At 56.1% G+C, this 69,124-nt stretch overlaps 3 protein-coding genes across 4 annotated transcripts in view; 1 reads left to right on the top strand and 2 right to left on the bottom strand.

Moving 5' to 3' along the window:
- Positions 1-13,292: 13,292 nt before the first annotated feature.
- GPR25 (G protein-coupled receptor 25) lies at positions 13,293-14,381 on the bottom strand. Its single transcript, XM_087829061.1, has one exon. The coding sequence runs from the start codon at positions 14,379-14,381 to the stop codon at positions 13,293-13,295; it is 1,089 nt and encodes a 362-aa protein (XP_087685187.1).
- A 6,522-nt stretch (positions 14,382-20,903) lies between these two features.
- On the bottom strand, positions 20,904-49,307 carry CAMSAP2 (calmodulin regulated spectrin associated protein family member 2). Of its 2 annotated transcripts, XM_087828879.1 has the most exons (17): positions 49,086-49,307; positions 41,072-41,331; positions 37,365-37,526; positions 36,708-36,791; positions 33,016-33,157; positions 32,663-32,802; positions 31,098-31,191; positions 30,026-30,107; positions 29,524-29,603; positions 29,160-29,229; positions 26,325-28,518; positions 25,591-25,727; positions 25,026-25,246; positions 23,866-23,938; positions 23,137-23,252; positions 22,549-22,667; positions 20,904-21,770 (listed from the first exon to the last, which is right to left on the bottom strand). In XM_087828879.1, exons 1-17 carry the CDS (start codon positions 49,222-49,224, stop codon positions 21,465-21,467), a joined length of 4,419 nt encoding a protein of 1,472 aa, XP_087685005.1. In that variant the 5' UTR covers positions 49,225-49,307; the 3' UTR covers positions 20,904-21,464. The 2 variants fall into 2 exon arrangements, with proteins under 2 accessions (XP_087685005.1, XP_087685006.1); XM_087828880.1 differs by lacking the exons at positions 41,072-41,331; positions 49,086-49,307 and having other exon boundaries at positions 32,663-32,765; positions 37,365-37,451.
- Positions 49,308-63,378: 14,071 nt separating this feature from the next.
- The window catches only part of DDX59 (DEAD-box helicase 59), an 8,301-nt gene continuing 2,555 nt past the window's right edge, over positions 63,379-69,124 (top strand). The window contains exons 1-7 of the mRNA XM_016211625.2: positions 63,379-63,699; positions 64,179-64,942; positions 65,171-65,338; positions 66,580-66,669; positions 67,193-67,444; positions 68,149-68,301; positions 69,013-69,124. The exon at positions 69,013-69,124 is cut by the window's right edge and continues 17 nt beyond it. Coding sequence (XP_016067111.2) covers positions 64,190-64,942; positions 65,171-65,338; positions 66,580-66,669; positions 67,193-67,444; positions 68,149-68,301; positions 69,013-69,124 — 1,528 coding nt within the window. The 5' untranslated portion in view covers positions 63,379-63,699; positions 64,179-64,189. The remainder of the gene's footprint in view (positions 63,700-64,178; positions 64,943-65,170; positions 65,339-66,579; positions 66,670-67,192; positions 67,445-68,148; positions 68,302-69,012) is intronic.

The raw sequence follows: 69,124 nt of genomic DNA, 5'->3' as shown, positions 1-69,124 counted from the left end.
GGTGAAGGGCCAATGTCCACAGGGAGCACCAGCAAGAAACTCACACGCGAACAAGGCCAGGTCACCACTCTCCCTACCCCTGAGTTCTGTCTCTCCCAAATCGAGATAAAAAACCTCAGGAAGGCTCTGGGGTCCCAAGAAGGTCAGGCTGTTCCAGCCTTTTTTTTTTTTTTTTAAATCCTTACCCAAGGATGTGTTTTTATGGATTTTAGAGAGGAAGGAAAAGAGAAACATTGATCGGTTGCCTCCCATACAAACCCCAACCAGATATCAAGCCCATAACGCGGGCACATGCCCTGACGGGGAATCAGACCGGCAACCCCTGGAGCGTGGGATGACCCTTCAACTGAGCCACACGGGCCAGGGTTGTTCCCGCTTTTTATCCCAGATGTCTCCCCCCATGAGCAAGGCCATCACCTCCCTGTTTCTTCTTTACATCTGTCCCTCGGGAGGGTCCACAGAGCACCAACCTGAACCCCAGTCCTGTCCCCTACTCCACAGGAGGGCCACTGTGACCCGGGGCCCTAAACCCACTCCCAAAACACGAGAGACCAGAGACCAACATGGAACTTGTTTCCTACAAAAAGTAAGCCTCTCCCTGGCCAGTCTGGCTCAGTGGTTAGACCCTCGGCCTGCAGAATGAAGGGTCCCAGTTCGATTCCAGCCAAGGGCATGTACCTCGGCTGCAGGCTCGATCCCTGGCTCTGGTTGGGAGGCACGTACAGGAGGCAACCAATCGATGTGTGTGCCTCTCACATGGATGTTTCTCTCTCTCTCCCTTCCACCCTCTCTGAAAAGCAATGGAAAAAATAACCTCGGGTGATTAAAAAAAAAAAAGGAAGCCTCCAGGGCTCCCACTGCAGGAAGCCAGGGCTAAAGGCTGGAAAACAGAGAAAGGCTGCTCAGTCAGGCTTCACCCACCACCTGAAACCAAGGGTCCTTAGGACTTTGATTAAATTCAGTTTTAAATCCTTCGTCTAAAAATCCTGTGTCCCTCCACGCCTCAGAGACCAAGCCTTTCCCGGGAGAGTCAGCAACACCCCCTCCCACCCCCACCCCTTCCCCCAGGCAGCAGAAAACAGTACCTGGACCTAACTAGTGGTCCCAGGGTCGGGACCTCTGCAGGCGAAGAGATAACATCGTGACCTGAGTTAGGTTGCACCCAGAGCCTAGTCACTTTCCCAGGAAACCAGGCAGAACATCAGAACGGTGCTGGAGACCCAGAGTGATGAGTCATCAGCCTGACCTCGCCTTCGGGCAAACAGCTCCGATTCGGCTATTTAATCAGTAACCCGCAAGCCGTCGAGGGCGGATCCGGGCCTTCTCGGGAGCGAGCGTCGGCTTTCCCTTCTCCCGGGTGCCGCCATTCAGCAGTACAGCAGCCAGCACTTCACTGCGATTCTCGGTGTCTAGTGTTTGGCTCTGCTGGCGCCGGGTGGACCGACCCTTTCGGTCCTGTAACCCACACCTCCCTGTCCCCCACTCTCTGAGTCTCCACCACGGCCTGGCCTCCCCTCCCTGGGATCCCAGCACCTCAACATCGCTGTGGATTGCTTCCCTCCCCCACCGCATCCCTCCACCCTGTCCCCCAGAGCAGAGAGGAAGGCGAAGTCGGCTCCACCAGGCACCTCCAGTGGAGCAGAGCTGTGTCCCCGACAGGGCTCCCCTGGCCCCCTCCCCTTCGACCTCCCCCACCGCCCCAACACACACACACACACACACACACACACACACACACACACACACACACACAGCTCACCCTCACATTCCTGCACACCCTCTCCAAACAACGCAAGCCCAAGTCCTCCAGGCTGACCATCTCCCCCCCACCCCCAGGCTGAGCCCGAGGGGCCAGCCCTGGGTCCGGCGCCCGAAGCCCTTTCCCCCCAGGAAACACAACGGCCCTCCCACCCCCCTATGGGTTGGCCATAGTCTCCCAAAGTCAAACAGAGAGCAGTTGACTTTGCGCATAATTGATGTCTCCCCACCCCCACCTTGCCCATCCCCCAGCTCCAGGTGGGGAGAGAATGGAAGTTTCTAGAATCAGCAGTCTCTCCAATTCTATTGAAATCCAGTGCTGAATGCTGAAAGGCACACGGTAAAACACGTGCTTCTACATTAACGTGAGACAGGATCATCCACGGGTAATTTCACAGCCGTGATGAGTGTAGACATATTTCAAGGCGGCTACAGCCGCAGCTCGAATTCTATCAATGGCAAAGTCACAGGTACGCCGTGGACTCTCCCTGCAGAGCTGGGGGCTACATTTCTGCTAATCTACCCTCACGAACCCTGTGAATTCCCCCCAGAGGTTTTGGTGCCCTTTAAGAGCCCGGCCTTCGGGTAACCCCTCGTCTCTGAGTCCAAAGGCCCCTGCGCCCCCCGAGTCCACAGCCAGCGTTTCCCAGCTCAGGCGCAGCAGAATCTGGGCTTTGGAGCCCGACTGGCAAACCGACTCTCCAAGACCCCCAGGCCCACTGGATCTCGGTCTGCCTGCCATTCCACTCAAAATACCAAGAAGATGTGGGCATCCCCGGGGAGGCTGGCTGGGATCCTGGGGCTCAGCATCCCACTCCCAGCCAGTCTCAGAGATCAGGGGACCCACGGATGCCTGGCCCCCAACCCAGAACACGGTCCCCGGGCCCAGCCGTTGGTGAGGGCTCGCGGCTTCCTGGAATCCCATTAGAAAACTTAGACACCGATCTCTGAAAGGAGAAACACCGCATCTCTCTAGCGTTGTCCCATCTTAAGGAGAAACCCCGAAATCAGAAAAGCCTCCCACACCCGGGGGCCCTCCCCTCTCCAAAATTAAGTTCCCTTCCCAAGTTTCTTCTGATCCACAAGACTGAAGTCCTTTAAAGCCAGGCCTGTCCCACCCTCCACACGCACACACACCCGCCCTGCCCCCAGCCAGGACCGTCTGGGGCGCCCGGGATTCCACCGAATGAATTAACAATCAGCGGTCAGCGCGCGGCGCCCGCAGCGGAAAAAGCGAGAGGGAAAGGGCCCGGGGCCGGAGGCCGAGGGGGTGGGGACTGGCTCCTGGACCGAGGGAAGACAGATCTTCCCTCCCCTCCCTTCCCACCGGGAAAGGTGCTCGCCTCCGGCCGGCGAGGGTGGCGCGGCTGGGCCCGGGGAGCCCCGCGCCAGCCCGAAACGCGCCCTGAAACCGGACCCCCCGGCTTTCCTTAAAAGCCCCTTTGTCCGGTCCACCCTCTCCCCTCCCCCACCGCGCCCTCCGCATCCCGGCGGCCGGGACTTGGCTCCTTTTGTCTGGCTGCTCCCGGGCTTCCCGGAGCCTGGCCGGGGATCCGGAGCGCGGGGAAGGTCCGAGGAGAAAGGTGTTGGCGCTGGAACAGACATTTCGGGTAGGAACTCGGGATACCCACCCCACCCCACCCCCGGGCGAATTTCCCCAGCCCCCCCGGAGGGCCCCCTCCGCTAAAGCTGAGGTTGGGGGCGGGGGTCCGGGGGCCGATCCCCCGTGCGCCCGGCCGCGGCCCCCGCTTCCCCCTTACCTGTCCCCCGGAGCTGCGGCGCCGCGCGCCCGCGCCCGCGCGCCCGGGTCAGGACCCGCCGCCGCAGGACCCGCGTGTCCAGGCCGCCGTCCCTCCCCCCCCAGCCTCCTCCCGGCCCGCCCTCCCCGGAGGTATTCCCTTTAACTTCGGCATTTGCAGCATCCCAAATGCTAAAGATCCCAAGACATCTGTCCCCCGGGGCGTACCAAGGCGCGGAGGAGGGGGGGAGGCGCAGGAGGGGGGCTTGGGATCCCCACCCCGGAGCCGGGCGGGGCCGCACGCGGCGCGGGAGGGTGCCAGCTGCGGTGCGCGGCCCGCGGAGGCCCGGGTTCCAGGGACTACGCTGTCTTCCTCCGCCCGATTTCGGGCTCCCGCCCCAGGGATCCCCCTGGCGCAGCCGGTTCCCGCGGCCGGGGCGGGAGGAGGCTCCTCTGCGACCGCGCGCCGCCCTCGCCCGCTCGCTCCAGCCGGGCCTGGCGGGGCAGCTCCGTTCCCGAGACCCCGGGGTGGGGGAGGACTCGGGGCGCCGCGCCCCTCCGCGCAGGCGGCCCCCTCCCCGCTCCCGCGCGCCGGGCGAGCCGGCATCGCCTCCCCGGGCCTGGGCGCAGCCCTCCCGCCGCTGCGCGCTGCGGGCCACGTGCCCGCCCATCATTCATTCCTTCGCTCCGCTTCCCTGGGCTCCTTGGCTCAAAAACCAGTTCAGGTTCATTCCCCGGTGCCCCCCTCCCTCCCCAGACCGTGATCCAGCTGCAATAACGCCTGTGAAGGCAGCGCCAGGGCCCGGGGCGCGGAGGGGGGGGCGAGCCCGGCGCGGGAGGCAGAGCCAGGGGCGTTGGGGAGGTTTGAGGGGGAACCAGGCAGCACCCGACGTGCACACGCTACAGGCAGAGGAGCAGCGCGGGCTCTGAGAGCTGCAGGGACCCCGGGGGGGGGGGGGCAGAAGTGGGGGGCGGAAAAGAGCAGGCTGGAGGGGCGGGGGGCTCCCCCGGGCGCCGGGCTGCCCCGCGCGTGGTTGCCCAGGCTGTGCACCGACTCAGAGCAAAGGCTCACCCGTGCTCCGCCCACCAGGGCCCCGCGTCCTGGCCATCTGCCCCCAGGAGGCCGCTTGCTCCAACGTGTGCAAAAACAGTAGATGAGCTAAGAGCCCTGTGGCTGGCTAAGGATTTAACATTTTTATCCTGAAATGGAAGGGAATTTTATATATATAATTAGGAAGGCTTATAAATTCAGAATATGCAGGGCGGGCTGGCAGACCAGGGCCCCAGGGAGGAGTTGTTTGCCCTGGAGGCTGAAGGCAGTCAGCTGGCAGGATTCTCTCTTCCTCAGAGGGGGGCAGTCTTTTTTCTATTAAGACCTTCAACTGATTGTGGGAGGCCCACCCACATTAGGGAGGGTAATCTGCTTTACTGAGAGTCTACTGTTCATTTATATTTTAAATATTTTTTTTATTTTTATTTTTTCAAATATTTTTTATTGATTTCAGAGAAAGGGAGGGAGAGGGAGAGAGTCTACTGTTCATTTAAATGTTAATCTCATCTAATATATATCTACATATATATCTATATAGATAGATAGATGATAGAGAGATAGATGATAGATAGATAGATGATAGATGATAGATAGATAGATAGATAGATAGATAGATAGATAGATAGATAGATAGATAGATATACCTTCACAGAAACATCTAGAATAATGTTTAACCAACTATCTGGGTACCATGGGCCGGGCCAAGTTGACACGTAAAAGTAGCCATCACACCACTGAAGACTGACTGGATCCCAGAGATGACCTGGGCAGACTCACTCTGATGTATGAGTGACTGAATTGGGGGGAGTTTGGAAACGGAGAAACACTAGCTAGACAGTCACCCAGGCAGGCATGATGGGGCCTGACTCACGTGGTGGCTGGCATTGGGGGTGTGAAGTGTGGGTGAGTCAAAAGCCTTGCTCTGTAGTTGATTGACTCGTGAGGAAGAGAGTGGGGATTCCCAGGTGTCTGGCTTGAGACTTCCGTTGGTGATGTGTTGACTGTGGGACCTCCACGGTGAGGTCTAGGGATGGGTCTTCCTGGGAAGTGGCGGGGGGGGGGCCTTGGAGAAAACTTTCCAAATTCTCACCATGAAGAGGAGGAAGGAGACCAGGGCAGGATCCCCGTAGCTGGGCTTCTGAGAGCCATGTGGTGGGCAGGACACAAGCGGAGGGCCAGGTCCTGGTGACTCACATCTGCAGCCCCGGGGCCAGCAGGGGACCAGGCTCAGCTCACCCACCCTCCGCTTCCCACCGCCTTGCTTCGAGGGCTGCAGGAAGAGCTCAGATTTTCTGAGGCCCAGACAGTGCCCTGGTAATGCCCTCGGCAAGAAGCTCTTGGGAAACCCCAGAATGAGTTGGAGCCGGGGCCCCGCTTCCTCTCCTGACCGCATCCTGCAACCCACAGCTGGGGCAGGTGCAGGAGGGAGCTGCCCTGCCACCTTGGCCTCTGTCGGCCAGAACCCTCTCGGCTGGGCACAGGCAGGTGAGAAGCTGTGCAAAATGCATGCAACCGACTTCGGGGGTCAAACCAGGGAGCACTCCACCGCTCAAGGGAGGAGACCCCTGAAGCGGGGGCCAGGCCCTTGAGCCTAGAAAGCGGCTTGGTAAACAGGGCAGACCCATCCCTGGGGCACAGACCCCCAGTGGCAGGAGATGGAAAAGGAACCCACTTCCCCAAACTCCCGGCTGGGTTCTAAGTGCTACCAGGTCTCTCCCAGAGCATAAGGCCATGCCCCTCACTCTCCCGGTTCTCTCTCCTCTCATTTCTCCCTTGCCTTCTCTCCTTCCTCTCCAGTCCCTCCATTCCGGCCTCTGGGGCCCCCATAGGGTTCCAGGCCCACAGGACCCTGCCTGAGCTTCCTCCCCACCCTCCCTGGCGCCACCACCAGGGGACAGCAGTTGCGGGTAGACGGCCCTTTGGTCTGGACCTCCTCTGGCCCTGTGCCCTTGACGGGGGGTCTGGTCTCTGACCAGGGCTGTTACTGTCATAATTCTAAGAACACTTGCACTTCTCAAAGGCAGGCCGCTGCCCTCCCCTCATTTCGCCTGGCAGCGGGGTACCGAGTGGGTCAGGTACAAAATTTAGGAGGGAATTTTGCAGTCAGATGCCTCAGTTTCTCCTTCTGTGAAATGGGGTGACAGGACCCACTTGTGGCTGCAGTGACTATGGCAAACTCATGCAAATGACACGCCTTTTAGCACCGGCTTTCTTTTCATAGGCAGTGACTTTTAAAAAGATGTTTTTTCCACATTCTTAGTCTTAGAAAATAAAAACTAAAAAAAAAACAATTTTTTTTCCTGACACCCAGGAAGGAGAAGTAGTAAAATGTTTACATGGCTATGTCATCTCCCTGGACCCGGGCTGTTTACCCGGGGCTGAGAGCCATTTCCTGTGGTTCAAAATCGCCGTCTTCACAGGGCCACCATCCCCTCTGGACCAGCCTGGCCTGGGCCTGGGCACTGTCCCCAGAAACACCTCTGCCCTGAAAGTGAGAAAGGAAGAGCGTGTTCTCAAGGGAGGCTGGTTGAAATCTAGGTCAGGGGCTGCTGAAATCGACTGAAATGGTCTCTGAACTGGCCCTCCCAGCGCCGCTCCCACCCACCCCCACCCCGCAAGGCTATGGAGGAAAGTTTGGAGTGATCACGACGGGCAAAGCCCCCTGGGGCCGGAGGGGGGAGCCGTTCGGTTTGTTCAAAAAACTTACTCTTCCACTGTTGTCTGGGATGCTGGAAAATGGGTGATTTCTGTCTCCTTGGCCCCTGTCCAGCTCGTCACCTCTCCCTGAGCAGTTAAGCGTCCACCAACCATGGCTGCCAGAATCAGTGATTTTACTCGAGGTTGCCAAACTTGGTTTTGTATTTCTTTTTCATTTTTTCTCTTAAAAAGCAGTAAACTTCATACGATGTGACTCATCCCTTCGTATCCGTCTGTCTTCCAAACTCAGATCCTGACATAAGACAACCCCCAGGCAGATGTAACTCCCCTGTCCCTACAGCACCCTGGGGAGCCCTTCCCCTCAGCAGGCCCTGCTCAGGAGCCGGCACACGGAGGACCTGTGTGTGGAGCAGTCTTGGTGCAGGACCAAAGACGCAGGCTCTTCACTGTCAAAAGCTTTTAGAAGTGGGCTGGCCAATGAACTGTGCGGACATGGGGCGTGCTGTGTGTCTTTCCTTGGTTTCCTGCTGGCGGCTCGTCTGTCGTCATGGGTGGTGGGGCTGAGCTGCTGGTGTGTGTTTCATTTTTACCTTGATTGTTTTATTTATTTTTTAAATATAGTTTTATTGATTTCAGAGAGGAAGGGAGAGGGAGAGATGATGGGAGAGAATCGTCAATCGGCTGCCTCCTGCACACCCTCTGCTGGGGATCGAGCCCACATCCCAGGCATGTGTCCTGATCGGGAATTGAACTGTGACCTCCTGATTCATAGGTTGACACTCAACCACTGGGCCACAATGACCCGGCGATTGTCTTATTTTTAATTGATGGATACACCTATGCTTCTAGCTTTTTGATGGGCGCATTTTGCAAAATATTTTTGAAAAGCAATAAACTAGGTACGTGTCTGGAGAACAGGCTGGGCCCACATTTATGGGATTAGGGAGCTTTGGGCCAACAGACCAGAGAGCATCTCATCAACTGTGTTGAAGGCTCTCAGCCCCACTCATTTTGGGGACCACTCTGGGCTCTGCAGGGCTTTCTCAGCCCAGGGAGACAGTGTCTAGGGTCTCCTCACCCGCTTCCACTGAAGGGCCACAGTGACCAACTCTTTCTCTGGAAATCAATGACATACAGAGCGACTTATTCATAGTACATACTCCTCGGTGTGATTGCTAGTCTCAAGAAAAAAGAAATATCCTGGCCGGGTAGCTTAGTTGGTTTACTACATGCCAGTTAGTGTGGAAAGCCACAGCAAGAAGCCGAACTGAGACTTGAACCCTTAGCGCCTGAGCTGGTTTTCACAGTCAGCACATTGGGGTCTCAAATCATAGTAAATAATTACTGACAAGCACTCGGTTTGGAACATTCAGAACCCATCCTGAATAAAATAAAATATAACATAATGAATAAATAAAATAAATTTCTAACAACAACCCATTCTGAGCCAGCTGGGAGGAGGGTCCATGCAGCAGCACCCCCAAAGCGAAGGCTCCTGAGCAGATGCAAAGTCTGACCTCAGAGGACCTGCACGAGGGGAGCCTTCAAAAGGGCGGTCACAGAATCTATACAGCGGCGCAGAGAAGCGCTTATAGTACATTCTGCAATTAAAAAAAAACAAAAAAAAAACAGACCATGTCACAATTCCAGCGATGCAGAGTGTGAGCATGGAAGAGAATGGTTGGAAACAGAATGTGAGAGAAAAAGAAAAAATTATTGTAATTCAGGTGGAGGGACCTGAGTTATTTTACTCTTAATATTACATTTTCTCTCTTTGTGGTAATAATAATTTTAGCAAATGAGAACCTGAGAAGATTTGGAGCCCTCGGGTATGTAAAACAAACAAAAACAAACAAGACTTGGGTAAAAAGTTGGAAAGGATTCGGCGAGCTCGGGACTTTGCATGCATGGGGGACAGCCCAGGGCCCAGCCTGCTTGTTTGAGGATGTTTGAGGTGACAGTCATTTCCAGAGCAGGCTGAGTGAAATCAGTCACCTCCCGTCTGGCACATCTCTGGGGGCAAACCACAGCCTCTGCCCAGACGTGGGCAGCCGTTGTCGGGGGCTCCACTTCCCGCTTTGCTGCGCCTGAGACCTTGACCCAGCCGGCTCACGTCGGAGCCTCAGTTTCACCATCCCTTAAATGGAGCCACCATCCCGCTCACCTCAGGGTCATGGGAATCGATAAAGTCATGTGTTTGTGCTTTTTAAAAATTCGTGATGTGCTGCAGAGATATACGTAGGGGTTATCATGACCTTGAGTGGATGACTTCCCATCTCTGGTCCTCAATGTCCTCCAAATGGACAATATGGGGTTTTAGCTCTAACATCCGTAAGGCACATAACTATGACTCAGGCAGCCCCAGCTTTCACACTCAGCAAACGCTTTCTGGATCTGATGAGAACAAAGAGGGAGGCGAATTCACATCTTTGCCTCCTCTCTTGCTTGCCAGGCAGTCCCTTCATGTGCCCATTTTACAGAGGCTGGGGACCTGATGGGGGGCACAGGCTGGTGAGGAGCCTCCTGCCGGCCACTCAGCCAAGGTGGGGAGGAATTTATGCCTGATGACCTCTAATAACAGGATGTCCTCACCAATGTCCAGAGACCTCACTTTTTTCCCCGAGTGACGAGGGGGCTGAGTCATATCAGCAAATGCAGCTTTGCCAGCCCTGCCATTCTTCTGAACTCCCCAGATCACTCATCACCCTGGGGCCTGGGTTCTCACACTTTGCCATGAGAAAGAAGCACAGGGTCAAAGGAGGTGACAAGGAAGCCCAGAATTAGTCACCAGGTTCGAATCCGAAAGATACCTGCCCAGTGTGCCCAGGCTGCCCAGGGCCTGACCTTTCAGAGCCCAGCTTGGCTCTCCCCTGGTCCTCTCCCCTGGTGATGACAGGGAGGGGACAGGGGGCCTGGGATGGGATGATCCTGAAGACCGGTCCTGGCCATGTCTGCCTCTACGTCACAGTTGACCAAGACTTTCCAGGCACGATTCCTTGCTCTGTGAGGCTGGCAGAGGCTGGGGAGACACCCTGAAACAGCTGCCTGTGACCACTGGACCCAGGGCCCAGGACCGACCAGCTTCGGGCTCAGGCAGTTTGGCAGGTCTTTAAAAATAAAAAGCTTACAGGACATTTTAAGAATAAAGCAGTGGAGGTGGTAAGAAAGATCTATAATCTTACTCTAGCACAGTCACCGTCAGCATTTATCCTAGTCCCTCCAGCCTGTCTTGTGTGCCTATTTATAAAACATGCATAGGATGCAATACCCTTCCTTTCCTCTTCACGACCCAGGCCCCAGGGTGATAAGTGTATCATAACATTTCACGTTATAACATGATCCGCACAACCATCCCTCCACCTGGTACCTGCCACCTGCCAGGCCCTGGTCCAGGCATGGGGGACACGGCGTGGAATAAAACAAAGCCCTTCCACTCTGGGACCTCAGGTTCCGACAGGAGACAAATGCTAAAAAAAGGGCAGTAAATAGATGGCATCCCGCCAGTCAGCACCAAGAGAAAACAAAAAATGGGCCCAGGATGCCTGGAGATGGAAAGAGTGAAAGATACTTTGTATCCACAGGCCTTTGTGGCATGTACCGAACCAAAGGTAAGTTACTTTATATCCTTGCAAGTGTGTGGGTGCTTAACAGCAATTTTGTTACCTTTTTAAACTTACCATTTTTCAATCTCTCTTTAGCCACATCTTAAAATTTGCACTTACATTGAGTTACAGACGTCCTTAAAGAACCTGAGCGGAAACAAGCTGATGTCCTGAGTTTCAGAGGGGTGGGATGCGAGTATTTCTAAGGCTCTGGCTGTAGATGGATTAACTCCTTTCTAAAGAAACTGCAGTTCACTCTGGCCAGGCCGAGGATTCGCATGCCCTCGCTCAACCAGCGCCTCATCTTCCCCAGTGAGAAATGGGGCTCCTTGGCCCTCTTTCCTTGTCTGAGACTAAGAACATTTCCAAGGGACACGTGGTGGACTGGTTCAGTGACCTCCCTACAAAGGGAGGGACATTTCTGTTCTCATCGGAGGGAAATGCTGAGTTTCGGTAACTGCTGGGGGCCGGGTGGGGTTGGGGGTGGGGGGGGTGAAAGCCCACCTGGGCGCAGCGAAGCTGCTCTTGTGGGTCTTAGTAGGTCAGGAGAAGCTGGTGGGGACTGGGTAGCAAAGGGCCTGTTCTGGCAGCTGTGGTCTGGGCCTGTGAAATAATCATTTCTGGCCTCAGAGAACCACCGTGAGGGTAGAAAGGACCTGATAGGCCTGAGTTCTCAGACAGGAAAGAAGTTTGTCCGACTGGCTCCAGGCTGCGGGCTTGCCTCCCTCAGGGGGATTCCTGAGTTCCTCTCCCCTGACTGGCTGACATTCCTTTAGGGCAAATCCTCTGAAACCAAAAGTCCCCTTAACCTAAAAATAAAAGGCCCAAGTGAGAAGCAACAAGCATTTATTTGAGATCAAAAGGAGACTAGCTACTCAGGAAACACAGATTTAGGCAGAAGCCCAAATAATGTTCAGATCAGGAGACAAAAGTGAGGGGTATTTATGAGAGGGGCAGATACAATGACAGGCACAGAAACATAGTGACGCTGATTCTAAACAGTGTTTTAATTTGCAGTCCGGCAGTCATAATCACTGCTTTCTTCGTTATCTTTGGGACACAGTGTTGCCATAGGCCCAGTCCAGAGGTTATTTTGCCGGGTTTTAACATTCCAAGGTTTGAGGCATAAGACGTGCGAGGCAGCTCCAACTTCACTTTAAAGTGGCTCCAAATATACAGGGTGTCCCCCCAAAATGTATACATACTTTAACAGCTGATAGCTCAATTTTGAAAATGAAATATATTTTCATAAACACTGCCTTTATAATGGTTCGAAGTGCGTATACATTTTTTTGGGGGGGGGTGTTTTATTTCATTTTTTACAGTACAAACACTGAATTTCCAAACCCTCCAGAAAGCTCAAAGGCAAGTCACAGAATCAGAAAGTGGATAATCCCAAACACTCATACCAGACAGGAAGCACAGGGGAAGGGGCCCGATGCGTATTTGAAACTCCCCACGAGGCATTTCCTCTCTGAAGCGACGCCTGGCTGGCAGAAGCCCTGAAATCTTTGTTTTTCTCTCTATAACCTTCAAAATGGGAAACATTCTTTCAAATAATATGAATAACTGATCTGCCACCCGCCCGTGGGACTGCCTCGCCCGCACGGATGCAGCTAACTCACAGCCAGACACCACACCAAGTCCTGGTGGGCCTGAGGTGAACCTCAGTGACTCAGTTGAGTTTTGTCTGACCTTGAGTTCAGTCGCCTCCTGACACTCATTTCACCCCGATGCTCTAGCGAGGAATTGACACCCGGTCAGGCTCGGGCTGGCAGCATTTAATGAGGAAGCTGAACTCACACAGAAGATTCTGGAGCCCCTGGTCCAGTGACAGCGAACCTGAGCACCTGGGGAGAGACTCCGGGCTCCTCTGTCCCGGGGAAGGGCAGGATAATGTCCGGGTGAGTCCTGCGGCTCCACAGACAAGGGGAGAGGGCGTCAACCCACGGGAGCACTTCTGGGTGAATTGCTGGGTGAATAAATCTGGCAGCTCACAGCGGGGCTGGTTCCCAGGGCTCTAGTGAACTTTGAAAATGAAAATCTGAATTGATGGTGACTAAGATGACACACCAAAGGGCAGCTCCTTCCCACGGTGAAAGCCCCGAGGTCTGGCTTGGAGAAGGTATTTCTTAGGCGGCGATGGGCATCGTAGGGACCACAGAAACTGCAGCTGAAGGCGGGTGGCTTTGGGCTCTGAGCTGGATATTCTGGCCGGTGCTGCTCCCAGTGGGACAGGGAGCAACCCGCTTCCCGCGCCTGCACCTGGCGAGCCTGTGGCGCCCGGCTGTCGGCTCCGGTCACAGGCCCTTTACTGGGTAGAGAGTTAGTCCAGGTGCGCTCTGAGCTGAGAGACCGCGGTCCCGGCCGCCTGTCTGGGGGCGTTTAGGGAGGGTTGCGGTTTGGGAAAGCGCACGGAGGAGGCTCGGTCCCGGGGGTGCCAGCAGAGGAGACGTGTCTGGGGATGCGGACGTGTCTGGGGCAGCTACGGGGCGGCCAGGACCCGGCTCTCGGGTCGCGCTCGCCCCCCGCTTTGGTCCTGGCCCCGCACCTCGGCGCTGGGGTCCCCGGAGCGCGAGGACCCGGAGCTGAGCCCGTGCGCCAGGCGCCAGGCGCGGACGCGGAAGGAGCGGTCCAGCAGCAGGTAGATGAGCGGGTTGGCGCAGCTGTGGCCGAACGCCAGGCAGGTGGCCACGGTGAGGCCGGAGCGCAGGGCCTGCAGCAGGTGGCAGGGCAGCGACAGCGGGCCCGCCTCGAGCCGGGCCAGGTGGAGCACGGCGCGCAGGACGCCGAAGGGCAGCCAGGAGCCCACGAAGGCGCCCTCGACGGCGCCGATGACGCGCAGCGGGGCGATGGGGACGCGGCCCAGGCGCGGCAGGCGGCGCAGGCGGCGCGCCAGGCGGCAGTAGCAGAGCAGCGTGGCGCCCAGGGGCAGCGCGCAGGTCAGCAGCAGCAGCAGCAGCCCGAGGGTCTGGAAGGCGTCGGAAGGCCGCTCCTCGCACTGGCTGCCCGGCCCGTCCGGCAGCGGCTGCAGGTCGCGGGAGACCAGGGCGGGCAGGCCGACCAGCAGCGCCGCGGCCCAGATGCCCCGGCACAGGGCGCGCGCGCACCGCGGGGAGCGCAGCGGCCGCGCCCCCGGCGGCCGGACCACGGCCAGGTAGCGGTCGGCGGCCATGCCCAGCAGCAGCAGGGCGCCCGCGGAGCGCGAGGCGGCGATGGCGAAGCCGCTCAGCTTGCACAGGGCGAGCCCGAAGGGCCAGCGGCCGCCCCACGCCTCGGCCGCGGCCCACAGCGGCAGCGTGAGCACCAGGCCCAGGTCGGCGGCCGCCAGGTGCCGCGCGAAGGTGTCCGCCAGCCGCCGGGGGCCGCGCCGCCGCGCCAGCAGCCGCAGCACCAGCCCGTTGCCCAGCAGGCCCACGGCGAAGGCCGCCAGGTAGAGCGCGGGGACGAAGGCGCGCGCGTGGGGCAGCCTCTCGAACGCGCACAGCTCCAGCTCCTCCTCCAGGTCGCCCGACCCCAGGTAGTAAAAGGTCACCGACCCCGAGCTGGGGCTCCAGCGCTCCGTGGGGGGCATGGCCCGGCCGGAGTCTGTGCGCACCGACGGCGCGGCGGGGGCGCGGGTGGCGGCTGCGGCTCTGCAGGCGGGTGCCCAGCACCTCCCTTCCTGCCACCGGGCCCAAAGGATGGGTGGGCAGGAAGGTGAGAGAGGAAGAGAGGAGAGTGGGGGGGAGGGGCGGCTCCAGGGGTGCAGAAGGTGGCCTCCGACGTGGAGGGGCGCAGGGGAAGGGAAGGGAAGGGAACGGACAGACAGGGCAGAGGAGCCTCAGTGCTGGGTCCTTGGAGGAAAAGCCCTGGGCGTTGGGAGACCCGCCTGATGTCAGGGTGCAAGAGGGGTGGGTGCCCTAGAGCCCTGGTGCGTTCTTGCCCCCTTCCCTAGTCTCCCGGCTGCTCGGAAGGCGAGGAGACAGACCCACAGGAGGTTTTCGCCGCCGGTGGGGCCTCAGGCTGTGCCCATCCACCCGTCCTCCAGGGGAAAAGCTTCTGCCTTGGGCTACACAGCCCCCCCGGGCGGGTGGGGGGAGCGGGGAGCCCCTGGGGACCTGCCTCCTAGTCAGGAACTGGCCACGGGAGCTCTCAGGTGGTTGTTTGCGTCCTGAGGTCCTGGGCTCAATGTCTGGATGCCGAGTGGCTTTTCTGACCCAACCAGGTCCTTCTGGAGCCAAGTGAGTTTCAGATAGAAAGCCGGGGGTATAAGTAACATTATCCAGACGAAAGGGGCAGAGCCGGGGCTCCGGTCCCAGCTCTTCACCATCTTTCTCCGTCCGGCAAAATTTATTAAGCCAAACACAGATGGAAGCTGAGTACAGCTGACGAGAGGGTGCCTAATTTAGCACAGGTTAGTTGTTCTAAACGAAGGGTCAGGAGCGTGGGGGCGGGGGGAGCCTGCCCTTGTGGGGTGGTAGGCCCGAGGAGGAGGCAAGGGTGGTGAGGGAAGCCGTGCCCTTTCTCCAGAAAGTGGGGGCAGCAGGGACTGTGGGCAGTGCCCGTGAGTCTGACATCCCTCCCGTGAGCTGATGGGTGGCAACGCATGTTCCTGTGGGGAGCCTTCCCAGAACCCCCCACTGTCCCTGCCCGCTGTCACCAGGAATGAGTGAGGACCTTGGGGACCATGTGGTGTCGAATATCGGAGGAGGGTCATCCATTTCATCCGAGGCACTCACAGTGATGGGCGCTGCCCCGGGCACTGCAGGGACCCACCCACCCTTGACCTCCGAGGTTCGCGGTTCAGGGGGTTCAGGCCGGGGACACGGACCAGCAGCAGTGCAGCGGCCGCCATGCAGAGTCACGCTGTGATAATGCTAGAAACGGAGTCCTCTGAGCGCTTAGAGGGGCGGCGGTTACGTCCGATGGGGAAGGGGCGCTGGGCAGGCAGGCGGTCCAGGAGGGGACTCTGCAGCCAGGTCCAGGAAGGAGCTGAGCTGAGTTAGAGCCACAGTTCTGGGCCCAGGTGACCACAGCCCGGGCAGGAGGGTGTGGCAGGGGAGGAAGTGGGTGGTGGGCCTGCATTTCCGTCTGCAGGTGGCGAGGAGCCCCTGGCCACTTCTGAGTAGGACACGACACCTGTTTTTGGCAGAACTGTGGGCTGGACGGGACAGGCTCAGCTGGGCGACCCCACCGTCACTTCTGTCGGAGGTGGGGAGGTCGGCCGTGGGGACAGAGAGGAGAGGTTCTGTTCAAGAGAGAAGTGCAACATTGTTGCCGTCTCAGCAGAGAGGAGTCAAGGACGGGCCAGGACGCTCTGTTGGGGACCAGGTGGATGTCACCCCGTCCCCTGAGGTCAGGACCACAGAGTGGCCTGTGTGCGTGCGCATTGGGTTGGGCGATGATTTGATGGAGGGCGATGAAGTCATTTATGATTCAAACCAGGGCTCTCGCCTGAGTCTGAGAGGCCCTGTCCTCACCAACCTGGGCCCTGGACCAGGACAGTTCTGGGCGCACAGGGGCAGGAGAGCCGAGGCTGAGGTCCCCGGTCCACAGCGATCCCCGAGGAGGAAACTTGAGAGTTGGGCCTGCGTGTGCCTGAGTCTCTTATAAGATGGAGAAAGGCAGGCAAGTGGGGAGGCCAGGGAACCAAGCGTTTCTGCCCATCCCTCGTGGGGGTTCTAACCCCCAGGCTGACGACCCCCATGCCCCCAGAGGGTGGGAACCTGAGGGCTAGAGATTTGGAGTTTTCCTAATGTCTGATCACACGGGTGCCGGCCAGTGGCACCCACATCCTGGTGGCCTGGGGTTGAGCCTCCCTCCCTGGAAGGCCTGGGGACAGTGCTCGCTTGCCAGGCCCAGAGCTCCTGGACATCACTCCCCTTGGACACCCCCCATCCGGGCACCCAGAGCACCAGTGATTCTGAAATGGAGACGCACAGCAGCTGAATGAAAAGATGGGGTGAGCAGCCAAGAGGGGGCGTGGGTGGGGGTAGGGGGAAGTGGAAATAGGTTGTTTATTGAAAACACAGAGTCTCTTGCTTCCTGGGCTGTGGTCTCGTACCCAAGGGAAGTCTGTGGCCCAGAGCACATGGCGGCTTCTCTCTGCTGGGCCTGGGCCCCGTGGGCCTCTCTGAACTTGTCTGGACGGGAGGAGGGAACAGAGGCCGGAGCTGGGGACACCGCCCTGGGCCTGGCCTCCCGGGTAGGTGCCCAGCCGGGTTACTGCGACCCAGGCCCGGCTGCCTCCTCTCCCCGCAGTGTGAGAATCAAGTCGAGAGAGAGACACCTGAGCCCGAGAAGCCTGCGCACCTGCTGACAGGAGTCAGCAAAGCAGAGCAGAAAGGGTCCTCCCTGGTTCTCTGGGGTCCTCCCTGGTTCTCTGGGGTCCCCCCTCACTCTCTGGGGTCCTCCCTGGTTCTCTGGGGTCCTCCCTCACTCTCTGGGGTCCTCCCTGGTTCTCTGGGGCTCCTCCGTCCATCAGGTGATTGGCACAAGCCTGAGGCAGAGACACGTAAGGGACAGATAGCAGAGCCTGAACTAGCCTTCTTTCAGGAGCAGGTTTGTTTTATTTCTGTCCCCTCATGAGCTCTTACAGCTTTGCCCTCAATTTTAATTTTTCACCTTGACCATTTAGGAAACGTGTTGAGCATCTGATTTGCCTTTTTTCACCCTGAGAGCCAATAAGCAACGTTAGAGGACACGGAATGAGAAGGCCGTCCCAGGCCTGGTGAAGACTGTTATAGAAACTTGTAATAAGCAGCTGCACTTAGGACATTTATTTTCTTCTTTGGTGCTCTTTTCGTGGTGGAAATGCCCCCGTGAAGGTCACAGGCTTTGAAAATCCCAGGGCCTGATAGGAGCTGTTAGTGATCAGTAACCGCATGGCACTGTCTGAAGTACTGGGCTCCGTGATCTCGGTAGACACGTCCATTGGATGGGGTGTCCCCCCCAAATGTATGCACTCGCTTTGAATGATAAAGGCAGTGTTGATTAGAATAATTTCATTTTCAGAATTGAGCCATCAGCTGTTAAAGTGACTATACATTTTGGGGGGACACACTGCATTTTTCCACTTTTAAAGGTAATGATATAAAAGGGTACCTCATTTTAATTTGCATTTCTTCAATTACAAAGGAAATTGTAAGTCTCTGCATATTTAAATCCTGGCGTCTCATCACGTCCTTCACACCTTCGTCTGGTGTAACCGTGGGTGTTACTGTTCACGTGTGAACTCTTCATTTAGGGTAGATCATGTCCCCATTAGATTCAGATGTTTCCCCAGACTTTTTTCTTAGGTACTGTGTTTCACTGTTTTCAGATTTACATTTTCGTATAATCCAATGTGTTGCTCTTAGCAATTTCTGAGTTTAAAATGTTCCTTTCTCTTTGATGACCTAAAAACATTCTATTCTTGTTGAAAAAACAAGTTTGTCATTTTACCCCAGCTACCTGGACTGCAATCTTTTTATTTTTTCCAGATTTCTATCCAACTTTCCCAAAACTATTCAACTCCAAGCATATATTTTACTTGAAACTAATATAATAGGCTAGTAACTGTCATTAACAAATAAAAATGAAACGTACGGAAACCCTGCTGTGTGCTGTGTTGCATTATAGACACATCTTATAGGTCACGTGTCTGCATCTGGTCAGTGAACAGTCAGAATATCAGTGACCAGTCTGGTTCCAGCAGCAGCTTCGTGACTCGGGCCCCAGTTTCCACATCTGCCTGGTGGGTGCTGTGAGGATGAAACAGCCGCCCGTGGGTGCCCCGTCCTGGGCGGGGCCCAGCGGATGCTCACTTCCCTGGGCTCTGCAGGGGCGCCCCTCGGCCTCCCCGGCATCACGGAGGATGGCTCGGCTGTCTGTGTCCCCCCCCAGGACACATGCTCTCTCTGCACACAGTGGGTGGTCAGTGAGTGGTAGGGTATCCCACAGTTCACTGCGCCTGGGGTCCCCGGGGGTGGGGCTGGTGAACTGAAGGACAGACAGAAGGAAGCCAATTCAGTTTCGGCTGGTTGACAGCGACCGGGGCTGAGTGTGAGGCAGACCTGGCAAAGCCACCTCTCCCTGTGTCCACTCTCTCCCCCTCGGAAGAGCGGGCCTGGGGGTGGGGAGTCCCTGCGACAGAGTGGCCACCATGATGGGGTTTCCCGCAGAGCACACGCCCTGAGCCTCGTGTGTGTGTGTGTGTGTATGTGTGTGTGTGAGGCTTGGTGGGCACATTGGGGGGGGGGAGGGGAGGGCCCCACCCTGGGTGCCCGAGGCCTTTCAGGATGTTTCAGATGCTCACTTATTTCAGAAACTGTCAGCTACCAAACACGAGGCGGCTGGGAAGGACCGCGTCTCAGTCGTGAGCACGGAGCTGCAACCCTGGGGATGACTCAGTGTGAGAGTCTGTGGTCTTGGGGCCTAATCGACCCCAACTCCCTTGTGGCCCTTGAGGGGCAGGACAGGGGCAGGGAGAGGGGAAGACAGGCCTTCCAGGAAAGTGGGGCTCCCACCTTTCCTCCATGCCCCCAGCTCCAAGGACCTTGGAGGTAAAAACAAGCCCTGAGAGAGAGGCTTCAGGGATGCGCAGCGGGGAAGTCCCTCGATATAAAAATGGCCCTCAGCCAGGACTCCCCGGGACTCTCCGGTGGACAGACAGACACACTTCTCGTTACTCACAGCAGGTTAAGACCCAGCAGAGCCACATGCTGAGTTAGTTCCCCTGAGTTCAGACAGTGTTGCAGAAAGACCACACTCGACTCAGGACGCGGGTGGCGGGTGCCATGCTTTATTCGGGACGGCGAGCCGGGCGGCGCTCACGGCACAGGTCTCCGCGCGCCTCTGGGCGGGGCTGAGGGCCGGGCAAGCCCGCCGCACACGGCCCGGCAGCGCCCAGGACACCGCCAGGCAGGGGCTGGATGTGGCTTTAGACAGCCGGGCGGACGCTGTCGTCCCCGAGCCCCGAAAGCCTCCCAAAGCCGCGGCAACGGCGGGACCTGGCGCCGTGTGGCAGCCACGGGGGGCGTGGGGCCTGCCCGTGCGTCGGGGCCGCTCCCTCTGCCCACCTGCGTCCGGCGTTGAAAGCGTAACGTCCCAGTGGCCCGGGGAAGGCTGCTCGGGTGAGGGGCGTCGGGTTTAGGGCAGTTTAGCACGTGAGACGCCCATAAACGGTCCTTCTGACTGTTTACCACGTTTTGATAAGATTTATTTACTCTTTGAAACCAGCCTTGGTCTAAACACCACCTGACGCCTGCCCCCCCCCCCCCCCGACGGGCGGGACCGAGCGCCGCAGGCGCAGGGCCCCCGACCTCAGGGCGGGCACACGACGCAGACCCAGCAGGGCGCTCGCGGCCCCCACATGCAGACAGCAGGTCACGAGCAGTTCGGGCTACACACACGTCTCGCACGGGTTTCGGAAAAAATCGGTGAAAATCTTTACAGTTTTAACAAATATACATAAATATACGAACATAAGTTACAGTACAGTCTCGACAGCACTGAGGACGTCGGCGGCCCAGACGCGGTGCCTCGGGCCCCGCGGGAGCAGGGCCACCCCGGGACACCCCCTCCCGCTCTCCTAGGTAAGCACGCCACGGAGACACTGGCTACCCCCACTCGCCAGGACACGACACCGACGGGCCACGCGCTCGTTTGCGTCTTCCTGAGAATGAGGGTTCCCCACGAGCCCTCCGCACCCACGAGGAGGCGGCCACGCGGATTTCACGCGCGCTCCATCTGAGCTGTTCCTCTCGGACAGGACAGGAAGGAAAACAATACAGGTAAAGCCACGGGAAGCTATTTTAAAATTAAAATGTAGCCCTTTACACATGTTTAAAATTCTAAATATAGTTTTGATGTCAGTTATAAATAAAATAAGTAAAGAAGCCGAGAACCCGGCAGGACACCCCCGCGCCAGGATGAGGCTGAGCGCCACGCCCCCGCCCGGGCCAGGGGCACCTCCTCCCGGGACAGGGCCGCTGAGCTGGCCCGAGCGGCACAAAACACTGACTCGGTCAGTAATTTCCTTGCACGGCCCTGGCTGAGCCTGCGTGGCAAAGCCAACCTCCCAGCAGCTCCTGACGACACCTCCCCGTGGTTCATCGGAAATGTTAATACTTAATGAGTAATAAATACAGGGTTTAATACTTAGCGTACGCAGTCCAAGGCTCCCCGCCAGGGAAACACGAGGGTCCCCCACTAACACTAGTGTCCTCTGAGCATCACGGCAGGTGCGGCGCCTGAGCAGGCGCCTCCTCCTCGCGTGACCTCCACGTGAGACAAACACGAAGGTATCTGGGAACAAACCCCCATGGAGAGAAAAGTATCAAAATAAACCATTTGAAGACAAGCACATACATGGAAAGTTTTTTGAAAGCGACACATAAGCCCATAATCTGTAACCTCACCTCTTTCCCCCTTACGCCCAGGAGTGTGTGAGCCAGTGCCCCGCGCGCCCGGCCTCCCGCCGGTGACCCCGCGACAGCCTCGCCATCGCTTCCGCCACCTGCACTCACCGGCTCAGGAGAACCCGCCCCCCAAACACTGCAGTTCACACCCAGGTGCCAACACCAGGGCGGAGCCCAGTTCAACAAGCACAGGTCCTGCTGGTGCCCAGAAAGGTGCCCTCCGGGCAGGAGGGGCGGGTGGACGCGCCGCGTGTCTGGCGCAAGAACTCTGGCCCCTACGCCTTCGTGGGCAGCAGCTTCTTGGGCGTCACCGGCCTCTTGCTCTGCCACAGGTGGCTGTGGATGGTGATGGCGTCCACGCTGGCAGACAGAGTCTTGGCAGGAATGTGGCTGAACTGCTTCCTGTCGGAATTGTACTTGTAAAGCCCCTCAATCATCTTCTTCGTGATGGACTTGGGGCCGATCCCGGTCAGTTTGCTGATGTCTTCCGTCTCGGGGCAGTAAGTGTAGAGAGACCTGAACTGGCAGCCTGAGTCCCGGAACAGGATCAGGAAGTTGTTGGCATCAGACTTCTCCATTTCCTGGAGCGTGAAACAAAAACACAACAAACGCTAAAACCTTAGTCTTGCTGCATAACTGTTAGTTTCCTGATCAAATCTGATGACATTTAATTTAAATTCTTAATAACCAAACAACATGCACATTATAAAAGGAGAGCATCTCGCCCGGCCAGCGCGGCTCAGCGGCTGAGCGTCGACCTAGGATCCAGGAGGCTGCGGCTGGGTTCCTGCTCGGGGCCCAGGCCCGGGCTGCGGGCTCGATCCCGGGGGGGCGTGCAGGAGGCAGCCGGTCAAGGACTCTCATCACTGACGTTTCTCTCTCCCCTCCTCTCCCTTCCTCTCTCTGAGAGCATTAAAGATATATTTAAAAAAAAAAAGGCAGAGCATCTTTAATCGAAGACGTGTGCCAACTCCGAGGTCCTGTTGGCTCGTGGACAGGACAATTCTGTAGGACACTTAAAGGAATGAAGTGTCTGCTAAACCCCCGTCTGGGTGAAACTGTGCCCCCACCGGCCCTGACTCGTCTCCGTCACAACGCAGCTTCACTGTGAACAAGGAGGTCTGTGTCGTCTGCATTCACGAGGCATGAACCTGGGTGGGAGGCTGACCTATAACTTCCCACCGTCGCCGACGTGCGGGGCCCACAGGACAGGGCGCTCAGGCCACGCGGCAGCCACCGCACGGCCACAGGTCTCTTCTGAGCGGACACGTGGGAGCCCCGAGGGCCTCTGCCCCGATCGAGCCCACGGAGCCGACGCCAGCCTTAAACGCTGCGGGTCTAACTCGGAGACACGCCTACCTCCAGGATCTTCCTCTTCTGCCCCTCGTTCACTTTCCCGGCCAAGCAGCAGTGGGCGAGGGCGTTCTGTATTATGTGCTTATTGGACTTCGCACTGGGCTCTTTGTAGAGCTTTGGTCCTGGGAGGATTTAACAACAAAAGCCAGCCCTGAGGCAGGGGCACTGCTGCGTCCAGGTCACAGCAGCACCCCGCCCGACAGGACGCCCGGCCAGGGCAGGGCTGTGTCCACAGCGGCGCTCGGGCCGCCCCGCGCACGTGGCTTCCCGCCACCCGCCAGCGGCCAACCCCCCCTTCTCCCACCTCGTTTCTCGAGCAGCGACTTCCCCACACCCCGTAACTGCTGCGACTGCAACAGAGCCCACCCACCCCCGGGCCAGGAGGGGGCCTGGGGACACGGAGCCGGGAGGCCCACCCGGGCCCAAAGCATCTCATCTTTTAGAGCCGCTGATCCCCGAGTGGACTGAGGCTCTGAGACTGACCACGTGTCCGCGGGTCCCGGCCAGGCTCCGGGTTTAGGGCAGAGGCGAGTGGGAAGCCCGCGGGTAGAAGCTGTACCGACTCGCTCCCGGCTGAGCGCAGCCGCTCACCTGTGTACTCCGTCCCCGAAGCCACGGAGGACGTGGTGGACGCGTTCTCCCAGTCCTTCTCTCCGTTCCGACTGCCACAGCGGCTCGGAGATAAGAAGCCCTCCACAGACTCAGATCTAAACAGCAAATAAGACACTTTTATGTCTCAGATGGAGAATGGAGACTTGGGGTCAGGAGGGTCCCTGAGAGCACCCGCCAGAAGTGACCTAGCAGCTGGAAAACCCACGTGGCGCTGACTGTCACGCTCACAGGCCTGGAGGCAGCAGGCGCCGTGGGCACCGCCGAGGGGACCAACATCCCACGTGGAAACGCCACTAACACCGTGCGGCGAGGACACGTGAGGACATCACCGGGAGTGTCCTGCTCCCACAGGGTGTTAGAGAACAGGGAACGTCTCCTACAGCAGAGGGTGCCGAGACCTCCCCTGCGCCGCAGGCTCGAGGGTCGGTGTCCTTCCTGCTCCACAGGCGTGACTGCCCCAACCACATCAGCATCGTTAATGTCCCGCAGTTTATAAAAAGTCTTATCGACAGACATCACTAATTCTAGAACTCTAACGGTGCACAGTGACAGGTAAACGGGGCACTTCATATACAAGTTTCTTTTAACCACTGCAGTCAACAAACCCTGTAAGGATCTGCGACGGTGACAACTTCATTCCAACAGACGGAGGAAGTTGGGGCAGACCTCCCCCCTCGGACAGTGCGGACGGACAGGTGGACAGGTTACCTGGGTGTCCTCTTGCCCGACTGCACGCTCTCGCTGTCGCCCGTGTTCAGTGACGCCAGGGAAAGGCTAGAGACTGAAAAACATGATAAAGTCGTCACCCTGAGTGAAAACAAAACCAGAAACTTAACAGGAGCAACAGGAAAGAGTCTGCTCCTCAGCTCACAGCAGCCTGCGGGACGGGGCGTCCGGGGTTCTCCTCGGGGGACCCTCACTCTGCACACCCCAGGCGCACACGCAGACGTGCACAACTTACTAAGAAGGAGCCCACTTTTCAGAAAAAATGAGGAGCTGTTCCTAAAAGAACATGTCATATGAGACATGATAGGGTGATTATAAGAAGTGAAAATTAACAAAAAAATATTAACAAAGAGAACAAAATATATAATAAATATTGTTTTAAAAAGTGAGTATGCATGTTGAATTTAAAAAAAAAAAAAAAGATGTATCCTCTCAACTCCAGGAATCATAAACTGGGGTTTCTGACTGCGTCTGTGGGAAGAGCTCGGGATTCGTGATCTCATGTTTCCTATCATACAGACGTGCTCCTCGGACACTCCACACACACAACCTGGGTCCCTGGACGCACGAGAGAGAGACGGTGACTGATGCAGGGACCCCACCCGGGCAGAGGCCTGACAGGTCAGCACTTAGCCAGGACCTTCAGCATCTCACGTGACTTACGAACACATGGCACCCACGCGAGCCACACACACGCACACAGGATCCACGCGAGCCACACACGCACACAGGATCCACGCGAGCCACACACACGTACACAGGATCCACGCGAGCCACACACACGCACACAGGATCCACGCGAGCCACGCACACAGGATCCACGCGAGCCACACACACGCACACAGGATCCACGCGAGCCACACACGCACACAGGATCCACGCGAGCCACACATGCACACACACACGCACACAGGACCCCCGCGAGCCACACATACGCACACAGGATCCACGCGAGCCACACACATGCACACACACACGCACACAGGACCCCCGCGAGCCACCACATCCACCCTGCTCCCTCCAGCTTCCTGGTCGGGCCAGCGTGACCTCAGCCTCCGGCGAGCGGAGCTCGGCGCCGCGGCATCAGCACGACAGCCAGGCTGCGGTTCTCATGAACGGACTCTCACAACAGCACGAGTTACCTGGCGGACCCTGGGTGGGCGTTTTGGGGGACTCGACGTGGTCCCTGTGAATGGACTTGGGGCGCGGTTTCTTCTGCTTTGCGGCCTGCGGGCGGGGTTTAATCACGGAGTCCATGTCCTCCATGAGCTTCAGCTGCTTGCGCCGCAGATACTCCTGCCGGATGAACTCCCTGCGAGCCCGCTCGCCCTCTTTCCTCTGACGCTCTTCCTCGGTTTTACGCCTAAGAGACCAGACGGTTAGCCTCCGACTCCGCCCGGCACACAGCCGCCGGAGGGGGGTGCCGACGGGGGTGGGGCTAAGTCCAGCACCTTGGGGGAAACGGCTCATTTGAGACACACCCAAGACCTGCGTAAACACACCATTAACAGGACGTGCGTGTGCGTGCGTGTGTGCGCGTGTGTGCGTGCGTGTGTGCACGTGTGTGTGTGTGTGTGTGCGCGCACAATCTCATTTTATTTTCTGAGCTTTTTTAGAGGGGCGAACGCTGGCGTGTTGCGCCGCCTGCTCAGGCATCACCGGCTGCCCCGTGCGCCCCCCCGGCGCCAGGCTGGGCGCGAGCCGCACCTCGTCTCCTCCTTCCTGTGTTCCGTTTCCGCCTCCAGCTGCTGCTTCCGGAGCTGGGCCTCCTTTTCCCGGCGAAGCCGCTTCTCCAACAGGGCGGCCCGCTTCAGCGCCATGTGGTTTTCCCCTTTCTGGTCGTCCTGAGACAAATTTCATGGAAAAAGGTGAAATGCTTTATGTACGAATAGTCTCATTTTCAACTCCTGTCACGGAAAATCTGAAATATCCACCCAGCCCCACCCCCACCACAGGTGGACACGTTCCAGGACCACGAAGCGGGAACAGGCTACGTCCCTCAGGCAGCAAGGACCAGCATCGCTCTACACGTCTCCCAACCCAGCAAGTCGGCAAAGAGCACTCGGGTCACAGGCACTGGGCTGTGGGTTTAGGCTCAACAGGGACTCAGGGGAAACCAGTTAACGTCTCCTCAGTAGGAGCTTTTTACAAACTGGCATCTGAGTCTGTGAAAAGATCTGAACAGTGGCCTGTAAAAGGCTTTTGTGAACATGAGAAAGAGGCAGAGGCGCGAGAATAGCATGTCTAGACGTGTAGGTACCACGACCACGAGAGAATGTTCTGGAAATCAGTGGGCGTCCGTGCCCTGGGGACAGTAAACCTGCTCTGGGGACCCGGGGGCTGCTCCTGGAAGAAGCACGTCCACTAAAACACGCCCCACACGTGGGCCCACGCCCATCGCGTGGACACCCATCGCGTGGAGGCCCCGCACACGGACATACCTTGAAGAAGAACCCGCAGCACACTTTCTGCTCATCCTCAAACGGCTCTCTGTCACTTTCTCCATCATCTTTATCAACAGACACGTCAGCCTTTTCAGGGGGCTTCAAATCCGAGAGGGACACTTCGATGAGACTGACGTTTTTGGGAGCAGGAGGCGGGCCGGCGGGCGGGAAGGCGGGCCGGGGCGGAGGCTCCGCGGGCCGGCTGGACGGGTCGTCACTGGGCGTCAGGCACACGGTCTCTGTGACCGGCTGGGACAGCACCTCGGACACGCTGGACTCCAGCGGCTTCACCTCCTTTCCCCCCGGGGGACGCGCCTGCTGCTCTGAGGCCTCCTTGGAGTCCGAGTCCTCCTTCCCGCCCCCCTCCTTGGGTCTGGGCTCCTTCAGCTGCGGTTCCCCATCATCTCCAAAGCACACGAAGGAGCGGGTCTGGATGGGCACCTGGCTGGGGGAGAACCGCCTCAGCCGCGGGAGGCTGTCCACGGACCGCGGGGCCGTCAGCGTGCGGTTCAGGGGCGCGATCTTCAGCTCGTTCGGCCGCGGAGTCCTTTGGTTCTTGACCGAGAAGGACGCGCTTTTCCTGTGAGTGGGCTGCGGAGACGGGTGGGTGGGGCGCGGGGGCTCGGGGGACGGGCCGGAGGGCCTGGCGGGCCTGGGGTCCCGGCCCTGCTTGTGGGGGGAGGGCTGGGGCGGGGAGATGACCCAGGCCTGCCGCTCCCGCATCTGCATCAGCACCTCCTGCTGCAGCGACAGGCGCTGCATCTCCTGCTGCAGGAAGTGCAGGGACGCGTTCAGCTTCTCGATGGACCGCGTGTACTCCAGCATCTCCCCCTCGCCCGCCGGCTCCTCCGAGGGGCTCGCCAGCCCCCACTGCTTCTCGGGGTCCACAGGTGTCGTGGGCGACGTGGGCCACCCGGCGGGCGGGCCCTCCGCGCTCTCCTTGATGCCCGCCAGGGGCCGGCTCCTCTGCGCGCCCGTGCCCTGCGGCTCCCTCTCCGGCGCCTGGTCGCTGTGCCCCTTCTCGTCCTCGGCCCCGGCCGCCTCCTCCCGGAGCGGGGCGCTCCCGTCCCCCCTCTTCTTCACCACGGTGAGGAAGGCCGTCCTGCCCATCTTCTGCCTCTGCCGGGTGAACGCGGCCTCCATCTTCTTCTTCTGGGCCTCGATGGCCCGGCGCTTCTCCTCCAGCCGCATCCGCAGCTGCAGCACCTCGGAGGCCAGCAGCTGCGTGCTGTCCCGGCCAGGGGCCGGGCCCGAGTCCTCCGGCGCCTGCGCCCAGGCCACCACGTGCGGGATGTTCAGCTCCGAGCCCTCCGGGGTCGTCTTCTGCGAGCTGCTCCCGCTGCTCTTCCCGTCCGTGTGGTTCAGCTTCCGGAACTTCTGCTCGGCGAAGCTGGTCATCTTGACCCCGGAGCTGGAGGAGGCGCTGCTGCCCGGCTGCGAGCGGGTGCTCACGGTGCTGGGACAGGGGCTCAGGGCCTCGCGGGCGCCGCCCGCGCGCAGGTCGTAGTCCTGCAGGAACTTGGACGCGTCGTCCATGTCAGAGTCTAAGCTCACGGTGTAGTCGCGCAGGGAGGAGTCTTCGTCCACCGTGCCCGGGAGGTCTTCCGAAGGAACGTGGATGCCCGTGTCTACCTCGGTGTCGTCCGTCTCGGGGCTCGGGGCACCTTTGCCATCGGTCACGGGATCGGGACTAGACTGACACAGCCTGAGGTTTCCGTTCAGGGGACTCAGGTCCTGGCTGTGCAGGAAGAAGCCGTTGGCAATGGAGTCGGGCGGGGTGGCGCGGGGGGGCTGCTCCGTGTCGTGGATGATCTGCAGCGCCTCCTCGATGCTCGGCGTCTCCATCGGACTGCCAGCCTCGTCCGGGGCAGCTCTGGTCTGCAGGGCTCCGTTGGGAAGCCGGCATCGAACGTTCTCGGTGGAATTCCTTTGGTGCACGTTATGGGGCACGTAGGTGGGGAAGTCCCCGCCCGAGTCCACGTTCAGCTCCTCCTCGATGCTTCCTGCTCCCTCTTCTCCATTGACGGGCTTGAAGGACAGACTCTTCCTGACGTTCCTAGACCCACGGCTGTTGTTCAGAGAAAGTCCCTCGTTGCTGACAGAGCGAGGGATTCCTCGGCCCGGAGTGCACCTCTGTACGGTATCCTCTTTATCAAAAGAAATGTCAAACGAAACTCCATGCACTGATGACCTAAAAAATTCAGAGAAGATCCCTAAATAAGCCACAAAAGAAACGATTTTATATCATGAACAATTAATTATAATCACAGTTGTCCCTCAGCATCTTCGAAGGATGGGTTCCAGGATGTCCCTTGGACACCAAAATCCAAGGATGCTCCGGTCCCTCCTATAAACGGTGTAGTATTTGCAAGTAACCTACGCACACCCTCCTGCGTACTTTAAATCATCTCCAGAGACTTAGAATCCCCAATACAATGTAAACTCTGTGGAAATGTTACACTGTATCGCTTAGGGGACAATGAAAAGAAAAAGTCTATACATGTTACAGGCATAGGCCTGACTACACAGGACACATTAGCAACAGTGTAGCTTCTTGTTTCCTGAATATTTTCCATCCGCGGTTGGTTGCATCCGAGGATGTGGGACTCGCGGATTCGGAGGGCTGACTTCTCAATCATACCGTCCCGAAGGTCAGGTTAGGGCCATGAGGTGACCTTCTGCCTGTAGCCCCTCTGATCTGTCACCTGCCTATGTTGCTCTTTTCAAATTTAGGTACTAAGTAAAAGTCTACTGCAATTCGGCTAACAAAAAAGGAACAGAGAGAATTAGCAGTTCTTGATAACGTGAACACACTAATATAATTCTGTTTACCTTTTCTCTTTGGGCCATGTCCCTATGAAGCCATCGACATAAGACATAGATGAAGACCTTCTAATTCCTCCTTCAAATGCAAAAAAAAAAGTCATTGAAACTGTGTAAAAAATTTTAACTTATAGCAATATAAGAGATTTCATATATTTGAGGATTTATTAATAGCCCTAAAAGGTACACACTGAGAAATAGAGATCATTTTATTAAGAAAAGCAAGCAAAGGCAAACAAATCAACCTTTTAGTGTGTATATAACATGTTTCGGGAAAAAAAAAAGATGGGATGTGTTTGTTTACATTTATTCTCAACAATTTCCCAGTTAACCCACTGAAATGGCATTTCCCCGACTATTTCAAATACATTACCTGAGGCTGAAGAATGAGCTTGGGGACGCGCGTGTCTAGAAGGCAGATGATGGAGGTGAGGGAACACAGCTGCCTCCCCGCTGCAACGCAAAACCCGCAACCGTTACACAGTGTCAGCCCTTTAAAGTAAATTTCTCACAGAACGGCTGGAACCAGAAACACTATCACCTGACTCTCATCCTCATTAATAATAAATTAAGGAAAACAATATATTTTTAAACCAAAGAATGGCTGTGATTACATGTATCTCTACATATTTTGTCTTTTAGCCAAAGAGCATGAAATACTTCCATCTACAACTCAATGTCCTTGAGAAGATATGAACATTATTTTCTGTTGACAAACAATTCACAAAAGATTTCAGTATAATTTTCAATTATGTTTAAGTTAAAATAGGCTTTAATAAGGTAGCCAATTTAGTTCATAATCCAACTGAAATCTGAACCTCGACTGTAACGTGATTGTCCTTTGATTCCACTAGAGACCGAACAGGGCAGCCCACCTGGCGGGACCGAGGGAGCTGTCCAAGGTGTTTCCTCCGGCGTCCGGGGCCAGCACTGAAGCCAGGCCGGGCTCGGGCTCAACTACGACGAAAGATGAAAACCCTCAGAACCACACTGGCAGTGCGTCTCCAATATCAAGATTCCAGGCCACAGCTAGGTTTACATTTAATCTCAATTTCCCTTATTACGCATAGAGAAATCGTAGCACGTTTAAAACTCTCTTCTTAGACAATTTTCATAAGGTCGAGTTTTCCTTACATTCTTCCGGCTTAAATTCACCCGATGAAGGCTAACTGGGGGGAGGGGGGAAGGCCTAACAAAATGACTACAGATATTTAAAATGAAAATAAATCTGAGTGTCTGGTTTTGCTAAAGCTTTCCTAGAACTTCTGTGACGCAAGGCCATTTTTGCTTCTTTACGAAATTATGGGTATTTTGCTAATAAACTAAGAGAGAATTTCATTGGCTAATAATTAACCCCCCTGGTATAGTTCATGTTTTTGTAAATAACAGTGGGCTTCAGAGATGAAACCAGGGAAAGCAGTGCCTGTGAAAAGTCTACGTTTAACTGTCGGTTATGATCGTTGTGGGCACTCAAGGCACCTGACTTGACTTAACGGCCTTAGGGAAGGTTCACATGACAGTCTAGCAACTGCAGAACCTACTGCATTTCACTCACACACACACTCTCTCTCCTTTTTATGGTCTGACGGCAAAGTGAAATGAGAGATTAAACCTGAGAGCTGTAATCCGAGTGGAATCGGGGCCACAATGTTAAAAACTCGGAGTCTAAGGGAATGACTGCGGGGACGGGGGAGGGTGCAGAGAACCAGCAGTTAGAGCTGAAAGCCCGTCAGTATCAGGCCCCAAGTTCACGGCTGGTTCCTCCGCCCCCTTTTCCCTCCGACATCGTCTGACTCTCTCGGAGAATTGAGACGGACGCTTTACATAGCTGGATATCCAGACGCTACCGAGGCTAACAGCGGGTTTCCCACTGAAAGAATGGCCAAGCGAGGAACGTGAACGTCCCATTCGCCTGGTCCCCGGACACCTCGGCCGAAAGGCTGGTACCTCCTTGTGGACGGAGAGCTCGGGGCTGGACGAAGGACGGCTTCACCACCTCAAACCACCAGAAGAGCTCCGCCATGAACACCAAGTAGTTACTCTGGCGAGAGGGAAGGAAGTTAAAATTAGGTAAAACCGGACCCAAGAGTAATGACAACGGCCCGTTAGTGCGGGACTAGGTCTCACTCGGTTGTTAAAACTACGTGATTATAAACTGGTGCAGCCGCTATGGAAAGCAGCCCGGGGGCCCTCAAAACACCGAAAGTGGAGACGCCGCAGGATCCAGCAAGTCCGAGAGGTGCTGAGAGGTTTCAGATGGCGTCACCCCAAAAGGAGGGGATTACGCGACGTGGCACGGGCCAGTTAACGCTGCCGTGGCGGTCACTCTGCACACCTCGGACTCGCGCTGTGGGAGGTCGGCTGTATCTTAATAACGTCGGGAAAGTATTTCAGCACCTGGGCAACTGTCCTCCTGCAACTGTCCTGTGTTTGGCCACAAGATGTCAGCAAAGTAAGAAACAAATTTCCCAGTAAACACAGCTTATGAGTTCTGAAGATCGCTGCCTCCTGGGTTTACCGTGGTTAAACAGGGTTAACTGTCACCTATTCCGGGAGCGACCCCAAGTTAACTCCATGTAAAGCTCTCCTCTCAGACGCCGGTCAGCAGCTGTACACGGCTCCGGAACGAGGCGAGGACGCAGGAGGACACGGCGCGGGAGTCGGGAGGCGCCCGCTGCTCCCCCAGACGCAAGACCACACTCGGGAGGAAGCCCCGCGTCTGCGTCCCCACAGACCGTCCCCGCGCCTGTCCACGTGTGCGGATTCGCGCCGGGACAGAAAGGACCTAACTCCACCTGTGAGTCACACGGCCGCGGGGCGTCTGGCCGCTTCCTGCTCCCCTCAGAGCAAAGCCCCCCCCAACCAGCTCGGCTGCATCAGGAGACACACGGCTGTCCTCACGCCTGCGTCTGCACGGAGACGTGGTCAGAGGCGGTCACGCTGCCCTGAGGAGACCCCCGAGCTACGCCCCACCGAGGGGCAGAGCGCGCCCGGCCCCCGCGGGCTGCTGACGAAGGGGCCGGCGCGGGGCCCCAGGCAGCCTTGCCAAGGCGTGAGACGGTCGCGTCAAAGCCGCGGTGCTGGTTTAGCGGAGACCCCGGACGGTTAACTGTCCACAGAGCGGGCCCGGGCCACCCCCTGAACCGTCTCGATCGCCGCGGCCGTCAACCCCGACACCAGGGCGACGCTGCGCAGGAGCCCCGGGCCCGCACCCGAAGCAGGCGCCTCCGTGCGTTCAGCGGGATCCCCTTTCCTTGGAGGTTATAGAAGACGTGGAGCTTAAACTTTTTAACAGGCAAGTTCCAGACACGGGGCGGCGCTAATAAGATGCACGCGGAAAGGGTGCCTCCCAGCGCCCGCCCGGACGGAAGGGCAGGCGCGAGCCTCCCGCCGCGGGGCCGGCGGGGAACGCGGACCGGGCGTCGCACGTTCGCTCGACACGGTGAGGACCCGCAGCTGGGGGAGGCCGCCGTCCCCCGCTACGGCCCGGCGGGCGGGCGGGGCGCACGCACCTTGATGGAGGCCGCGGCGTAGAGCATGTCCTCCAGCGCGAAGTGGCAGCACCGGGCCAGGTGCTCGCGGCAGAACTCCTGCACCAGCTGCAGATTGTACAGGCTGTCAGCCAAAGACATGGTTTCTTTCAAACAAACATCTTCAAACGGGAAGAGAGCAAGGTGATGACTTTGGGTTGATGTGGGAACACACTGCAGACCCTAAGCAGCGACTCAGCAGCACACGCACACGGCCGCGGGGACCCGCCCAGCCCGCGGAGCGGCCGGGCGCGGCCCCCCCGCCCCCGCCTCAGGGCCACACACGCTCCCGCCGGGCGCCCGCCCGCACGCCCCGCGCCAGGGCGCCCGCTCACCCTCCAGCCGGACGACGCCGGGGCAGTAGAAGTGGATGAGGGCGGCCAGGGCGCAGCCGTCGGTCCCGTCCTTCAGCAGGTTCTCCACCAGCGGGATGCAGGGCAGCTGCTTCAGCAGCGCCGGCTCCTTCCTGTAGCGAGCCTGCGGTGCGAGGGGGCGCCGTCAGCCCGGGCCGCGCGGGGAAAGGCGCCGCGGCCCGGCCGGCCGACGCGGTGTCGGGGAAGGGGGGCCCGGCCGCCGGCCGCCCGCAGGCGCGCTCGGGCCACGCGGACCCCGGGAGGCGGCATTTAGCCAAACGCTTCCCCTACGGCCCCCGCCAACCGGGGCCCCGGGCCCTGCCCCGCAGAGCGCGCAGCTCATTGCCTGACGGGGACCCGCAGGGGCCGGGCTCCGCCGCGGCAGGAACGGCGGGGCTGTGCAAGCCGGGCTGGCAGAGGGCCCGCGGTCCCCTCGGCGCCCAGCGATCGGAAACCTCGCTGGAGGAAAGGGGGCGACATCGCGAGCACGCTGCCCAGCCCGGACACCGAGGCGCCACAAGCAAGCGCAGCGACTCCAGCCGCGGATCCGCGCGGCCGAGGCCGCGTCACCCAGTCCCAGGGCGGGCGGGCGGCCGGCGGGCAACGTCCACGCTCACTACCCTCAGCCAGAGGCCTCCAAGGCCGAGCGCGTTCAGTGGTCTGACCCCCCATTGGATCCTGGAGATCAGCCCTTCGAGCGAAGCCAGGGCTGCAGGGTTACGTCCAGTCCCGGCGGGGACCCTGGGAACGCCACTGTCACTTTATCACAGCGTCCCCTACAATTCATGCCGAGAAGGAAATGATTCTTCCAAAAGCATGACTTGAAAACACGAACAGGTCACACATGCAACCCAAACTCACTCTTACTAGTGTTATTAAAGCTAACGGGGATCTACGTTCACGCTTTCTCTTTACACCGGGTTCCCCGGCCTGTGTCCTGACCGGGGAGGAAAGGGGCTTCCCCGTCGAGCGCCCCCGACGGCTCCCAACCCGGAGCGCGGCTGGACTTCCTGCCCGTGTTTACGTGTGACCGACACCTCCAGTCCCACCCACACTGGGTGACAATCTGCACGAGATGAGTGACCAGCAGGACCCACGCTCGGGTGACAGTCTGCAGAGCAAACTTACGGGAACCAGTTTCCAAAACCATTTGGAAGGAGACTTCAGAGGAGCAGCAGAAACAAAGGGAGAGGGAAAATTCATCAGAATCGTTTCCAGTTAAGTCCCAAATTCCCGCCGGCAGAGTCCCACATTCACAGTTTGCTTAACGTTTCTAAATGTCAATTAATACTTCACTTTAAAACATATAGCTTATTACAAAAATACATATGGACAGAAACAGGTAACAACCCATTAAATACAAACCCATCAGTTCATGCAGGTGAACAAGACGGTCGACAAGGACAGGCCTGCTTACGGTAGAGTCCTAACTAAAAACGTAGACGTGTTGGGGTCAGAAAGTTTCCAGCGAAACCACCCAGGAAAACGGGCCCAGGTGGGTCCCACCCAGGAACACCCCCCGGGGAGGGAGCCGAGGGGGAGCCTCTCGGGCCCGTGGACAGAGGCTAGGACCACGGCACTCGGACGCCCCAGAGAAGCCTTTTCGGGCCCCATCATCTCTACACATGACCTGGAGGAAAAGTCACGGCACCACCTGGGAATTTTAAAATGTTTAAAAGGCCACGTTCCTCATGGAACGGCACCAGTGAGTTGGTAACAACAGGGACGGTCTAGGTCCGGGTGTTTTTACTGGAGAAAGGTATCTTTGCAATAGGCACAGAGGAAGAACTTAACTGGTGTTGACCACACAAGAAAAACTAACCATGGAAAAGTCTCGGGGGTAGAATTCCAAACACAAGTCGCCTAATTTAGGGTCAGGGTTAGGTCCTCACGGTTATTTAATTGAAATAATAGTGTGAAAAGGAACCCAAGGTAAACCCAAGCGTCAAACCAACGACGCAGCTGAGGGAGACTCACTGCCTCGAACCCGAGGGGGAGGCCCGTGTGTTTAGAAACGTACGAAACGCACCCGAACCGACCACATTACGGGGGAGGAATCAGTGTCTCCCAGAGGGGGCTCCAGAGACACGAAGCCTGTGGGCTGTCAGGGGCTGTCATTCGCGAGAGAGTTCAAAGGTCAAACACGTCTCGGAGACAGACAGGACAAGCTTCTCTACTGGGCGTTCAGGGTCCTACATGGGCGGCAACTCTGGGAGGGGCCCGGGCGAGGCAGCTCGTCCCAAACGGACCTGACTTCAGACCCTTTTCTCAAAGTTCCTCAGGCACCGTCTGAAGGAATGGAGTTAAACGAAAAGTGGGTTACCGTGGCTAATTGCGGAGGGGCCCGGTCAAGGCGGAATTCGCCGGGGCGGAGGCAATCGGGCACAGCACTCACCGGCTCGCTCCGGGACAGCGGCTATTTTAGGCTCTGCCCGTAAGTGAGAAGCAATTAGAGCGAAGGGGGGAGTCTTTCCTGCAAAGCAATTCCTTCGCCCCGTTCCGGCCCCGCAGGACACCTCAACACGTCTCTTTAAAAAGTGGCAGCCGTTACACTGAACAGACACGTATCTCTAACATTTTGAGAAACAAACTCTCAATAGTTAACGTCACAAACTCGAGAAAACAAACCCATGGGTTCACAGCTCTCTCGAAAACCACCCGCTGGCCCACTGGCTGATCCCCACGTGCCTCTGACTCCCAACAGCACGTCTGCACCCACAGGCCCCGTGACCTAGTGCCCCACTTTCAGGTGCCACTGTGCCGCCCACCAGGTGGCAGCCACGGCCACGCCTGGCAGGAAAAGAGGTTTCTGCTCTGGTTTAAGTTCAGGGAAGGGGCAGCGACAGGCGCAGGGTTGAGCAGTCAGTGCCTCCCGGGGCTCGTCGGTAACTAAATGGGGAAAATCACCATGACCCCCAGACCCCACATTCGGACGAAACCCCAGGTGCCCGTCCACAGGACTTTCTGCGGAGGCTGGCGGTGCCCAAGCAGCTCCCTCCCCCTTCTCAGTGGTTCCCGCGACCAGCGACGGGGCCCAGAGCACAGGCCAGTAATGAAGAGACATCCCCCAGACGGGAGGGTCTCGGGGAAACCACAAACGCTTACACCGCAGCTCACATGCGGCACAACAGGCTTCAGGGCTCTCGTCATAACGCCCGCAGGAGGAGGTGAGACACTCTCTCCTGCGGGAAACACTTTCGGTCGTACTATGTGACCAACACGAATGTTCAAAGCAGAAAATTCTAAGTGCCGACCCGAGAATTTTTAAAGCATGAACCTACGGTGACGGGCTTTCCCCACAGAGCAGCCGCGAGGACAACTCAGCGTCCTGGGAAAACGCTTCTGAAGGCCGGTCGGCTACAGGTCGTCACAGGCCGGCGCCCCGAGGCCGTTCTCTTGTTGTCTCATACATTTTACCAAAGTCAAAACCATTATTTTTGCCAAAAGAGCCTCAGAAATTGAGCTCTGGTCACTAACAATTTTTCCTAAACGCCATCATTCAATTCACCTCCGATCTGGACTTCTGGTTGCTTGGTGTTTACGGCCTGGCTTTCGAGGGTACAGTTAATATTCTCAAAAATAATTTAATGACCACAGCTGTTAACATCCCCCGACAGCAGCAACGTGGACGCAGAGGGTCTCATGAAGGCACCGCTTTTCTTTGACATATTTACCTTCTGCCCTCCGGGAGCTTCCACCGTGTGATGCTCTTTCCATTTCTGTTCCTGCTCCAGTATGTCTTTCAAATGTTCATTTACCTTAAACACAAAAACACTGATTTGAATTTACATTCAAATACAGCAATAAAAGAACAGGCGCCGCCGTAAAGGCCTGAGGGCAGACCTCTGCCGGCCAACGTCAGCCCCCTCGAGGGAAGAGCATTTCGTCTCCGTCTCCGACCAGAAGGACATGTCCTACGGGGAGGGGCTGCACCTGACCGTCTCAAATCAACTCCTCCACTTGTTACGTTCCCCGGGAACAGGCTGGGTACCAGAGAGAAACAGGCACCCAGTACCTTCCGTTTAATGCTTGGGAAGCAATGAAACTTACTGAGTAAAATTCCACAGTCTCTTTCAGGACGATACGTGGAAATAAATGCTGTCATTTGACAGAAAACACCCTGAATCAAGTCCTTAAGCCGTGACGTCGGACACGTTCCCGGACCACAGTGGGTTCAGTGTGTGGACCTAAGGCCACGGGTGAAATACACGAGGCACTTCTGCAGACGGGAACCTTTGGGGCACAGACCCTCGGCCCACAGCAGCGGGCGTCTGGGGAGGATTTCGGCTTCCCGGTCGGGACTCGCTCTGACTCCCGCGAGGACGCCCCACCTTGTTTATCCAGAACGTGACGGCGTCCTCGACGTCGTAGGGCAGGTCCGTGGCCTGGAAGAACGCGGAGTACTGCTGGGCGCACGCGACCACCTTCTCCACGCTGACCATCTCCGCGGTGTAGGCCATCATCAGGGTGTCCACCATCGCCAGGTGCGCGCTCTGCGGGGGAAACGAGGAGCTCAAGCCACAGCCGAAAGCTCTGGTCTGTGCTCTGAAACGCGAGGAACATCGACCAAGCGGTCGCAGAGGGAAGACCACAGAAGACGAGACTCGCACGAAAGCACCGACGGACGCGCTGGAGGCAGCACACGGCGCCAGTCACTGCCCCCAGCTGCTCGCTCGGGACCCCGCTGTGGGGCACCCGTCCCCCCAGAGGAGGCTCCTTTTCCCATTTCTCCCGTTTTTGACGATGTCGTAATTATTACCCAGCAACGCGGCTGACAGACTTCAGCATCACCTGCGCCTGCTCTCTCTCAGGCGTCACATCCACGCAGAACCTGGCAGAGTCTCCCCTGCCCGCCCGGAGGCCGTGCCAGTCCAGGCGCCAGCACTCCCGCTCCCGAGGGCACAGCCCCAGCCCCTCCTCCCGCTCGTCCAGGCCGCTCCTCTTTCCTTTGGCCTCTGGTTGTTTTGCTTTAGTTTTAGACACGTAAGTGGTACGTAGTGGCTCTTAGACGCCCAGGCATTACAAAGTGCCCTAACCACGGACACAGCCGGTTACGTCCGCCAATGAGTGCTAAGCACAGGACGGACTTTCCAAGCGCCCTAACCACGGTGCCCGGGCAAGGTTGTTCCCGCGGCTTCTGCACACAGCCCAGGCCCGTCCACCACTCAGCGAAACCGCTGCAGCCTCGAGCCAACTGTGGCCCAGGACGGCTGTGTCCTGTCATCCACTGGCAGCCGTGACATTCCTGGCACAGCCCTGAGTCGCATGGGCGCCCTCCAGGCCTGAAGGGTGTCCAGGCCCGTGTGGGGCTGAGCCAAAAACAGGGCTTCAAACCTCGGAGTCTACAAGTCACGCCAAATTCAAGGAGCTGTGCTTTATGACATGAAGCTACCATCAGGAAAAGCTCCGCTCAACACTCAGTAGACTGCCCGAGAGGAAGTCTGTCAGCAAATTTCTCCCAGCCGAGTGCGTAAGGGCGAGGGCCTGCCAGACGGCACCGGCCTTGCCAGGAACAGGCACCGACCGCAGGAGGTCAGGCCACCCCCGGAGCTGCCCCCACCCCGCTCCGCCCCGACAGGTCCCACTGCCTCCGCACAGGCCCGGGGGGGGGGGCCCTGGCGCGGCCCTCGGTAACAGAGGTGGCCACCCCAGGTCTTTGGAAGTGAAAAGCCAGCTGGAGGCAGGAGGACAGCAGGGAAAGTTTCCCAGGAGACTCACCCAGCCCAGCGAGAGGGATGAACACCTCCCACCGGCCAGGAGCGGGGCCCCGTCCGAGACAAGACCCGAGGCTGAGGCGCCGCAGGAGCCGAGACCTAACTCGACCTAGGCCGGCTCCCGGCCGGGACACAGGCGCTGCTGGGGCCCAAGTTCTGCCCCCACCTGTGCAGAAGGCATTGCTCCACCAGGGTAACTGGGAGTTAACGCCCCAACTCCTGTGGCGTTACATTTATATAGTCCTTTGCTCTAAAGCGAAATTTTTAATCTTCTTAACCAGGGAGACGACTTTTTAAGCTTCTGATGAGCAAATGGCACGGAGCTCCAGCAGGTGGCGCTGCCGTGGGGGCGGGGGACCGGCCGACACTGGGACCCGGTGGGGGGACGGACCGGCCGCGGGAAAACCAACCGAGTCACCACCCCGCCGGCAGCAACCAGAGGAGACGGTAGGGAAACTACTCCGTGATCCTGGAGCCGCAGAAAAGTTTAAGCTCAACTTGTGCTCACAGCCCCTTCGAGACCCAGCCCACGCGGCTAAGCCGTGACTTTTCAACTATTATCTGAATGTCTGAAAACATCACTGAAACACCAACAGGCCACGAGAGAACACTGTATACCTTACAGTCATCAAATGACTTCCAAAAATTTTTGATTAAAAAATAAACATAATTTTATAAGTCACATGAAAGTAAATTTCATTTTATATCACACACCCTCTATACGCCCACATTTACTTAAACAATCGCGTCTTATCAACACCGACTCTCGTTTCCTACACTGGCAAAAGCGGGTTTACAGCCACCCTGTGGCTCTGAGTTATCGCAGCCACTGTACCCATCCTCACCTCCCACCTCCCCCTGCTCCCCCGTCTGCGCAAACACGGCTAAAAGCGGATTCACACCAGGGGCCTGGCTCACAACACGGCCTCGGCTGAGATCAATCGCTGTGTGAACAGGACTCGAATATTGAAGCGAGTGCGCCTGCCGCAGATTACACGCCGTGAATTAGAAGGTCGTGCTCTAGCGAACCCAGACTCTAATTCTAGTTTTGCTGCTAAATAACAGCCGCCTCGGGGAAATCACCACCCTCTTGAAACTCAGCTCAGGGGCGCAACCCTATTTCCACACGTCCTCGATCACAAAAACTACCAGAGCACTTGTTCCGAACACAAGTCCCGACCCCTCGTTAGAGGGTCTAAGGTCTGGCTACACACAACCATCAGGAAGGTCAACCAGCCGAGACGACGCAGGGTTGAGATGACAGCCCCGGGCAGAATTCAGAGCCAGAGGGCCAGGGGCCGTGTCACTGAACCACACTCCTCACGGCCCCGCCTGCGACCGGGTTTAAATGAGCAGGGTCGGTCGTGCGGGAGGAGCCAGGCAACGCGGTCGGCAGCCCAGTGCCTGCACACGCCGCACCCGGGAACGGAGACGTCAGCGTGGCCTGTCTCCCTCGCCGAGGGTCCCGAGGGCACGTTTCTATCTGTGCTGAACGAGCAGCCGCAGCAGACACTGGGTCACAGTCGTGGGCGAGCTCTGTGACCAGGCCTCTGGCCCGGGGACCGTGGGAAGCGTCACAGCGAGAGCAGCAGCCGTGCGGGGACTCCCGAGAGGTGCCCGAGACCCGCTGGGACGTCCGAGGTGAATCCCGCTCCGCCCGCTGCCGGCAAGCTGCTCGCAGGCGTGAGAGGCCCACACACCGGGCGCACAGGTCAGGAGGTGGCACAGGCGACTCCGACACCATCGGCGGACGCTGAAAGTCTCCCAGCTGTTCGTGACCCTTCCCAGTTATCCTAAAGAACTACCACGAGTCTGAATAAACTTCACATCAGTCTCCATTCCTTGAAAGTAGAAACGGGTTTTTAAAAAGGCTAGGCCGAAAGCAAGGAGGTCACCACCCCGCTCAGTGCGGGGGGGAAGCAGATCCTCCCGTCCCCAGCTCACGATTTCGTGCATTTCTCAGCACAGTCTCCCCCTCCGAGCAAGGCAGTCCCACCGAAGTCTGCGATTCCGCCAACGGTGTGGACCACTTTCTTTCCAACACCGTCTCGGGACGCCCAGCACCGCGCACCGAGGCTAGAGGACAGCGGCCTGAAGGGGCAAACGCTCTGAGTCCGGACCGTCCTGCGCGCGACCCGCCCGCTCATCCCAGGGCAGCTTGGAGTGCCCCGTGGCATTTCCCACAGAATGGATTCGTGCTTACCGAACACACTAAATTATCCGACAGGCAGAGATTGACCGCGAGGCCACGCAAGCACGTGAACGACCACGAAACAGCACTCACGCGACAGCCCACCCCCGACGGCGGCCGACGGGGGACTCACCATCTGGATGGGCTTCCGCTGCAGGTCTCGCTCGGTCACCAGCCTCTCCTGGTCGGTGACGTAGAGACCCTTCTGCGCCAGGGCCTGGATCACGGCGTCGTGGCCCACGAGGGGCTTCGCGGCGTCGCTCCTGAGGATCAGGCTGCCCGCCCGGCAGTACAGCTCGGCCGACAGGAGCAGGCTGACCACGGGCGGCTTGATGTGCTCCTGGTCATACTGGTCGGTGTAGAACGGCTCTCGGAGCTCCTCCGGCACATTTTCTACAAAGAATGAGGGAAGAGTCTTACAGGGCTTCCATAAAAGAAACGTGATGTATTTAATAACGACTGTTCATGTCGTAAAAGCTAAGAAAGTGTCCCACGCGCATCCTCAGGTGCACGGAGCGAGCCGGACGACAGAAAGCGAATCTCAGCGGCTTCCCTCCCATCTCAGCTGCCAGCCGGAGCTGCGGCAACAGCCACTTCAGGGGCCACAGGCCTGGCCCAGGAGCAAACCCCAACCCTGCAGACCCCAGAACCCCCACGGCACACCCCTCCCACCCCAGCGGACTCATTCCCCGCACCAGCTCGGGTCTGGGGCGTCCCGGGATCAGAAACAGCCCGACCCTCAAGGAGCCACAGTCCACAGGGTCCAGGGAGAGGGGGCAAGTCCAGCGGCTCAGAAACGGGGGGGCGGGGGGCAGCGGACGAGAGAAACGGACAACTCGACGCCTCAAGTCCAGAGGAAGAAGCGCCAGCCGTGCTGACCTGAGTCATCAGAAGACTCGGCGGGACCAGCAGACTGCGTTTAACCAGGAAAAGGAGGCTCTCTGGGCGGAGAGGGAGGGACCGCAAACGGTGCGGTCCAGGCGGGAAAGGCTCGCGCAGGGGAGGGGGGGGCAGAGCCGCAACGGAGGCTGGTGCTCAGGCTGCAAAGTGCTCTTTAAACACGAGGCCCCCACGTGACAACTGACCAGAGGTCGCGACCGTTTCCACGGAGAGGCGACACGGTAAGTGGCGCTCGGGGCAATCAGCCCGGTGTTCAGTGCGGACGGTGTAAAACCAGAGCCGGTCGCGGGGGGGGGGGAAGACGGCAGTGAGTGGGGAACCAACAGCAGCAACATCCAAGTGGAAAGATCCAAAAAGCAGCTGGGGACACGCAGGGCTCCAAAGGAGGTCAGGAGTGGACGCAGCGATTTGGGATCTGGGTGACACCCAAAAATACCGTCCTCATCCAACAGCTGGAAGCACGCTCCTTCCCTCGCACCTGCATCAACCGGCGGGGAGCCGCCTGCACCCCAGCAGCTGCCCCGCAGGACGCAGAGCTCGGCGGGGACCACGGGCGACCCTGCTAAACATCAGCGTCGCAGGAGCCGAGGGGAGCACGTAGAAGAACCGCTCAATGGGGAAATTATTTGACCTTAAGATAATTACTATAAAATGTCTACATGATGGGTTTTTATTTCCTGGCACCTAAACACTGGCCGTGCAAAGACCAGGACTGCTCCCTATCAGGATGGCACACTCCTCCGTCACCCCTGCGTCGCCTACCGTCAGCCACGCTTCTGCAGCCGCCCACACGTGAGCTTCTTGAGGAAACTGGCAAACGAGGTCACACAGAGAAAACGAGGGACCCTGACGCTCAGAGGCTCCTCCACGTGTCAGACGCGTCCCTGAACCCGCATCCCGCCCTCAATCCCAACGTCTTCTGGCTCCCACTTTACAGACAGGACCCAAGGGCACAGCTGACCAACGCAGGGCCCGCGCTCTAACCATCCACACGTCCAAAACTAACAAGGGTTTAGCAAGATCACCGGCTCGAAGGTAAAGACGGACGGCGCAGGGCCACCTGCTCTCGCCGGGGCACCGCTCGCAGACCCAGGTTGCAAAGCGTGGGCTTCAGAAAGGTCCCAGGGCCAGGAAGGGACAGGCCCACGGCAAGCCAAAGGCTGTTTTAAATGACAAAACTGACTTTTCCACCCTAAAGACTGCAAACCTGCAGAGTGAACGTTACAGAACAGGCCACTTTCAACACCAGGTCTTCAGGGAAGAGACGTGCTTAAGAGACGACCTCGAAATGCCTGTCATTTCTCCCAAGAGGACAAGGCCACCATTTTCTAAGAAACGGTTTGGACTCGTGGCACATTTTGAAAGAACCGAAACAGCACATTAGGAGATAAACAGGCAAATCAAAGATAAGAGGTTTCGCCCTCTCCCCATGTGCAGCCTGGAGATAAGTGACTACCTGAGGGGCGGCCACCGTGTGAAACTCCACTCCCAAGCCTGCGAGGACACGGGACTAGTTCTTCCTGCGCACCAGGCCGTGAGCAGAACCTACCCCGGCCCTGTCATCATCAATCTCACGGGATCTCGGTTTTGAAATCCGCCATCACCTGAAACGCTTGAGGTACAGGCGGAGGGGTGGAGACAGAATTGCCCAAGGCATTCTCTGTAACTTTCTACAACGCTGGGGTGGTACCAGCTGCATCCACGGGCAGTGACCTCGAGGTCTCTTTAAAGCAGTGCCCGTTTCCCAGCCCCTCTCCCTTCTGCAACAGGACTCCCTCCAAAGCTGGGCCTCTGGTCGGTCACCCACACTCCCGGCCGCAGAGGCAGCCAGATACAGTGGGAACAGGGGCTCTGGGTTTAAGAAGACCAGGCTTCATCGCAATGATTGTCTGAGTGCGAGTTTCCCCCAACTCCACCTCGCTGCAGCACCACCCCTGCCCTGTGCCCCTGGCCCTGAGTCTTCTGCCACAATGTGCTGTGCCCGGGCCTTCTGCACACGCCCGGGCCTTCTGCACACAGCCGGGCCTTCTGCACACGCCTGGGCCTTCTGCACACAGCCGGGCCTTCTGCACACGCCTGGGCCTTCTGCACACGCCTGGGCCTTCTGCACACGCCTGGGCCTTCTGCACACAGCCGGGCCCTCTGCACACGCCCTGGCCACTCCTGCCTCCTGTTCCTCCTCTAACCCTCACAGGGTCGGCTCTTTCCATTGGGCCCCAGTTGGACACCATCTCCTCGGATATACTTCCCTGACCCCAGTGGGTTCCTTCCCACTTCAACTCTCCCCATAACAGCTGTCACTACCCTGTAAAACACACAGGTGTGTTTATCCCGCCTCCTCCCACACAGCACATCAGAACCTTGGGGACAGCGGTGCACCTCTGGGTGTCAGGACGCCTAGAATGGGGCCCACCCCCAGCAGGCACCAGAATGTTGCCTAAGTGTGAAGATCCGAAACCCGGAGCTGTGTCCTCAGACAGATGCCAGTGAAAAGTTTCCTCCCTCCTCCCGCTTATCACATGCTGGGCTAGGTGCTGGGCAGCATTCCTGAGCTCCCGGCACCACCTCCGCCCTCCCGCTGCCCCGGGAGACCACAGCACCTCCCACGAGCTCCTCCAGTCCCTGCACCTGGACGCCTCAACCTCGCCACGGGAGCCGGGCTTCTCTGTGACAAAGGGGCGCACGTGGGAGGGGAAGGACCGAGTGAGCGCTGGTGGGCGGGAATGGGAGTGTCAGCATGAAAGGTGGTGTTTTATATCCACCCGCGGGGAGGAACAGATGTAGCTTCGTGTTACGTTCGCACACGCGTGTTTCCTCGCTTGTCAGCTAAATGAGCACACACCTGTAACCTGGACCCCGATACCTTTCCCGCTGGAAGGAACCAGGGCTCCCAGAGAAATGGCTGCTTCCAGGGCCGAGCAGGAAAAGTGCAGGATAAGCCAAGAATCTGTGTGTGTGCGTGTGTGTGTGTGTGCACACAGAGATACACACGTACACACATACACATGTACACACATGTGCACATATACACACATGTATGCATGTGTACACGCATTCACTAGTACACACTAGTTCACATGTACACACACTGTGCGGGAGGGAGGGAGGGGAGAGAGAATAAAACGAATGGGACCAAGTGCTGACAACGGGCCAATCTGTGTAACGGGCACGCGGAGTTCTCTGTAGCATGTCCGACATTTGAGATTATGCTGAAAAACAAGGTTATGGAACCTTGAGATTCTCAAAATCAACCTTTTCCCCTCAACTTGAGCATCTTCTCGTGTCCCTGACACCCACGAACCACCTACCTGCACACCCGGAATCCTGGGAGTCATCACCCCCCCAATCCAGGCCCAGCCCACCCCCACCCTGGATTCCGCCTAGAACCCCTTCTCTCCCTCTACGAACAACCTCATCTTTCCAGTTTCAATCACAGGTCACAGGAGACTCCAAACCGTCATCCCCAGCCCCCGCTCCTCAGTCACACGCATTCCTGCAGCTAACGCCCTCCCTGGGTCCCTCCGATGCTTGGCCAACACATCAGCCTCCAGCTTCCCAAGAACAGAGGCGACCAGCCGTCCCCCAACCTGCCGCCTTCTCTGCCAAGGGCTCCGCGGCTCGTCCCAGACACTGAACCTCAAAGCTCAGGTGGCCTCGTCCTGACACACTCACTACCTTCTACTTCCGACCACTCCCCGGGCACCCCAAATTCAGTCATTTAAATGACACTAGGATCACCTCTCCACAGCTCATGCCTCTATCCCATTAATCTGACTTCCACCCGTGCAGGGCAGTGGCCAGGGCACAGATGAGTCAGATTCCCGGGGTTCAGGCCCCGGCCCCGGCTCCGTAAGCTGGGTGGCTCTGGATGAGTTCCTACCCTCCGGGCCTCAGGCTCCTCACCCGTACCGCTGGTATGATTAACAGTTTCCAGCTCTTAAGCTGTCATGAGGATTAAAGTGAGATAAGACCTGTAAGTGCCTGACTCGGGTGAACACAAGTAAGTGCTCGGTACCTGAGGGCCGCTTTCCCTCCTTCCCAGCCCTCCGCCAGCTCCGGGGATGGCCTGCTGGCCCCTGCTGGCCCCTGCTGGCTCCGCGACGCCTTCCCAAGCTGGCCTCTGCCGCGAGCCCTCCTGAGGAAGCTTAAATCCCACGCTAAGGTCTCCAGATTCAAGGACTTAGTAGGGACGAGTGTCGTTAGAGGCTCTGTGCCCACCATCTTCTCCAAAGGATGGAAGGGAGCAGAGCATTTAAGGCCAACTCAGTAACGTCGCTGCTAAGTGGGTCAGGCTGCTGGGGGGCGGGGGCACCGTTAACCTCCCCGGCCTTTGCAATCTGCTTAAAGTAATTAGAGTGTCTGTTTATTGGTTAAAATGTACCTAAAAAACCTTATTCCTTATTTGATCAAAACTGTACCTGCATTCTTCCACAAAATAAACTAAGATTTGGGCTATCTGGGGTATTTCTGGTGTAAAGAGAAGGACATGCTTCTAAGCGTCTGACGTGAGACCAGATTAAGCGAATCTCCACCTGCTTTCTAGGTACTACGATGCTCACGCTTTCTTTCTTTTCTATGGCTCAGTAACTTCATTCTATGCCCACAGGTGACTTCTAGTTATCATTTTAAAGGACTTTTTCAACACATGGTTCTAAATCTCACTACTTTTTAATATGTCAAAAGATAGAAAGTTTATCATGGAAAAAGACTAAATCCAAGCCCGAAGACGCTATAGCTCATAGTTAAAGAAGTGATTTTAGTAAATCAGAACAAAGTTGGGCTAATTTTTGAATGACTAAATACCATCAGGTAATAACCTTTGAACTCTGTAGTCTACTAACATTTGCTGCATAAATGTCTGCAGCAAATGAATATTGATATCAAAAGAACAAAATGTTACTTTTTTCTGGTTTGCCCTAAATATATTTATATTTGGAAAGATTGTTGACAAAAGACTAAACAAAATATGCAAACACAGCACTGTTACTAATGTATTCATTTCTTGTTACTAAGTCACTTTGAGGTCTTTAAGGGCTTTTTCATGATTTTTTAAAACCCATTCCAACTGTTGCCAAGGCAAATGTTACTAAAGTACTAACAATATCCATTTAAAGCATCTGACAGTTTAAGATCTGCCCACTCCTTAAAGAAAAAAAAGTCCTAAAGAAAAAAAAGACTTTTAACGTGTACTAGATGCACATTTTTTACACTTGCAGATAAGAGGATTACTCTGCAGAGTGAGGTAGAGTCAGAAGGACCTGAGCATGCAGAACCCACGACTGGCCAGATGTTTCAGCTTGAGTAAATCGCTGAGCCTACTCCCTCATCTGCAAAACGAGAACAGCTGTGGGAAGGAAGGGAGCAAGTATTTTACTTCAAGGACTGGGGACCTACGGGCATGCCCGGTGGGCAGCAATGCAAGCCCTTGGAGTCAGTCAAATCCAGACTCATCCCTGCCCTTAAGAAAGAGTGACTGGTGAGAAGGTGGTCTGACCTCTCTGTGCACTGCGCTGTTCTACTAGAATGGGGAACACAGCACCCACATCACCGAGTCGCTGCAAATCCCGAATGGACGACTCGGTGCACCACACGGGGCCAGAGGTGCCGCTGATATTAGATTCCCTCACTTCCTTTCTCCCGGAAGTGTGTTCACTACAAGTCCCTCCTGTGCCCAAAATCTAGGGAACAGGCCTGACAGACCTCAGGAAGGAGGCAGTTTCCAGTTCGGAGCCTTGTGAACCCGGGACCACATGCTGGCATCTGTGCCCTGAGTGTCCTCGGTTTCAGGAGAGAAAACACTGCTGATGTTCCCTTGCTGTCCCACACGGGTCACTGTACACCCTTCCCTCTTCCCACCTTTCCTACGCACTCAAATAGCCTTCACTTCTCCTCCAGATGGGCTCTGGCTTCAGGATGCCGCTGAAGCTGAAGCCAAAACACATCTCCTCTTCTTGCTGCTGGTATCAGTGATGCCAGAAAATAAAAACACACTACCGTTCGCTGCCGCCTCCTGTGGGTTACTGGACACACTGAGTTCCAAAACAATCCTTAACATGGAAATTACTTCAAAACGACTTTTTACATTTGCTCCTGGTGCCAGTTTTAAAACGTTTTACATATTTATAAAGTCAGGCCAATGCGGAGTTTCCCTCAAAACTAACTCAACTCCCCGGACACTGAGATTCATTTGCCAGTTAACTAAAACGTGCAGTCTGAAAAATATCTGGCTGTGTCAGTTTCAGCAGTAAGAATGAATTAAACCTTTACCCACATATTGTCACAGCTCTAAAAGCGGACATAAGCCATTCCCCGCCCCCTACCTCCCCCAAAAAACACACTTAACATCTGGTAAATGCTAAGAAACTTTCCAGCAAATATTTTATGGACCCAAAACTGGTTCACCGGGGCAGAGATCTTACAAAATGACTTGAAGCTGCCAGATGACAGTGCCCTCCGGGAGCACCCTACAAGGGGAAACTCCCCTTTCCCCAGCCTTCCTCGGCATGGGCTCCCCCAAAGGCGCCGCAGAGGAATTAGCCGAGGCCCTCTTCCTGTTATTCCACAAAGGCTGGGTGCCGGGCGAGTGCTTCACTGCCAATTTGTGTCAACAGCACAGGCCCTGAAAAACACTATTTAAAAATAAAAAATAAAAAAAAAATCCCACAGTAGGGAGTTTTTGTTTCCCTTAATTTATGAAGCCAAAATCCGTTTGGAAAAAAAAAGGGGGGGGGGAGGGATACATCTCGCTGGTAAACACGAAATGGAAACAGTATCGTCGCTAAACCGCAGCTTTCGCAGCGCCAGCCACGCGAGGGGAGCGCCGCGGGGGCTCCACGGCTCAGAAATTCACGGCGCGTCTGGACGCGGGCGCCCGGCGCTCCCGGGGCCTGGGCAGGAGCCCTCGCTCCGCGCGTCGAAATCAAGGCAGGACGACGGGCCTCTCCCGTCCTCCAATAATAAAGACACCGGCTCGGATCTGCGGCCGCGACTGTGAGTGGGGAGGGGGCATCGCAGGGGGGAGAGGAGCGCCGAGGGGGCCACCCCGGGTCGGACCCGGGCAAAGCGCCTGGAAACAAGCGGTCCCATCCCGGAGAGCCCGCCAGACCCCGCCTGACGCCCGGGCGCCGGGCTCCGGCCCCTTCCTTCCCCGCCCGGGCCCGCGGGCCGCGCCGCGCACCGGCTGAAGGATGCGCGCGGGGCCGGAGCGCGCGCCCCCCGAGGGGCCGGGCGGGGACGCCGCCGCCTACCTGTCCCGAAGGCTTTGGCCACCAGCCAGGCCAGGTTGCAGGCGATCTTGGCCCGGGAGAAGTCGTAGTGGTCGAAGGGCTTGATGGCGGGGACAATGAAGGTCCTCCGGAGCTCCCGCGGGTCCGCGGCGTCCCCCATGGTCCCGGGATGCGCGGTGCTGGGCGCCGGGCGCGGGCGCTCACATGGTGCGCGGCCCGGGCGGAGGGGCGGCTGGGTGTCGGCGCGCGGGGAGCCCCCCGCCTCCGGCCGCCGCCGCCCGGCCCGGGACCGGCTGCCGCCCGGCCCGGGACCGGCCGCCGCCCCCGCCGCCCGCGAGCGCGCGTGAGCGAGGCCGCTCCCCTTTGTCTGCGCTCGGCCGCACGGCGGGGGCGGCGGCCGCGGGCGCGGGGATGCTGCGGGCTCAGCCCCGGCGCCGGGGACCCGCGCCCGCCATCGCCAGGCTGCGCGCCCTCCCGCAGGCCGCGGGCGCAGGGGCGCGGGCGGGGGCGGCCGCCCGCACGACGCTCAGGAAACGTCAAAATCCCTGCGGCCGGCCCCCCGCCGCCGGCCCGCGTCGGCCGCCCGGGAGACGCCGCGCGCCGGGCTCGCCGCTCCCGCCGTACCGGGGCCGCCCCGGGGCTCTCCCCGCTCCCGCCGGGCCCGCCGCCGCCCTGGGCCGCCGCCGCCGCCGCCACCACCGCTGCGGTTTTCCGGCTGCGGCACTGGACCGAGGGAGCAGCTGCGGGCACTGAGCATGCGCCCTCGTGCGGCCACGCCCCGGCCACGCCCCGCCCCCGGCCCCGCCCCCAGGCCGGCCCCGCCCGGCTCTCCAGTCGCCGCAGGGATCCTGGCCTGGAGGCCCCGCGCAGTGAGCATGCGCAGAACCTCCGCCGCCCGGCCACGCCCCCGGGCCACGCCCTAGTGCCCGCCCCCTACGGCTCCCCTCCAGTCGCAGGCTTCTCGGCCCTGACGCACTGAGCATGCCCAGCCTCGTTCCCGAGCTGGCCACGCCCCGCCACGCCCTAAGCCACGCCCCGGGCCCGCCCCTGACCGGCTTCTCTCGGGCCGCGGGCGTCGGAGCCGCGGGCTGGGCTCACTGGGCATGCGCCGCGCTCCCCGCCCCAGGGCCCGGCGCCCCGCGGCTGCTTTGTGACCGCGCGTCCGACGCGCGCCCGGGCGCAGGTCCTCGGCGTCCCCCGCGCTGGGCCGCCGCCGCTGCGGGGAGAGGGCAGGGAACCCGCGGGAGGAGGGCGGCCCGGTGCTGGCTCTCACGCATTAGCCAGGCGGCGGGCAAGCAGAGGGAACTGGTGTCTGTTCAAGTGCTCGTGCGCCCCGCGCTTTGCTGCGACCCCGACGTGCACAATTTTGGGCTATAACCCCAAAGGGGGGGGTCGTCGCTGGTGGGCCACGGAACCACGGAGGCGAAGCGCGTGCACTTACTCGCAGGTGGTTTAACGGGGTTTGAGGGTCGGGGAAGCCCCCACCGTGGTCTGGCACCTACACGCACCTGACCGCGACGGCGTCATTCGGTCAGAGCCGCGCTGCAGCTTCCCAAAGGGACCTGCTTTCTCAGAGCTGTGCCCTTGCCCAGAGTGCTCCCTCCGCCCGCCTGCCCGACTCCTGCTCCATCCTCAAGCTTCGTTACGGTAATCGCCTCCTCCAGGAAGCCCTCCTGGACTGCTTCTGACACCCAGCCAGGGCCCTCACACAGGCGCCTCCCCCACCTGCTTCCAGAGCACCCTGTTTGCATTTCTGTCCTAGCATTTGGCCACCCCTCTGTCTTTCCTGCGGATGACAGGGTCTACCTCCAGCCCCTGGACAGTGCTCCCACCACAGTAGCTGCTCAGTGACTATTTAGGGACTGAGGATGGATATTATAGCGGTTAATACTTGTTCAGTTTATTCAACTCCCTAATTCCTCACAATATCTCACTGCAATACATTATCTAATTTTAATTATGACCAAATCCTGCGTTACCTTCATTTCACAGATGAGAAAAGTAAAGCTCAGGAAAAAAATTTAAATCAGCCTGTAGCCCCACAACTAGTAAACTGGCAGACCCAGGACGGGAACCCAGAACGGTCATTACCCAAAGCCCATGTTTTAACTACCAGAGCCTCCCCAGAATTACCTGCCCTTGAGACAGAAGCAAGATATAGGAGGTGTGAGGGAAGGGGCTTGGGCCCTACTATGTGAAAGGGTAGGTAGCTCCACCAGCGAGCCCCTAGGGGTTCTGTTTAATCCCTACAGAGACGCCCGTGTGGGCCAGGAAAAGAATGTGTGAGAAGAATCTTATTCCCGCCACAGGGTGCTTGATGTCATTCTTCAATAATTCAATGCCTATTAATAGACTATTTCTCATAGGCACAGCGGATAATAAAATTAATGTATAGATAACAGCTCACAAACTGGGCTCACGCAATGACTACGTGAATTCTCACATCCATTCTGTGAAACCGGCAATATTTTCTTTCCATTCTAGACCCAGGACTGAGGGTCTGGGAGATCGATTTGCACTGCCCAGAGTTCCTGGCTGATCCGTCTCTGAGTCTGGCTTCAAAAACAGGCCCTGTCCTGGCCAGTGTGGCTCAACGGCTGAGTGTCAGCCTATGAACCAGGAGATCCAGATTCGATTCCCGGTCAGGGCCCACGCCCAGGTTGTGGGCTTGATCCCCAGTAGGGGGCGTGCAGGAGGCAACCGATCAATGACTCATCATTGACGTTTCTCTCTCCCTCCCTCCCTCTCTCTGAAATCAATAAAAAAAATAAAATAAAAATAAAAACAGGCCCTCACCTGCTGGCTCCACTCCTCCGGCGGGCACCATTCCTTGTGTCTATTCCCTTCCCAGATTATGGAGGCTGATGTGTCCTTAAATAAATAATGCAACGGAAGAGAGGTAAATCCTATGAGAGGCAAAATACAGACAGAGCACGCGGGCGGAGGGGTCAGGAAGGTTTCTCGGGGACTTCTGTTCAATCTAATGTAGCCAAATCCACCTGCAACTGAATTCTAGAGCAACAAGCCGAATTCAGAGAAACCTCTAGCCTGGAAAGGTTGAAGAGAGATGCTGAAACATTTCGCCAGTTATTAGAATAACCTGCAAGCTGATACAGGGTTCTGAGGCCAGAAACCACGTCCGTTCAACTCCGAGTTGCGTGCATGACCCGGCACAGCGCTCTCCTCACAGTGGGTGCCGGGTCACTGTTTGCTGAGTCTAATTGAGAGCTACTTCAGCCTAAATAAACACAATGAGGAAGAGCGGGAAACAAAGACAGTTGCTGTGACTTGTCCTTTGATTCACGGGTGATACATTTAGTAGGGATGGCATGACTCTGGCCCCAGTTGGGGCGGAGTGTGTTTAGGAACAGGAAAAAAAAAAAATTGCCTACACAAAGAGCGGCTTTCACTTTTAGGGAGGCCGTGGAACCTGGGGTCACAGTAGGAGGCTCTTATTAACAGAGAAACACCCTGAGCACAAAGAGGGATTCATTTCCAGGGAGACAGACGCTCTCATAGGGTGCTCTTTGTGACACCTTCAGAATGATCCCTTTTAAAAACTCGACATCTCTGCAGAATACCAGTCCGAAAGAAATGCCCTCCGCTGCCTTCTTAAGATATCTGGCTTCGTTAAAAACGAAACCCGGGCCAGCTTGTCCCACTGCACGGCCATCCCTCTATTTTCTGTCTCCAGGTTTAGTCTCTCTCCGCCAGACAACTGCTACACGTGCTTATCCCTACGCATACAAATGCTATTTTAAATGTTTTTCTCCTTTCCCCTGGAAAATCCCCAGTCTCGGCCAGACTTCCTTCTTTGTGGCCATCCTCGATCTCCGTGTCTTTGGGTCGAGTCATAAATGTATTCCTCCAGCCACTGGCTAATATTGATTGAGCCTGCTGAGGATGCAATGTTGAACACGACTGCTGAGGAAGCAAATTTTTAATGAGAAAACCTGGAGATCCTAGAGCCAGAGCGGCCCAGCTCTCGTTCATTGTGGTTCCTCTATCTCTGTAGGCTGGAAACCTTGTTACTTCTGTAGAAATCTCAGAAACAAAGAAACACTTAACCATTAGCACTCCCCTGGGACCTCGTGTTATTTTTTTTCAGATTTTTTATTGATTGATTTTGAAAGAGAGAGAAATCAATTTGTTGTTCCACTTATTTATGCCTTCGTATGTGCCCTGACCGGAGATCGAACCCACAACCCTGGTGTATTGGGGCAACACTCTAACCAACCGACCTACCCAGCCAGGAAGATCTTGTGTTATTTTTTAAAATTGAAAGCATGTATCCATATACTATCGTCCACTTTCAATTAGTTACACTAACAGCCGCTAACACTTATCACCTGTTAACACTTTCTACATACCAGGCCCTGCTTTGCGTAGATTATCTTATTTAATCTTCACCATAGTCCTAATATTATTATCCTCATTTGGCAAATGGAGAGACCACGGTGCAGTGAACTCAAGTGGGGAAGACCTTGTGTGACTTTGAAACTCCAGGGACTAGAATGAAACTTGGAATCCAGCAGGTTAAGAAAGACCAAGGGGGTGGGGTGGGGCGGGGGAAGGCCACATCTGGCAGCATCTGGCAGACTCACACGGACTAGGAGGGTCTGTGCTGTGTCGCTCACACTGTCACTTCTCCACACAGCGTGTCTTTCATCTGAACAGCCAGCAGAATTTTACGAGGATTACTTCACCAGCCTTCGAAACAATTCCAGCGAGGCCTGCGTGCTGTGATGCCAAGTGCGTGGCTGGAGCAGCCGAACACGGGGAGGCTGCGTAACTCCCAGTCGCACTGAGTCAGTGTCTCAGTGGAAAAGTGTAATTTAATCGCTAAATAGCGCGGGACCCGGGCATTTACAGGTGGGAAATGAAGACTGGGGCTGACACCCAAACTCGGGGCTCCTGAGTTCAAGGTCGAATCGTTCCCTCTCCACTCACCGGTGTGGTGGTGGCTGTGCCTTTGTTACTAGAGGTGGCCTAAGCATTCACCCTGGCGTTGCAGATCCCCTCAAAATGGCCTGTCTTTACATTCGTATTTCCCCAGGACTCTCCTAGACTTATCAACCCAAATTGCTCTCGAGACCTTGAACGTATTCAGTCCTTTCCAGGGCTTCTTGGCTTGGACAATTTTATTAACCTCCACCAGACCAACATGAACTATTGAAACTTCTCATCTTTCAGGACCTACATCAAATGCCTCCTCTTCCATGAAGCCCTCCAGGCCCTCCTTGCCTTCCCCGATCTCTTTGTGCAATCTCATTCCGCTCCATAATCTCCATCAGAGCCTAATAGATAACAGGCCACAGGAAGTTATCTGTTAGCTAAATGGAAGAATCAGTAAATTAACAGGTAATTAAAAAATACACATGCACACATCCTAGGGCCGTGGGACTGATCAGTATTCCTTAACTACCTTCCACAGGAATTAAAACTGGAAAGTTGCTTTCCACAGTGCCGTACACTAAGTGGATCCCAGTGGTTCCCGGTGTATGATGTTTTATGAGAGTTTATACTGAGAAAATGTAGTGATTTTTTTTTTTATAAACTATTTTTTCCCCTAAAGGACCATTTTTTATTATGAGATTATTCCCTTCCTGCCTTTTTCCTGTTTGAATGTCCTTTCTCTTATGAAATAATGGTGATTATTGGTGATGGCGGAGCTTTTATGTCTCCTCATCGGGTAACGTGGAAAATTGATAACCTTACATCACTCCTCTCCCATTTATTTATTTATTCATTCATCTGGGAAACTTGGCTGCTTTGTATAATCCCCAAGTCCCCAGGCCGCTGCTCTGGTCACCTGAACAACATGAATTAGTCCTGATTAACTTCTTAAACAAAACTGCCTCCAAAAAGCACTCAGAAAATCAAAGCAAAAATCTGTTATTTTTGTGTATTGTGTTTGCTATAGGAATAGTTATTGTTTCCAACATGCTGGTATTTGAATATCATGGCATATGGGCTAATTTTCTCCCATGTTAGTCACTAAAAATAGAAATCAGATCTTCCTTTAAAGATCTAGTTGGGCCCAGCCGGGCATGGCTCAGCGGTTGAGCGTCGACCTAGGATCCAGGAGACTGAGGTTCGATTCCTGGTCAGGGCACATGCCCGGGTTGGGGGCTCGATTCCCAGTAGGGGGCGTGCAGGAGGCAGCCGATCCATGACTCTCACCACTAATCTTTCTCTCTCTCTCCCTTCCTCTCTCTGAAGTCAATATATACTTTCTTTAAAAACCCTTTAAAATAAATAAATAAGGTCTAGTTGGGGCCACACTGAACTTTGAGGGCCTCTTTCTAACTAGAGTGTAAATGTGCACACGGTCACTCTTCACGACCTCGGGACAGCTGGGAAACAGACTATGCATCTTCCTGCTTAGGGAGGGTCTTCTGGGCCCGGACTTTAGGAAGGATGTGAATATAGGATTCTGATGAACAGAAACAAAACACGGTGGCTTCCTTCTCCTGCCGTGGCTTCCTCGCCTCCTCCCCGCTTCCTCCTCGAGTTCTAGACCAGAGGAGTGTGTCTTCCTGCGTAGTTTCTCGTGTCGTCAAGCTGAAGCCTCTGCATGAAACCAGGAAGAGGCAAGTAACGGCTTGACGTTGAGGATCGGAAAAGGCAAAAGCCTGTGGCACCCGCAACGGCATTGTTCACGGGCCTTGGATAACCCGACGCTACTTCTGCCACGAGAAAAACACTCTGCTTCCAGGTTATTCAGAATGGAAGCTGGAGTTGGAAGGAAAGAGAAGCTGTAAATACTCTTCTACCGGATGTTTACAGTTGAACATCTTAACGGACAGTGTATCCTTTTCAGGGGTCATTGTAGGTGATATGCGATAGAGCAGTAAAGCCGCCCTATGGAGTAAGTGTTACATACTATATAATGTGTGTCCTATAGAGTATGTGTCACCGCAGGGCCTGCTGACCACCCGGCACTACCTCTTCTCAACGTTTGAACTAATGCTTAGTCTACGAGTTGCATTCCAGGCTAAGACCCTTCCTTCCACAACAGAATCCTGACATTAGAAACAGTATCATTCCCTTCATTAAAAATCTAACAAAGATGAGAAGCTGTGTCCGATTTAGAAAGTCATTTCCACTCAGCACAGCTCCAGCTGATAAAATGCTGGGATAATTGTCATTCCAAGGACTCTATTGCGTTGCTGCAGGCCGTCCAAGGGGCTGGAGAAAATACAGAATAAAACAGGGAAGGGGACAGTCCCTCCTGGGGGAGAGATGGGCCCGGTGACCTCAGAGGCCTTGAGTTCCTAGATATTTCCATGGTCGCTCAAGGTTTCATGGAACTTTAAAAAAATTGTCTTATTTTTAAAAAAATATATAATGATTGTTTAGTTTAGAACAGCATATATGGGTTTTACTACAAGGTGTCTTTTAACTGATTCAGTAACATCCCTGGTGCTTTTTCTTAGAACACGTTCTCCAAAAGAAAACAAATTACCACACTTCCCCCAACCCTCAGGCCCATGTCTTAGTTTTTCCTGGATTCCAAATGGAACTAAAGCTACCGGATGTCCCTGACGCTCGCTCGCCCAGAGCATGATTGGTTTTTGATCAAAGGTCTTACGGACACACCCCTCCCCTAATTGCATCCTTTCCCCAAACGTCTTAAAATAAACAGCAAGGCCACGGCTCAGGAAGGCGGAAAATCGGGCACTCCGTGAAATGCTGGCCTTGTTGAACGTGGTGTGTGAGTTTTCAGAATTTGTTAAAAAAAAATAAAAAAGTCCCTTGACCCAAAGTTGTGCGATGAATACGGTGCCCCAGCCAAGTTGTAAATCTCAGCGGATGGGGGTGGGGATGGCAAGCGTTGGGCAGGACGGTACCCTCCCTGGCGCATGACAGACAAAGAGGCATTGACCAGACCCACGGCCGCTTCCTATTCCCGTCTGTCACCAGCGAAGCATCAGGTCGCTGGAGCCGTTGGAGAAGCTCATCCAGAAAACTGAAAGGCATGGAAAGAAGTGCGTTAAAATATATCTGGCATCTTCCCACTCACTGGACCTCGGGCCAACCAAATATTATTTCATTAGGTCCCTTGCACACAACTGAACTTCATCGTCTCTTACATTCACCCAGACCATCTCTCGTGCTAAATGGACAGTGTGCCTCTAAAGCCTTTTTAGGAGTCGCTGACATTGAAAAACATCCTTGGGCCTGGCTGGCGTGGCTCCGTGGCTGAACGTCCACCCAGGAACCTGGAGGTCATGGTCCTATTCTGGGTCAGGGCACATGCCCGGGGTGATCCCCAGTCGGGGGCGTGCAGGAGGCAGCCGATCTATGACTCATCACTGATGTTTCTCTCTCTCTCTCTCCCTTCCTCTCTCTCTAAAAGTCAATAAAAACGGTGTTTTTTTAAAAAAGATAACGAACGTATCTATAAAAAGCGAAAATAAAAACATACTTGGCCCTGAAATTTCAAGGGACACGCTCTGGACCCCGCACAGATCTCCACCCCGCCGGGGACCTTCTGCGCCAAGCCTCCCGTGGGGATGTTTGTAAGTGGACACCGAGCACGAGAGAGGTCAGGCCTGGCGCGGAAACCCCACCAGCGGCGGAATCCAGGGTTTCAGAAGGGGGTGGTTATAGGATCGCTATGCAAACCTCAGCTTATTCGCGCTCCTTTTATTTTATTTTTTTTTTAACCCTCAGGAAAGCTATAATTTGAATCGAAGAGCAGTAGTTAGGAGAAAATGTTAATCAAAATCAGACAAGCATGCGTTAACCCCCTCGCGACCAAGCGCTGTGAGCCACGGGGCCCGACTTTTCCCAAACCCAGCGGGAGCCCTCTGCGTGTCCCCAGTTTCTCCCCGCACCTTTACGGGATGTCCCCTATCGCTTCTCTTCCTCGCTAGGGCTGCTCTCGTTTTTTCTTCTAGAAACCGTTTTCTCCAAGGTTAGCCTCAAAGGGGTCTACCCCCCTTCCCCTGCTATTTTTTAAGCAAGCACACAAGACTTTGCATTTTTAAGGTTTTCCCTGCTTGACATTCTTGAGGAACAGGGTTAAAATCAGCATTGGGAAAATTATGAAAGTTTAACAATTCACCAAAAGTTATCTTAAGTGCATGTCCTCAAGTGGGGTAAAACGTGTGGGAGGCGGGGAGGCCCCTTTCTTGGGAGTGGCCAGAGCAGGCCCGGGCCAGCCTCCCTTCTGCCCACCTCCTGTCGCTGTTTCATTCCTCCGGCTACAGCTCAGGGAGACCCTCCGGTCCCTGTCCCACACCCTCCGCCCCTCTCCCTGTCCCTCAGCCTCAGACTGCGACAGCCACATCTGAGTACAGCTTGGGTGCACTTCCTCCAAACGCCCACAGACATTCACGTGGGTCATTCTGTCCACAGGGAAGTTCGTGTCTGTGGCTGTCACACGGGACGTGTCCTCTAGATTATTCCTTGAGCGGTGCCCCAGGTGGAAGGAATTATGAAGCCATGTGTCCTTTGTTTCAGCAACGCTCAGGCCCACGTGCCATTCGCAGCTCCAGTGTGACAGGGATAATGTGAGTTTGAGGTGAGATTCAAAGAAAATTCCAGTGGTCATTGAAGTCTGGAAAGGAGCAGAGCTGATCAGCCTTGGTACTGTTAACATCTGGGGATAGTTCTTTGGTGTTTTCCCGTGTGCAGGTGTGTGCATGTGTGTTTGTGTGCATGCACATGCATGTATGTATGTACATGTGTGTGAGTGTGTGCATGTGTGTGCATCTGTCTAGTGCACTGCAGGTTTTTTGAGCAGCATGCTGGCCTCTCCCCACTAGAATTCCCCCTTCAGTTGGGACAACCAAAAATATCTGCAGACATTGTCCCTTGGGGGTGACCTCTCTCTCAGTTGGGAGCTGCTGGGTTAGAGGAGGTAGATGTTCGGCATAGAGCAGGGCTTTTAATTACAGCGTCTGCGCCAATGCAGGGCTTTGGCACCGATGACCCGGGTCAGCAGCTTTCTGTTCCCACTGAGAGCAAAAGAATTTCTGCCCAGAGGATTTGGACAAAGCCTAGCTGATTGAATTCTCGTGAGGCTTGTGATGGCTGGGACCTGGGTTGCTAAACAGGAATGAATTCCTCTCCCTGCTGGTCTTTAAAATGAGACAAACACCTTGTTTCTAGGATAATTCTGGAGCAGTCATTCCCTCAAGGGCCTGTGCTGGGAGACCCTCTGCCCCCTCCGCCTGGGTCCTCTCCCCTGGCACGATGTGGGGCCGTCTGTCTGGCTTCAAACCCAACATTTAACATCAGCACCACCCGCTGATCCAGGGGGATTTTCCCAGTCAGACCACACGAAGTACAAATGTTTCTTACTATTTGGACATTATTAGGATCCACACAGGAATCCACAAAACTGTCCTTCAGTAATTTCTTTTGGGGACACTTCTTAGGGGACTTGGAGGACGTTTGGCTAGTTCTCTGTTACTCTGGGTTCTTGCTCTGAATTATTGATTTGCTCTAAGTGGCAGGGAGAAGTGGGGCTGGTGTATTGTAAGAACCGCAGGAGGAGCGTGGGGTCCGTGTGGAGGCCGAGCCTGCTTCCTGCAACAGGAGCTGTCGATAGAGAAAGAAATTGCTTGACGCCCTTTTTAAACTTACTTGTGCTCCCTCCTCATTCCGGGACGATTTCAGGCTGAATTCTTGATGATGACCTAATTTCCACGCCCTTAAGTCTACAGTGATATTACCGAGTGATGCCTGTGAGAAGGAATTCTTGAAGCCGGTGATCAGAAGAGAGCCTCCCGTCTGGAAACGCCGCGCAGAACAGTGGATTCGGTGTGTCTGTTATGTGATAATAGCTCATTCATTTAAGTGCATGAACTAGTCAGACAGCTTACTTGGTTCTTAAAAGTTATTTTAATTCTTTAGTTAAACCTTCCTGCCTTGAGTTGATACTGGCTGGTCCAGCCACCTGCAATAAAGTAACTAATCAACATATTAACATAATGTTACGCTAAAGAGACAATCCCTAATTCTTTAAAATACTTTGTATCATCTTTTAGACTCTATACTCTTTTTCGACACACTTGTTTTAATTCCCAAAGTACATTGGTGTACTGTCAAGTTGAAACTTAAGGCATCCATTATTATTTTGCAACATATATTCACTGGGGCTTAAATGTATCGCTTTTACGGGATTATAACCAAAAGACAGCCAGTTGTGGGGTCAGGACAGGAGCGGGAATGCAACCCGCTGAGGCGGATGAAGGTACGGAGCTCAGTTTGCGGAGCCACCCTCGCCGTATCAGCCCCCAGGTTGAGATTTCCAGGCGCAGAAGGTTCTGACGAGGCGGCGAACGATGAAATGTGACACGTGGAAAGGCTCTCAGCCTGCAGTGAATCACCCCCCAGAACGAAAGCACAGAAACGCCCACGGAGCCTGTTATTTGAAGGAAAATATAGACCTTCCTGTGTTTTACAGTAGAGAACCGTGGGAGGGGCAGGAAATGGCAGGAAGTTCCCTTCTAGGGACGACCGTCGAACTGAAGGCTGGTCGGTCTTAGGTGCTCTTCCTCCTTCGTTACTCTGTTCCCCGACCGCCACGTGGCGGACCCCATAAATCTCCCGAACGAGTGAGTAATTCAGTTTTTGGAATATGAAGCTTGGGCATGCTACTAATCAGGAAAAGGTACCAAAGGCAGGGAGCGGTCGGGGTTCATTGTGATGATAAAGTGAAAAGAAGAAACCAAGGTGCCCCGATGCTATCACCCCGTGCTTCCCGTGTTCCCCGGGGTGTAGGCTTGCACAGGTTTCCCGGGCCTCCCCCATAAAGAGCGAGGAGTCGCTATAAACGAATATAAACTGTGTGAGCCCACAGTCTCCCGGATGAAAGCATGACGGGCGTCATGGTTTCTATTCGTGTCTCAACAGCACAGGAGGGTGGCGGGCAGACAGGCCGGCTCACGTTAGTACAGCCCTTCCTGTTGGAGACACAGCTTCGGGCGAGCTCCTGGGGTGGCCACGTAGGGTGCCCGGATCCCAGGTGCTTGTCTAACTGAGTCACCCCTGCATCTTCCCGCCCCTCCCGGCCACTGTGCATCCGGCGGGCTGGGGCTGTGTGAGTAACGCCATCTGCGGTTTCCAGGTGAACTAACTACCCCAGGTGAGGCTCCCCGCCTGTCAAAGGCCATCATCAAACCGTGTAGGTGAAGGAACCGAGCAGGTGGGGTTCACGAGACTGTGCTCCGGGTGGGCCGGAGGCGCAGGTGAGGCCCGTGTGGTTCTGACGTTTGATCCCTTGACCCTGAAAGGCCAAGGGCTCGCTGTCCAGTATTAGGCTTCCTCCCTCACGCCTGACACGCTGTAACAAGCTGGGCTGCTGGTTGAGAGGGAACCGTCCACGTGTAAAGATGGACGGGTTTTCCAAAAGTCAAGTGAAGAGCGGCCCTGGCCAAGGCCCGAAGCCCCTGTGAGAAAACTGGTGGAGGGGGGAACCCCTGTCAGCAGGAGCCTTTCCTGAGGTTTCCAAAGGCTCACGCGGGGCCGGGGCTGCTAAACGTGGTGGTTAAAACCAGGATCCTGGGTCCAACTACGTTCCACTTAAGAATGTTTTTATTCACTTAAAGTTAGAGCAGAAATAAAGTGAAGAGGTCTTGCTTGGACTGGATCCTGGGCTGGAAGGAAAAAATTGCTCTAAAGGACATTATTGGAACAGCTGATGACATTTCTCTTAGTGTGGTTTATGAAAACTTTTTATTATTATTAATATTTATTAAAAAAAACACGTGTCTTCGCATCCAGACCCACCCGTAGTTGTAGTTCTGTTAGGGGTTTGTGACCCACCGACTCAGGGAGCCTGATACCTTTTCTTGTAGGAAAACACAAGGCTCGTTTGTATCATATGGTCATGAACACACTCCCGGTGGGAGGCGACGTCCCTGTGACTGGGCGTGGGTCCCAACTGGGTCCCCTGCTTACAATTTTACACGTCTAACGACTTCCTACAGGACCAGCTATGATTAAACTACTAAAAATTGGGGAGGAGAGAGAAACCAAGTTCAGGACGGGGGTCGAGGGGAGCAGCAGAACCCGGGAGACATCCCGTTGGTATTGATAAGGCGGCCCGGTCACAGGCTGCCGGTTTAGTAGTTTGCTTTAAATATATATATTTACATATATATATTATTATAGAATATAATCATTTATATATTATATAATTATTATATATAATGTATAATATATTAATATATATAAATAAATATATATATTTTTCAGTGTATTATTTTGTATGCATCAAATGTTTGACCGAAATCACTTAAAAATCCTGGCCACCCCAAATATCCCCTAAGCCGTGGCCCTCGCCCTGCTCCCCAGGGCTCCCCCGCCACCAGCTGCTGGGGGCACGTGGCTCCAGGGGCTGCACAGCAGAGAAAAGCCACCCGAGAGGGGCCGAGAGCCGCGGCTGTGTTATTTTCTCTCTGCTGTCGGGGTGGGTGTGGCACTGGCGGAAATGTCACAGACGCCACATGAAACACCCTCGGTTTAATTTTAGAGTCACTCCCGGCCCGTCCAAAGCAGCGGGACTGCCGTCCAGGCCGCCGGGGCCTGTGCCCCTCCCTTTCCACGCGGGCTTCCCGCTCCGTGGCTGTGCCAGGCGCCGCGCCGCCCCTTCCGTCTTTTGGGGCCACCCTGGGCCCAAGCGATCTCGTCCCTTCTTCCACCAGGATCCATCCCCGCACCCGCCCCTCCCTGCAAGAGGGAGCCTCCCAGCCCGAATCCGGCTCCGAGCTTTACCTCCAGCCGGGAGCCGGGAAGGGGGCGTGGACAGCGCGGCGAGCTCTGGGGCCCCGCCCCTCCGCCCGCCCCGCCAAGCCCCGCCTCCCGCCTTGGCCCCGCCTTCCCCGTAGATCCAGGGCGCGCCGCGGCCCCTCCCAAAACCCGGAGAAGTGGATCGCGCCGCACGCCCCTCCCAGCCGCGGTGAGGCGTTTGGAGGGGGGCGGGCTTCGCGCTGCAGGGGGCGCGGCGGGCCCGGCGGCTCCGGCCTCTGTCTCTCTGGGACCCGGGCGCTAGGCCGCGGCAGGGGGACGGGCCCTCCATGCCACCCTTGGGAGCTCCCCGCCCGCCCGGTCTCCTAGCAGTGCAAGGACGCGCAGGCGCTCTGGGTGCTGGCCGCAGTGACGCGCAGGCGCTCTAGGAGCGGGCCGCCGGGACGCGCAGGCGCTCTAGGAGCGGGCCGCCGGGACGCGCAGGCGCTCTAGGAGCGGGCCGCCGGGACGCGCAGGCGCCCTGGGAGCCGGTCCAGGCTCGGGTGAGCGCAGCGCTGGGGGAGGGTCTGCAGCGCGGCTTTGCAGGCGCGGGGGGCCCGGGCGACCAGGGGGGTCGCCCCGGGACTCTGCGTTCCCAGCTTCTAGCGCCCCCAGAGAGCCGCCCTCCGGGGGCCTCAGACAGTAATTGCACACCCCCTGCTGCATTTTTGTTGGAACCGGGCAGTTTGACCTCAGAATTATTTTTGAGAAAAATGTGTAGAAGCATCTTTGATGGTCATGTGCACAGACGTTCCTGGGAGGGCGGCCTGGGCCCCGACCCAGCGCTCTGTCGCCCCCTGTGGAGCGGAGGCTCAGCGCTGAGGCTCAGCGTGGGCTCTGCGTGTGTTTATGGGGGACACTCACCTGCCTGAGGAGCCCCGGAGGCCAGGTTGCTTGTGAAGCACGAAGCACTGGGCTTGGGACGTCCCAGCACCGCAGCTGTTCCTTACTAGGCCAGAGTAGCATTTTCCCCTGTGCCTGGTGTTTTGATTTTAAAGATTCCCGTTGTGCAGTGTCCCTCCTGTTTTGTGAAAATGCAATAGGATGTACCCCGATTTTCTATAGCATCTGCTATTTCACAGCTGTGCAGGGAGTCAGTAGGCAGGAGCAGGCTGTGTGCACGGGCTGTGTATGTGTGCACGTGTGTGCACGCGTGTCATGTGTGTGCCGAAGAGGATTCTGACTTTTCAGCAGAGAAAGCAGGTGGATAGAAGACAAGCTCGATATAGGTAGTGCCTGACGCTTTTTCTGGTCCTTGGAGGCAAAACCCAGGGACCCTAGGCTGACTCCAGGATAACTGTCTGGGTACTTTACGCCTGAGCTTCGTTTGCGGGTAAAATAAACCTCATTATATAATTTCCTCAACAGGATTTTGAAGGATGTTTGTTCCGAGATCTCTCAAAGTCAAGAGGAACACTCAGGGTGACGGCAAAGGCTGTGCGGCCAAGAGAGCGAAACCAGAGGCAGAAGACGTCCGGTGGGATGAAGGCAGCGGCCACCCAGCGGAGGCCGTCGCTACGGAAGAAGCCGCAGCCCCCGGCAGCCCGCAGGTGGGACCCGAGCAGTGTGCCAAGGCCAGCCCTCTCTCGGAAGACCCCGTGAAGTCGTTTTCCAAAACGCAGCGCTGGCCAGAGCCCGGGGAACCTGTGTGCGTGGTCTGCGGCCGCTACGGAGAGTATATCTGTGACGAGACAGATGAAGACGTGTGCAGCCTGGAGTGCAAAGCAAAACACCTCCTGCAGATGAAGGAAAAGGAAGGGAAGTCGGGGCTCGGCAGCCCGCAGGGAGCTGGCGCTCAGCCCCAGCCCCCACTGCACACGTCCTACGTCTATAAAGAGCACCCCTTTATCGAGGGCCTTCAGGAGGACCAGGTTGAGAATCTCAGGCGCCAGCTGGGAATTTCCGTCCAAGGGCGGGAGGTCGCCAGGCCCATTATCGACTTTGAACATTGTGGTTTCCCTGAGGCCTTAAACCTCAACCTGAAGGCGGCCGGCTACGAGGTGCCGACCCCCATCCAGATGCAGATGACTCCCGTGGGGCTCCTGGGACGGGACGTCTTGGCCAGCGCCGACACCGGCTCCGGGAAGACGGCCGCCTTTCTCCTTCCCGTTATCACCCGGGCTTTACTGGAGGTGAGTTCAGGTTCACCCGGATCGTTCTCAGGAACAAGCGAGGTCGTCACCGACTTCCCCACTCAGCTGTGTTCAAGCTGCCAACTGAACCTGAATATTTAGAATTGAGTCGTGTGTCTGAAAAAAAACACACTGTACTTTTAGGGAATTTCTCATATATTTAACCACTGAGCCACACGGCCAGGGCCAAATTGCCGGTGTCTTTAGATTTGTTTTCCGTCTTCGCAGAGCACGACGCCGGCTGCCCTCATTCTCACCCCCACGCGAGAGCTGGCCATTCAGATCGAGAGACAGGCCAAAGAGCTGATGAAGGGCCTGCCCCGCATGAAGACCGTGCTGCTGGTGGGGGGCTTGCCCTTGCCCCCCCAGCTGTACCGCCTGCAACAGCACGTCAAGGTGAGCGCCGATTCCGTAGAATGCCTTTGGAGAGCAATATGGGCCTAGCGTTTCCTTCCTTGAGAAAGTTCTAGGTGGCCCTTAAGTTCTTGCCAAGTAAGTGCGATTTTTTTTTTTTTTTTTGAAGGTGGTTTTATGTGGAAAGGGAAGGAACGTGTGTATGGGTGGGTGTGTGTCGTACGTCAGGAGCTGTCGGACGGTCCCACAGCCATTATCTCATTTAATCATCACACCTGCTCTTGGAGCTGGGCTGGCTTATCTCATGTTTGATGGCTGAGAAGTCGACTCTCGGAGAGATGGGATTTGTCTCAGGGTCCAAAGCTGATATACGTGAGGGCGTGATTCCTACAGGTGGGGCCGCATCCTCGTATCCACCACCCAGAGGCAGAATCAGGCAGGTAACAGCAATACACCGTGTGCACGTGGGAGCTGGTTGCTGTCATCTCCTCCCCAGACCATTCGCGTCTGCGAACTGTGCTGTGAGATCTTATAGCCTGAGAGTCCAGGTCAGAATCATATGTTCACCCAGCGATTCCGCTTCTGGGAATATATCCGAAGAGACCCAAAACACTGATTTGAAAGAACAGATACACCCCCCCCCCCCCCCCGCTATGTTCACTGGAGCGTTATTTACAATGGCCCAGCCGTGGGAGCCCCCAAGTGCCCATCGGTAGGCGCGTGGATTTACACAATGGAATATTACTCGGCCGTAAAGAAGAACGCAGTCTTACCATTTGCACCGGCGTGGGTGGACCTAGGTGGTGGTGTGCTCAGTAACGTAAGTCAGACAGGGAAAGACAGATACCATGTGATTTCACTTAGATGCGGAATCTAAAGAACAAAATAAATGAACAAACAAAATTGGAAGGAAAAAAAAAAAAAGAATCACGCATCCATTTAGTTGTCACGTCCCGTTCGGCTCCTTCCGTTCGGAACAGTTCTTCAGTCGCTCCTTTTCCCACGACCTTGACACGTGTAAGGATTATAAACGACTTGCTCTGAGGACCACTTAACCGGCGTGATTCGAGTTACGTGGCTTTGACGGAAGAGATTCTTTGTGCTTCCCTGTTACCCTTTTAGATGACGCTCGGTTTCAGCGGGTCTTTTCCTGGTGAGATTATCTGCCCCGTACTCTCCAGTTAATTTTTCTCTTTGCATTTCGTACGTACTTGGGGGGACGTCCTTTCACAACAAACCTCCAACTTGTTTTTTATTTTATTTGCCTTTCCCCCTGCCCTCAGGTTGTCATCGCAACCCCCGGCCGACTGCTGGACATCCTGAGGCAGAGCTCCGTGCGGCTGTGCGCCGTGAAGGTCGTGGTCGTGGATGAGGTGAGCGTGGTGGTTGGAAACGTTCGTCAAGCGGCGGTGCCCAGCCCGTGGGGCCTCGTCTCGGTTGCAGTGCTGCTGAGACCCGTCCGGCAGCTTAGCTAAGCTGTGGGCAGGACGCCGAACCGTAGATGTGTGTTCCTGTCGGGCAGAAAACACAAGCTCAGCCGCCCTGTGTTCTCAGCGATAAGTTAAGTTTTGTTGTTGACCCGAGGATATTTTTTCCATTGCTTTTTAGAGAGAGTGGAAGGGAGGGAGGGAAGGGGGAGGACAGAGACAGAGACATCGATTGGTTGCCTTCCAACCAGGGCTGGGGATGGAACCTGCAACCCAGATACATGCCCTTGACCAGGCAGGCGACGCTCTGTGTCTGCTGAGCCACACCGGCCGGGCGAGCCTTTGTCTTTTGACATTGTGGCAGGCGTCTCTGTGTACGAGTTTTACGTTTTTGTTACCGCAGTCTTGTCTTGGGTGGCCCTGGGTTTTCATGTCAAATGGGACTAACTCTGAAGTGACTTTATTTCAGGCCGACACCATGCTAAAGATGGGCTTCCAGCAGCAAGTGCTGGACGTCTTGGAAAACGTCCCTCACGACTGTCAGACCATCCTGGTCTCGGCCACAATTCCAACCAGCATCGAGCAGCTGGCGAGCCAGCTCCTGCACGACCCCGTGAGAATCATCGCCGGAGAAAAGAACCTGCCTTGTTCCAACGTGCGGCAGATCATTCTGTGGGTCGAAGAGCCGGCCAAGAAGAAAAAGTTATTTGAAATCTTAAATGTGAGTAACGACGTTGTCGAGCCTGGTCTGTGGACTGTGTTTGCGCATCTCACAGTTCTTAAGAAAATGAGTGTTGGGCGAAGCTTTGGGGTAATTTGGTTTAGGTATTTAATAATAAATTGCTCTGCCTGCCTCAGAATTCGGTAAGAGTCCATTAGGTTTTTATTGTGAAAACGTGTGTTGTAGATTCAGCGTTGGCTCATGTTTTTCTTGTTACAGAAAAGACACTTAAATACCAAGATTATGCCTAAAGAATTTTTTTTTTCATTTCAAAAATTTTTTAGTAGTTTCATATAAAAGGTAAGGATAAGTTCTTTCTTGGCTCGTTTGTTTAGAGAAATAGAATTTTTAACCACGACTAACTTAAACAGCAGTCGGTTCAGTGAGTGCTGTGTGCCAAGCAGAGTTCGTTAAAAACACAGTGTTTAGATACTATGGTTTGTATTGATTGACTTATGAACGGTATTTAAAATGTTTAATGGCACTTACATTTTTAACATTGTTTTTGCAGTAGAAGGGCAGTAGACTGTTTGGTTTCTGTTTGCGCGTATTTTAAAGAGAACACTCCCTTTGACGGAACGTGCCTTTTTCCTCAACGATGTTGATGAACCTGTTGATGACCAGCTGATACAAATGCTCTCAGGAGAACTTCCCGTGGTGACGGATGCCTCTGAGTAATTTCACACACGTTTTTGACTTCCCAGGATAAGAAACTCTTCAAGCCGCCGGTGCTGGTGTTCGTGGACTGCAGGCTCGGGGCGGACCTGCTGAGCGAGGCGGTGCAGAAGGTCACGGGCCTGCGAAGCGTGTCCATGCACTCGGAGAAGCCCCAGACGGAGAGGCGGAGCATCCTGGAGGTTGGACACGCAGCGCTTTGTTTTCATCTCTTTCCCGCACATCTGTGTGGTGTCATTTTCAAGAGACACAGTATATTACCAGCTGGTGTTTAAAGTAGACCTTTTAAAATCCTCACCCAAGGATGTTGTATTGATTTTAGGGAGAGAGGGAGGGAGAGAGACAGGCAGACAGGCATTGAGATGAGAGAGAAATATCAATCGGTTGCCTCCTGTAAGCGCCCCGACTTGGAATCGAACCCACAACCTTTTTGGTGTACGAGATGCTCCAACCAACGGAGCCACACTGGCCGGGGCTAAAATAGACCTGTTTTCCATCGACTAAGAGCTCGAGGCAGGCTGTGATCGAAGTTGACTGTTCCTCTCGCCGGCTTCTATGTTTGGGGGACAGCCAGCCTGACCCCCAGGGGTTGTCTGCTAACGAAATGACTAATTCAGAAGCCACCGTTTCAGACACCAGGTCAGCGCGGGCTGGGACGGAGCGTAGGTCCCCTCTGGGAAAGGTTTGCCCGAGCGAAGGAATGGAAAACACGGCCCAGGGGCCGGGGAGGAGCTTAGGCCACACTCATTTCCGAGGTGCACTGAGACTTTCCTTCCGGAAGAGATGCTGCAACAGTGTTGCAGAAAGTATCAGAAAAAGGAAAGATACCTTGTTATATAAAACCCCAGGAGAGACACACTCTGAACAATGAATTTTGTTGCTTTTCTGGAAAGGGCTTACTTGACGGGGCCCACGAGGTGGTGGTGAGCACGGGCGTCCTGGGACGAGGGCTGGACTTGATCAGGGTCAAGCTGGTGGTCAATTTCGACATGCCTTCCAGTATGG

This window comes from Miniopterus natalensis, chromosome 21 (genome assembly GCF_054644295.1).
Source record: "Miniopterus natalensis isolate mMinNat1 chromosome 21, mMinNat1.hap1, whole genome shotgun sequence".
NCBI lineage: Eukaryota > Metazoa > Chordata > Mammalia > Chiroptera > Miniopteridae > Miniopterus > Miniopterus natalensis.
This window is presented reverse-complemented; position numbering and strand designations above follow the sequence as displayed.

Excerpts from the sequence above, each read along its gene's own strand:
- GPR25 (XM_087829061.1), bottom strand. The coding sequence starts at position 14,381 with ATGCCCCCCACGGAGCGCTGGAGCCCCAGCTCGGGGTCGGTGACCTTT.
- CAMSAP2 (XM_087828879.1), bottom strand. The coding sequence starts at position 49,224 with ATGGGGGACGCCGCGGACCCGCGGGAGCTCCGGAGGACCTTCATTGTC. Across the intron at positions 23,939-25,025 it reads GCCCACCCAGGGTCCGCCAG|TCTCTAGCCTTTCCCTGGCG; the intron begins GTAACTCGTGCT and ends CATGTTTTTCAG. Across the intron at positions 22,668-23,136 it reads TTCGGGGACGGAGTACACAG|GACCAAAGCTCTACAAAGAG; the intron begins GTGAGCGGCTGC and ends AAATCCTCCCAG.